The sequence below is a fragment of the Jaculus jaculus genome, chromosome 23 (assembly GCF_020740685.1).
Source record: "Jaculus jaculus isolate mJacJac1 chromosome 23, mJacJac1.mat.Y.cur, whole genome shotgun sequence".
Taxonomy (NCBI): Eukaryota; Metazoa; Chordata; class Mammalia; order Rodentia; family Dipodidae; genus Jaculus; species Jaculus jaculus.
Window position 1 is genome coordinate 4628054 of NC_059124.1, and position 71868 is coordinate 4699921.

At 42.3% G+C, this 71868-nt stretch overlaps 2 protein-coding genes and 1 pseudogene across 5 annotated transcripts; all 3 read left to right on the plus strand.

The window, feature by feature from the left end:
- The first annotated feature begins 1268 nt into the window (after positions 1–1268).
- LOC101613761 (killer cell lectin-like receptor 2) lies at positions 1269–34895 on the plus strand. Of its 4 annotated transcripts, XM_045139768.1 has the most exons (10): positions 1269–1392; positions 5499–5633; positions 7793–7875; positions 20962–21109; positions 22697–22864; positions 24304–24393; positions 25448–25672; positions 27193–27332; positions 30093–30196; positions 34656–34895. In XM_045139768.1, exons 5-10 carry the CDS (start codon positions 22750–22752, stop codon positions 34786–34788), a joined length of 807 nt encoding a protein of 268 aa, XP_044995703.1. In that variant the 5' UTR covers positions 1269–1392; positions 5499–5633; positions 7793–7875; positions 20962–21109; positions 22697–22749; the 3' UTR covers positions 34789–34895. The 4 variants fall into 4 exon arrangements, with proteins under 4 accessions (XP_044995703.1, XP_044995706.1, XP_044995704.1 ...); XM_045139771.1 differs by lacking the exon at positions 25448–25672; XM_045139769.1 differs by lacking the exon at positions 5499–5633.
- Positions 34896–35830: 935 nt separating this feature from the next.
- Positions 35831–39680, plus strand: LOC101613487 (annotated as a pseudogene).
- A 26031-nt stretch (positions 39681–65711) lies between these two features.
- Klrk1 (killer cell lectin like receptor K1) lies at positions 65712–71603 on the plus strand. The gene is made up of 6 exons (XM_004668632.2): positions 65712–65814; positions 67327–67419; positions 67693–67728; positions 68299–68450; positions 68717–68820; positions 71486–71603. Exons 1-6 carry the CDS (start codon positions 65712–65714, stop codon positions 71601–71603), a joined length of 606 nt encoding a protein of 201 aa, XP_004668689.1.
- Positions 71604–71868: the final 265 nt, after the last annotated feature.

Genomic DNA, 71868 nt, shown 5'->3' on the forward strand with positions numbered 1-71868 from the left:
CAAGGCTTTTAGCTGGTAGGCACCTACCTACCACCATCTAAAGCCTCCAGTGGAGTCAGTCAAGTGGGGCAAACAGGATATATTCCGTGTGTGCCACTAGACCATACCTTTACGTCACTAATTTCAGGAAAATAAGGCCATGTCCACCTTACAATATACAGTAAAATCTGATATACAGAGACTCAAAACTGTTTGAAAACCTTCATTCTAAATTTTATTTATTTATTTGAGAGTGACAGACACAGAAAGACAGAGGGAGAGAGAGAGAATGGGCGCGCCAGGGCTTCCAGCCTCTGCAAACGAACTCCAGACGCGTGCGCCCCCTTGTGCATCTGGCTAACGTGGGACCTGGGGAACCGAGCCTCGAACCGGGGTCCTTAGGCTTCACAGGCAAGCGCTTAACCGCTAAGCCATCTCTCCAGCCCTTGAAAACCTTCATTCTAAATTCATGACATGTCACACCAACCTCACAAGATACCACCAGAAAGTAAAAGTGAATTTTAAGCCCACTAAAAAAAAAAAGAATGCTATTTATACTTTGAAACTACTAAGGCAAAATTTGTAGGAAAACTGATGACTCTGAAAATGAAGTGAGACAACCAGACTCTCTGATACCGCATATTCCCTTTCACATTCGGCTCCTAGCTTCTAATTTCCATTTACTTTTTCTTAGTGTAGGAGCGAGGAAGACCCTACAAGAGGGTCAGTGATAGAACCTATAAAGAAAGGGGATGAGGAGAGGGCTGGAGAGATGGTTTGGTTGTTTGCCTACAAAGCCAAAGGACCCAGGTTCGATTCCCCAGGACCCACGCAAGCTAGATCATGCATCTGGAGTCCATTTGCAGTGACTGAAGGCCCTGGCGTGTTCATTCGCTCTCAAATGAAAATAAAGTTTTTAAAAAGCGGTGTATGCGGAGGGCAATCACGTGACGCGAGGGCTTTGGGGGAACAGAAGGGTGCACGGGTGGGAAGAAGATCTAAAAGTACGTATGACAGTGCCATCGTGGAACCTGTTACTTTGTGTGAACATTTTTAAAAATTAAAAAAGAAATCACTAAAAATAAAAGAGTGGGCTTACTGAAGCTGAGGCCTCACTGGAGCCCGTCCAAGGGCCCCGGGCTCCCTTCCTCCCACCGAGGCTCCAGGGGACGGGCGCGCCGGGATGACGCGTTTCCCCGCGCCGTGACGTCACGCCGCTGCGCCGTGGCCGTGACGTCACTGCCTGCGTCGTGTCCGTGACGTCACTGCCCTGCGCCGCGGCGAGCGCGCCCCCCCCAACCTCCGGGCGGGATTCCTGCTGGCCGAAAAATAAAAACAAAAATGTCTCTGGCCACTGATTTCTACCTGCGCTACCACGTGGGGCACAAGGGCAAGTTCGGACACGAGTTTCTGGTGAGCCCCGCGGGGCGGGCCGGGGCGGGAGCGGGCCTCGAGCTCGCGCCCCCTGCCCGGCGCTCGCGCGGCCCGGGCCCGGGTCTGGCCTGAGGGAGGCCCGCTGTGAAAGAGTCGGTGCTGTGAAGTAAATCGGAAAAGCAGATGCTGCCTCCTCCTCCCACCCCCCGCCACCCGCAGACCAGCTTTCCGGCAGAGACGTCAAAAGCCGCGTCGGTGGTCACCCGACGCTGCAGCACCTCCAGGACCCTCCTCCCTCTGCGCCCGCTGGCCCCAGGGCGTGCTCGGAGTCTGTGTGGTCTTCTGGCTCCCCCTCCCTTCCTCCCTCCTTCTGTCCCTCCCTCTCTCTCTCTCCCTCTCTCCCTCCCTCTCTCTTCCCCCCCCCCACCCCCGGTAAAGGCTGTTTTGTAGCACAGGGCCCCCATATCTGACATGACTCTCATGTGCCTGGATGCTGTAACACAGTCCCCCAACATAGGATGCGTCGTAAACAAACAAAAAAAAATGCTGATGGGGGCTGGAGAGATGGCTTAGCGGTTAAGCGCTTGCCTGTGAAGCCTAAGGACCCCGGTTCGAGGCTCGGTTCCCCAGGTCCCACGTTAGCCAGATGCACAAGGGGGCGCACGCATCTGGAGTTGGTTGGCAGTGGCTGGAGGCCCTGGCGCGCCCGTTTTCTTTCTCATTCTCTGTATCTGCCTCTTTCTTTCTCTCTCTCTCTCACTCAAATAAAATTAAAAAGATGTTGATGGGAAGTTGCCCCTCCGTCCCTCTCCTCTCTTCCTCTGTCCCCCCCTCTCTTTCTCTTCTCTCCCTCCCTCTCTCCCTTCCTCCCCCCCCTCTCTCTCTCTGTGTGTGTGTGTGTGTGTGTGTGTGTGTGTGTGTGTGTGTGTGTGTGTGTGTTAAAGGCTGTTTTGTAGCACAGGGCCCCATATCTGACATGACTCTCATGTGTCTGGATGCTGTAACACAGTCCCCAACATAGGATGCATCATAAGCAAACACAAAAAAATGCTGATGGGAAGTTTCCCCTCCCGGAGGGAGGCAGCGAAACTTGAGATACTTGACAGAAGCCTGGAAAAAGAACTTTTTTCCCCCCCCCCCCCTCAAACACTGGGGCAAAGAAACAGCAGATGAGAGCCATGACCAGAGGACCGTGTGAAGCCACCCTCTATGTAGTGTGCCAGGACGCTGTCTTCCGACAGCCCCGATCCTCTAGAGCACGTTACTGGATATCTGAGAGTCTCCTGCCTGCAACAAGGGCAGTTCAGCTGCTGGACGCTATTTAAGAACCGCAGTTGAAGGAAGTACAGTAATGAATGAGATTTAACCTCCTGCAAGCAGTTAGTCTTGATGGGAGACATAGACATGTACCACTAACTGTCAAGCAGTGTGGTGGTTAAGTGCTGTATTCATGGTTTGGACAAGGGTCTCTGAGAGAGTGAAAAGTGGCAGAGAATCGCGTGTTGAAAATGTATCAAGCATTTTAGGAAGAAGTCAGGTGACTAGTCCCACAAACATTTAGAAACCCTAACTAAACCCTCACTCTCGTTCTCTCTGGGTCTCCTCTAAACTCTGTTCATGGGCCCAACTTACTGAAGTTGCTTTTTTCTTTTACAGTTCCATTTTCAGTCCCCTTGCCTGCAAATACCATTCAACTTGCCCTATCTTAGTCACACAAATTAAGACTCCCAATTCTCTCATGCATATTCCATGCAAAGCCACTCTCATACACACACCTGACACCCCATCATTCCACTTACATGGGAAATAATCACAAAGCCTATAGTTTGCAAAGGGCACACCTCACCAGGGCCACGTCATTTTAGAGGATGAGAAGTATGTGACAGCTGTATGTGGACCCCTGACTACATAGCCCTGAGGGAAAGTGCGCTCCACGGAGTTCATAAGTCATGATAGATTGATGTCATTCAACTAGACTGGTGTGTATACTGCCTAGTAATAATTCTGAAAGAATACCATCGTCATAATACACATCTTCATGTGAAGGAAAGAAAGAAAAAATCATTTTGGTGTAGTGGTGGAGACACAGGAGTATTGGAGTAAGTCTAGACCTGAATCTTGTATGACCCAGGGCAAGTTACTTTCTCTGTTTTCTGACCTTTGGCAAAGTTGAGAAAGTAAAAACTGTTTTTTAAAATTATCTTAGAGATTTGATGAGACGTTCTGAATACAGCGTTTGACACCAACACGTATATTCAGGCTTGAAGAGAAATATGAGTTTCTTTTTCAGAATCCCTTTTAGTTCATGGCGCAGCTTAATAGCCTTCAAGCCCACCTCTTATATGGTGATATTTCAAACTTCTGGCTCAGCTTCAGCCAACATATTAGCAAATATTATCTGAGTGGGTAGCATTGCTCTTACACAAGGAAAAGGAAATGTTTTAGAAGTGTTGTATGAAATGGTCGTTACCTCATTACCTTCAAAATTGCTCACTGCAGGGCTGGAGAGATGGCTTAGCGGTTAAGCGCTTGCCTGTGAAGCCTAAGGACCCCGGTTCGAGGCTCGGTTCCCCAGGTCCCACGTTAGCCAGATGCACAAGGGGGCGCATGCGTCTGGAATTCGTTTGCAGTGGTTGGAAGCCCTGGCGCGCCCATTCTCTCTCTCTCCCTCCATCTGTCTTTCTCTCTATGTCTGTCACTCTCAAATAAATAAATAAAAAATGAACAAAAAAAATTTTAAAAAATTGCTCACTGCATTTTTTTGTTGTTTTTGTTTTCTAAAGACAGGTTGTTTGGTTATAGATTGTATTTGTTTTTCTCTTCCCCATAGGAAAGCTTAGGTATGCCAACAAAAGCAATTATAAAAATGACGTCATGGGCTGGAGAGATGACTTAGTGGTTAAGCGCTTGCCTGTGAAGCCTAAGGACCCCGGTTCAAGGCTCGATTCCCCAGGACCCACGTTAGCCAGATGCACAAGGGGGTGCACGCATCTGGAGTTTGTTTGCAGTGGCTGGAAGCCCTGGCGCGCCCATTCTCTGTCTCTCTCTACCTGCCTCTTTCTCTCTCTGTCACTCTCAAATAAATAAATAAAAATAAACAAAAAAAAATTTAATAACGTCATGATCAGAAAAGAGGTGAGTTCTTAGACCTCTGAGTCTTCAGAGTTTGTTCATTATCGTCAAGTCTGTATTGAACTTACTGAAATTCATCTGAGCCTGTTTAAGGAAGAAACCTGTTTGTAGATGGCAAAGCTTCTATTTCAGGTAGATATGATTGTAGCATCATTAAGAGAAGCAGTCTGGGGGCTGGAGAGATGGCTTTAGTGCTTAAAGTGCTTGCTTGCAAAGCCAGATGCACAAAGTGACACATGCTTCTGGAATTTGCATACAGCAGTAAGAGGCCCTGGCATGCCTATTTTCCCTCCTTCCTTCCCTCGCTTTCTCTCTCTCTCCTTGCAAATAAATAGAAATATTAAAAGATGTAATCTGAATGATTACAATCCGTATTTGCATGTATCATTTAATTCATTGTATAGTTAATTTTGTCTTTTTAATCTGTTCCTGTAAGACTAATTGATAAAAACTATAACAGTCATAGTCTGGTGTTAAAATGAAAGGCTCAAGGGTTAAGGGTGAGGAAGAGCTGAGAATCCTCACTGACGTGAACTCATCTGTCTCAGTTCACCTTCTGCGTCTGGTGTATTTCCACTAACTGTGTAGGGTCTTGAGCCCCCACATCTTAGAAGTGGAGTACATGGTTTAACAGGGTCAGTAACAGGAGGAGGGGAAAATATGTTAAAAGGCAAGAAAGGAAAGAAAAATAGCACCGGGCGTGGTGGCGCACACCTTTAATCTCAGCACTCGGGAGGCAGAGGTAGGAGGATCACCATGAGTTCGAGGCCACCCTGAGACTACATACTGAATTCCAGGTCAGCCTGAGCCAGAGTGAGACCCTACCTCGGGGGGCGGGGGGAAGCATTTGTAAGAAGGGGGAATATTCTCATTCTGAACTTTTAGAATCAGAATTGGAATTGGAATGTTCTGTGATAGTCTATGCAAATGCTCAGGACTTGTGTTTATCATTGCTTGCTGAGCTGTGCAGGCATAGACGGGCAGTCTAAAACGTTCCTGTAATTGATTTTCAGGCATATGTCCACAAGAGTGTAATGGAAGAACTGAAGAGAATTATCGATGACAGTGAAGTCACCAAAGAAGACGATGCTTTGTGGCCGCCCCTGACAGGCTGGGCCGGCATGTGTGGACTTACAGTCTTTAAATGTGTGATTATTGAAAAGAGTCTTTAGGATGCTTCCTTGCTGATGCCTGGATCACTTAATGTCACTCCCTGTTTTCTTTTTTGTTCTCTCTCCCTCTTTTTTAGTGGGTGCTGGAAATGGGACTCATGGCTCATAATGTTAGGCAGGCAAGTTGTCTCCCTGTGGACCGCCAGCCCTCACTTTAAGTTGCTGTGCCACCCTCAGCTGGCAGAGGAGTTACTGCATAACTCTAAATTTAGACACTTCTCTCTCTAGACACTCTTTTCCCTAGCCACCCCAGCCAAAGCTCGGACATTTTGATACTGTTACAAATTACCTTTATCCTCTGTTACCTATGTTGGTCAAATTTGAAAATTCACGTATGCAGTTGATGTCTCCAAATTGGTAACTTTCAAGATTCTTATTGGTGTTTTTTATGCCGCAGAAAGAGATCTGGGTAATTTCCTTGTTCAGACTGAGCATTGTGTTTGCCCCTTGTAGCCCCTTCAGGATAACAGGTGGTTTCTCAAAGACCTTCGGAACTCTGGAGGCCTACTTTCATTCTCTAGAAAGACAGTTTGGTTTCAGAGATACAGCCCCTGGAATGAAGAAACAACTCCCCATTTATATGTTCCCAAGGATAATACCTCGTATCATTTCCTTTGACCTGAAGAAAGTGTGGAGAACTCTGACAGATGTTGACACTACGTCTCAGCAACTTAACTCTTCTCTGTAGAGAGACACGGTTTAGGAAAGCTAGTGCACAGTGTTTCTCTTCTGCGTGGCATCACTCGTGAACAGTACCTGCAGTGTAACGAAAGACAGAAGCAGCAGCTGACGCTTTCTACCCGTAGACTGGGGAGAGTGTTCTCTGTGCTCCTGATGATGTGTCCCTGGGTTATGGCAATAGGAGGATCAGGAGGGATCCAGAAGCTGCTGTTGGATCATTAAGCCAAAACTGTTGAGATTCTCAGAGAATCTCATGTAATTCTCCCTTTGCTGTATATCATGAGCTGCATAATTAGGTCTTTGGATTCAGTTTATTGGTAGGACTCTTTAGTGACAACTGTTTGTTAATTTAACTTAAAAATCCATTCAAAACACACCTTTAATCCCAGCTCTTGGAAAGTTGAGGAAGGAAGATCACCAGGAGTTTGAGGCCAGTTTGAGGCTACAGAGTGAGTTCTAGGTCAGCCTGGATTAAGAGTAGACCCTAACTAAAAAAAAAAAAGTACCCAAAAAAGAAGACACAGGCTTTAATTGTTAACTTTAGATTTGTAAATCAGAGGAAAATTTATATGATTATATGGCACTAGGAAAAACTAAATTGTATGATTGTTTGTTTTACAATTTTAATTGGTGGGAAGAATATTAGTCCTTTTTATAAGTTTGTGAACTATGTTTATATTCACAAGGAAAGAGAGAAAGAGGGAGAATGAGAATAGGTGCTCCAGGGCCTCCTACCGCTGCAAACAACCTCCAGACACATGTACCGCTTTGTGCATTGGATTTTATTTACATGGATACTGGGGAGTGGAACCTGAGCTGTCAGGCTTTGCAAGTAAGCGCCTTTAACCACTGAGCCATCTCCCCAGCCTGAGTATTAGTGTTTAAGTCTTACAGCCTTGGAGTGAAATATAAGTAGTAATCTTTGCTAGTAGTTAAAAATACCATTGTATGCTTTCTTGAGGCTGTGAGCTTGGGATCACACACTTGTACAGAAGGCTGTCCCATAACCTTGTAGGTTGCTTAAGGATTACAGAGAACTGAAGTCCCAGCAGCAGGCTTGACACAGGAAGTACAGGGTGGTGACGGTTAGTATTATTATACACAGATTGACAGTATGCATTCTGTGAACTTTACATATAAGGTCATTTTTGTAGCATGAACTATAGAGTGATAGCTAGTGTTGACTGATACCATCAGAAGCATTTCATGTCGTTTCATCCTATACCATCTTTTTAATGACGGCTCTGGCAAGTAGCACTTGGTCGATCCTGAACCTGAAAATACTTCTGTGATCCATCAGTGAGATCTTTTTTACTGAGGAAGTGCTTTCTGTCTAAGAGATTCAGTTTCTATTAAATATTAGAAAAATTTAAGGTAAATTGGAACTTCTTTGCAACATGAATTCAAGTATCTGTTTGTTCTCTTATTGAGAGTGTTTCTCTCTTTTCTTTTAGGGACTTGAAATTGTACTTGGAGATGAGCACATTTCTTTTACTGTGTCAAAAATAGGCTCTCTTCTTGATGTGTACCAGTCGAGGTGAGTAACGCGTTTTAGCTAAGTTGACATGACTTCTGACAAAGGCTTATTTGGGGATGGCAGCTAGAGTAAATGAGACGGATCAGAGGGTGAAGTGCTTTTGGCACAAGCACGAGAACCTGAATTTGGATCCCCAGAACCCACGTGACACGTCAGGTGTGGTGGCACACACCTCTAATGCCAGCTCTGGGAAGGTGGGTATACAGAATCCCTTGGGCTTAACCAGTCTAGCTGCATTGCGCGTCGAGGTTCAGAGAGAGACCTCATCTTAAAAAATTGAGAGCACTTGAGGAACATATCCAATGTCTGCCTCTGGCCTACACGTCCATGTGACCACACACATCACAGCATTCACGCACACGTGACTGCACACATTGGAGCGTGCACGTGCGTGTGCGCGCGTGCACACACACACACACACACACACAAGAAGGAGAACCAAGCTTTAGTCATCTTGATAGTCTAAATGCTTTTAGCGCATCCTGTCAGTTATTATTCAGATGTCATTCTGATATTTAAGTCATTAAAGACTTGTTATCTAGGCCATCAAAGACACTACCATGACATTTCCCTAACTGTCAAAATCAAACTCTTAATTTAGTATTATGCACAATAATGCCAAAATTTTACTTGCTGTTTTATATAAAAATATAGTATCATAAAATTTAAAGAAAAGGAGTTGGCTTATATCATTCTCATTTGCTCCACATTATATCACTCCTTTCCTTGGGCTTATTACTTGCAAAAGACAGCCAAAAGTATGATACTAGCTACCATTTGTTCTCAAGTTCTGAGTCTCCCCTGGGCTTCTGTAGACATACCGTTGTCTTTGGCTGACCCAAGTCATTTCTTCGTGGCCCTCCTCCACAGCTCTTAATTTGTTCTGTGGTCCTCAGTTCTGACTTGTCTGCTTTATTGGTTTCAGTATAAGCTTCAAGAGAGCCTCGGAGTGTGAGCTCCAGGAAAGCCTCACTCTGTCATGAGTTAGCACAGCATCTTAACACATTATGGCCGGCTTATGTAAATATTCACTAGGGGTATAAGATAAGAAGCAGTGCATAATAATTATTGGACACAATATTGCTCATCCAGGTACCTTTAAAGTATTAATTTTCCTGCAGTCGGTGAAAGTATGGCTTTCACACCATATCGTGTTTCTAAATTGGTATATTGCTCACGTTGTTATTTAGGGAGCAATTTGATAATATGCATCAGAAAATGATAGCATTTAACATGAATCTTTGCCATAGAAATTTCATTTCTAAGCATCTGTTTTAGAGAAATGTCAAATATTGAGAGCTTATTATGTATAAAGACTACTTATAACTGTGTATAATACAAATGTCTAGCAGTGACTTATTTAACAAAATGTATTACTTAAGTGTCTATTTGAATTCTGGGAAAAGGCAATATAAAAAGTACACATACAGGGCTGGAGAGATGGCGTAGCGGTTAAGCGCTTGCCTGTGAAGCCTAAGGACCCCGGTTCGAGGCTCGGTTCCCCAGGTCCCACGTTAGCCAGATGCACAAGGGGGCGCACGCGTCTGGAGTTCGTTTGCAGAGGCTGGAAGCCCTGGCGCGCCCATTCTCTCTCTCTCCCTCTCTCTGTCTTTCTATCTGTGTCTGTCGCTCTCAAATTTAAAAAAAAAAAAAAAAAAAAAAAAGTACACATACAATAATTATAGCTGTGGGAGAAAGTAGAAGCTCCGAAACTGTTGTCACTGTGTGAGGGAGTGTTAGGATATTGAGGTTCTTTCCACACTAGACATTTTGTGATGCATTAACTATCACTGTACATGAGAAAATAAACACTTTTATGAAGAAAGGATGTCTTTCCTAACAGAAAAATACAAGTGTTAGCCATTTACTTTATTCATTTCATAAATGTTTTTTGAAATTTATTTGAGAGAAAGTGAGTGAGAGAGAGGAGGAGAGAGAAAGAATGGGCACGCCAGGGCCTCTAGCCACTGTAGATGAACTCCAGACACATGTGCCACCTTGTGCATCTGACTTTATGTGGGTACTGGGGAATTAAACCTGGGTCCATTGGGTTTGCAGGCAAATGCCTTAACTGCTAAGCCATCTCTCTAGCCCATATTCATTTTAAATGACAACAGAATTATCCCCTATTCCTAAATTCTGTAACAGGATTTTAAAATTTGTCATGTCTTAGAAACTTACAAATTACATTTCATTAGGAAACAAAAAGTAACTTTTACCTTTTAATTCTTAGGGATCCTGAAGGACTCCGAATATTTTATTATTTGGTACAGGACTTGAAATGTTTAGTTTTCAGTCTTATTGGAGTACACTTCAAGATTAAACCAATTTAAAACGTATGCTTTGGAAAATCCCTATACATTTAATGAGGGGATTAGTAAGGAAAGTTGTTGTCATTTAGGATTTTGTGATTTTTATGAATGTGAAACTTTTTTATATAAAAATAAGTAAACAGGGATAATGGGTCCAAGTGGGTAGACTGCCGCCATGTACATTGAATTCTGTAAATAAAAGCTACCTTTTGTTGAACTTTTACTCCAATAAACCTATTAAAGCATGGATATAGGATGGTGTTTATTTCTTGAGACCATATCTCTGACTCACCTTAAAGACTTTCCATAGCTGTAGCAGAAGTTCTTAAAGGTGTAACTACATAGCCAGATTGCCACCCAATGAAGGCAGCCATGCATCTCCCCTCTTACATGTCCCGTCTGATAGGGTAGAATTTTGTGCTGCTTATCGAAGGTTCTAGGCCTTTTGTATTCATCACAAGCCTCTCAGAGGTAATTTATACCTAAATACCACTGATGTCAGCATATACATAGTTGGCACCCTGAGTTAGGCTCTGCTTATGCCCTTACTGCGTGCATGTGTGAAATTTGTCTTAGTGGCCTATAGAGTCCACGTAACTCCTGAGGGAAACAGGTTTCCTGCCCGCTTCCCAGTTCCCTCAAGCCCCTTTCTGGCAGAGTTCATCTTGCATTACTTCTGTTTGGGACAGACCTGGGGTCATGGTGCTCCTCTCTCTCCCTCCCTCCCTCTCTCTCTCTCTCTCTCTCTCTCTCTCTCTCTCTCTCACCCCGCCCTGGGTCCTGGATGCTGTGATTCACTCATTGCAGGGCCAGTCAGTGCCACCTTCCTGGAGACAAGCTGAAGGGTGTCCATGTTCCTCAACAGCCGGGTGCAAGGCCACTGCCCAACAAGCTCTGGCCACAATGGAAAGGTGCATTCACATGGAGTGGCCACAGGTCATGTGTCCCTACTGATTGTTTGTTTCTACTGTAAGTGAATGAATATTGCTATTTCTTTTCCTTTTCCTTTCTTTTTTTTGGGGGTGGGGCAGGGGTGTTTTCCTTTGCATTTTCTGAAAACTTTCAAATACAAAACTTGAGTTGTAAAGTGAGCACAAGCTAACCTAGACGGTTATACATCTGTGAGAAGCCACCTTTTTTGTTTGTTTTTGTTTTTCACTTAGCTGGCCTCAGTAGAGCAGTTTCTGTTGTGTTACCACCCGACTCCATTGAGGTCACCACGTGGCTGTGGTCAGCTCGGCTCCGGGGTGCTGGTTTGTGCCGCGGAAACGCATGGCCGCTCCTCGGTTCTGCTATGGAAAGTCAGGTGGTCACCCTCCGTTGTCACAGCGCTCGTCACTGCCAGGTTTCCTGCGTGAAAATAAGAATTCTGCTGCCGCATGTCTTGGCGGGTGCACAGGACAAAGCATGCCATGGCTCTGTTGCTCAGTGTCACAGCGAGACGGAGAGGGACAGATGCCCCTTGAGACCGGGTGTTCCCCACAGTACCTTTTCTGAGGCTCCCGTTGACAAAATCTCTGGCATGTTAACGGTGCCCCGTTCTCCAGCTTCCCTCAGGCCGCCATCCACTGTGCTCTGAGCTCATCCGCTCGAGTTTTTTCACACTGGACACTAGGCCATTAGTGTGACTAATTCTTGTATATTTGTGTGTGGTTTTCTTACATTGTTTGAACTAGCTGTTTGCTTTCTTTCAGCTGCTTGACAATGCTCACTAGAAAAGCATTGCATGTAGTGCTGTTTTAATGTGAAATGAGGCTTCTTCCCCCTGTACTCAGGACAGCAGGCGTGTGTTTTCCTTTATCTCCTCTTACAAAACCGTCCCTCACAGTGCAGTGATAATCACTGTTTCTGTTTACCGAGGGCTTTCATCCTGCACCCCAGCCCTCCTGTCCCCGCCAGGAGACCCAGCGCCCAGCGTCTCCCCCATCCTGAGTGCATCCTTCGTGGGTGCTGAGTCTTTTGTCTGTCCCCCCTGCCTTCAGGATATTTGTTACTCAGTCCACGCTGGACGCCATTCATTTTTGTTGCTACGGAAACCTTTCAGGGCATCTGTACATACACCCTAGAGCTGTGAATTGAACACACAGATGTGTGTGTTTATTGGATACATGACTGCCTTTAGACTGTCATAAAGGCTTCAGCCTCGTAACCCTGCTTCGCCGTGGGACATCTACAGCGCCGCAGGAGCGGGCGTGAAGTTGTTGTGGTCTGCCAGGCTGCCCGTTCTCTTTTGTTCATGGACAGTTCTTCTTTTCTGACTGCCTGGTTCGGTACCTCTGCTTCTTACATGTAAGCCTGTGGGCAAGTGTTTCATCAGTACTAGGCCGCATAATATAATATATATATTATATTATGGGGCATTGTTTTTCTTGTTTTTTTTTTTTTTTTGAGGCAAGCCCAACAGACTGGCCTTTTTTTGTTTTGTTTTTAATGCAACTGTGTGTGTGTGTGTGTGTGTGTGTGTGTGTGTGTGTGTGTGTGTGTGTAAGAGAGACAGAATTGGTGTGCCATGGCCTCCAGCCACTGTAATCAAACTCCAGATCCATGCGCCACCTTTTGCATGTGTGACCTTGTGTTTGTGTTACCTTGTATGTCTGGCTTACGTGGGACCTGGTGAGTTGAACATGGGTTCTTAGGCTTCACAAGTAAATGCCTTAACCACTAAGCCATCTATCCAGCCCAATGGGACAGTTTTAAAATAAATAAAAAATGAGAGCTGAAATGATTTTAAATAGCCCATTACTAGATGACTTCAAATATATTAGATCGTGAGCATGGGTTGTGCTGTAAATCCAACCACTGGTCCTGTGATTCCTCTAAGGATTAGGTTTTAAGCATTAATGAATAGTGAACAAGAATAAAATCACCCCCTGTGGACTGGAGAGATGTCTTAGTGGTTAAGGTGCTTGCCAGAAAAGCAAAAGGACCCAGGTTCAATTCCCCAGTACCCATGTAAAGCCAAGTGCACAAGGTGCTACATGCATCCGGAGTTTGTTTGCATTGGATAAAGGCCCAGGTGCACTGGTTCTCTCTACCTGCTTGTCTCTCTCAAATAAGTAAATAAATAAAACATGTTTTAAAAATTCCCCCTCAAAATAATAAAATGGGAAAGGAAAAAAAAAAAAACCATGATTTGAGAGCTGGGCTTGGTGATGCTCACCTGTAATCCTTGCACTCGAAGTTGATGCAGGAGGATCAGAAATTCAACGTCTGCTTTAGTTGTGTGACCAGCTCAAAGCCAGCTCGGACTCCATCTCAAAAGAAAAAACCTGAGGGACTTGAGGGCGAACTGTGTGCACACCCCCCGATGATGAGCAGAGAAGTTAGAAAGCCACTTGACTTCTAGTGTACACTCTGTCGCTGTTCTCACCAGTGTGAATACACAGTGCTGGCTGGAGAATCAAAAGTCTTTTATGTTGTATCAGTCTAGTCCTGGATGACCCAGAACTCACTGTGTATCACCAGGTTGACTTTCAACTCACAGTGACCCTGCCACCTCAGCTGGGATTGAAGGCATGCGCCACCACACCAGGCTAAGAATCAAAAATCTTAATTATAAAGCCGGGTGTGGGGGCACACGCCATTAATCCCAGCACTTGGGAGGCAGAGGTAGGAGGATCATTGTGAGTTCAAGGCTGCCCTGAGCCTCCATAGTGAATTCCAGGTCAGCCTGGGCTAGAGTGAGACCCTACCTTGAAAAACCAAATACAAAAAACAAAAACAAAAAAAATCTTAATTATAGATCCATACTTAAGATTTTTCTCTTTCAACCTGTGAATTGTTTTTTACCCCTTAATGGCCCAGAGCCCACATATCCAAATATCCGTGTGTGTGTGTGTGTGTGTGTGTCCTTTTTTCATTCTTCTTTTGTTATTATTAGTAGTGTTAGTATTATTACTATTACTGGTTTCTCGAGGTAGGGTCTCACTGTAGCCCAGGCTGACCTGGAATTCTTTATGTAGTATCATGGTGGCCTCGAGCTCACAGTGACCCTCCTCCGTCTGCCTCCCGAGGGCTGGGACTAAAGGCATGCGCCACACACTGGACTCTTTCATTATTCTTATCTGGTTCTGAAGTGTGTCTCTTATTTAGTTGGGTCATAATTGCAAGGGTATTGGGTGGATGGAGGGATGGGAAATCTCAAAACAGAGTCCTCTCTGCTGTCCTCCTTCCCTCCCGTCTGGTATTGTAAGAGCTCTGAAGTGTAGTGTATTCCAGTGCTGTGAACATCAGGCATTAGGACAAATGAACCTGGAACTGGGGAGCTGGAGCAATTTGTGGTTCAGACCCCTTTCCTCACTTCTGCATGGGCAGGGGTGGGAGGAACTTCTTTTTACTGTAGAACACAGTCATTGAGGTCTGAACGTGTGACCGGAAGGTCTGAAGGTGTGACTGGAATTGAGTGAATAACCTTTGGTTAAATGTATCATCAAACGAATGTACAAAAATTGTGGTTTTCCAAATAAAAAGCTTGCAACAAAGCAGGCATAAAAGATGAAAAAAAAATATTTCCATGTGTGTGTATTTTCCACAAAAGTGTCTTTGGAAAGTCAAGAAAATTCAGAATATTTTCAGATTCATCTTTCTGTTTGATTACCTGCTTGCAGTGGTTCAGTCGGTCTAGTTTTATACTGCACTTTAAAGAGCGCAGCAGGAATTTCAATCCATCCTGTCTGAACTTACTCTTGTCTCCTAATGCCAATGATTTTCATTTGAAGCGGTTTGTGTTTTGTAGGAATTTATAGCTTAGGAATATAGCTTAGAATGGCCTGCTGTGCTATTTGACTTTCAGTTATTGACATCGTTCTGCTGTCTCAACTATGAAAAATTAAATTTTAGTTTGTCTGGCTAACTAGTCAACAACTTAAGGCAGAAAGCAGAAGGGCAGGCAAGGGGTGTGGAAGAGAGTAGGAAGGGCCGCTTGCCTCTGTGTGTGTGCCTGCGTGTGCACATGTGTGTGCACGTGCACGTGTGTGCATATAGGGGCCATAGGCTTTGTTCACGTTTTTTTAAAAACGACATTTATTGCTGGTGATAGTGGCGCACACCTTTCAACCCAGCACTCAGATGGCAATGTAGGAAGATCGCTGTGAGTTCAAGGCCACCCTGAGACCACATAGTGAATTCCAGGCCAACCTGGACTAGAGAGAGTCTCTACCTCGAAAAACCAAAAAAAAAAAAAAAAAAAAAAAAAAAACACACAAAAAAAACCCCTATATTTATTTATTTGCAGCGAGAGAGAGGGAGGGAGTGAATGAGCACACCAGGCCCTCCAGCTGCTGCAAATGGATCCAGATGCTTGAGCCACTCTGCTTCTGGCTTTATGTGGATTCAAACCTGGGCCGCCAAGTTTGGCAAGCAAGCGCTTTAACAACTGAGCCATCTCTCCAGCATCTTTTCCATCTTCTTTAATACAGGGTCTTATTGACCTGAAAGTCACCTGGCAGGCTATCTTGGCTACCCAGAAGTCCCAGGGATACCCCGCTCTGACTCCCCAGTGCAGGGACGACAAGCACACACCCCCACACCTCGCTTTTACCGGGTCCTGGGAATCTACCTCAGGTCCACATGTTTGCGTCACAAGCGATTTACCAACTGAACGAGCTCCTGGACTTTCCTTTTAACCACTGTTCTCAGTAACCATCCAGTCACGTGAGCATGCGAATTCACTCAGGAGAAAGGCTCTAATCCATCCCACAGGGCTGTGCCTCCATGACATGAGCTCCTCCCACGAGGACCTGCATCCCAACACTACCATCTTGCGATCCCAAGTCTCTACCTTAGAGGTGTTTCTGTTTTGAGGCAGGGTCTTGCTAATATCCCTGGTGGCTGGGAACTCCGTAGACTAAGAGAGCCTCGGATCATGGTAGACTTCTTGCCTCTGCTTCCAAGTGCTGACATTAAAGGCCCATCGCCACCTTACTTGGCAGTTTGGTGAACACAAACTGCGTTCAGGCATCTGTCTCCAGATTTCTGGACTGCTGTATTGATGGGTCCACATTAAAGAAAGTGGGGAAAACTGAACTTTTATTTTAAATACTAAGAAATTGATCTGCAATGCTAATTTCATTTGGATTCTTCCATGCCCCAGAAAGCGGGGAGTCGAACAAAGAAGCGAGGTGAAAATCAACCTGAATGAAAGTAGGCAAACAGACACAAGAAGGAGACCATGCTAGACATTTGTCACGGCCTCGAGAGTTTATTCTTACATGTAGGTTTATATAGGGTTGTAGGGGGAAGGGGACGTGGCCAGGGCAAGGAGTTGTCAGGAAACCTAGAGGGGATGTAATGAGGTGTTCATCTAATCTTGCCTCACTCATCTTGACTGTGCGAGGTTTCACATCCTGACCATAAACTGGCCTTTTGCAAAAGATAAGATTCTGTAAGCAGTCTGCTGATCTGTTCCAGAAGTACCTAACAGAAAGCTGGATGGACCAGCTTTCTGAGTAATGAGTCAGCTTATGAGCAGGCCCAGGCAAAATGGAGAGGCTTTTGCTCTATGGCTCCCAACACTTCCAAGCCTGTGAGGTAGGAGACAGTCTCATTGAATATGGAAAACAACAGCAACAAAAACCAATGCATACACACACACACACACACACACACACACACACACATACACACATGATGTCCCCTATCATAATCCCTTTCCACCACCCTACTTTGCTTCTACTCTCCTATTCCCCCGTCCACTGACCTTTCCAACTGACTTCTCTTCTAGTTTGATGTAACCGTGTCTTTTTGCCTTCATTGAGGTCTTGTGTACGTAACAACAGCCACTGTGAGGTCGTGACTGTAATGGCCACTTTGTGTCTGCACAGCGGTATTTCACAACATTCCTCCCCTTCCTTTGGCTCTTACATTATTTCTGCCACCTCTTCCCTAATGACCCCTGAGACTTGAGGTAGGACAGGGATGTCTCAGTGCTGAACACTCCACTGTCTCTCCTTGTCAGCACTGAATAATACCTAGTGATCACTGAAAGCCTACTGTGCCTTTCCCAGGTATGGTTAAGCCCTCTGTGTCTTATTTATTCCTCACAGTATCCTTGGACACAGAATTGAATTGCCATTGCAGTGTGGTGAATTCCAGGCTTGGGGGAGGTTGAGGCTTAGCTGGAGTTGTGTGGGCGCCCCTGCTGGCTTTCCCCAGCTCCATGGCCGTAGCTCCCTCGTTCCAGGATTCGTGCTTCGTGGCAGCACTTTGTTGAGAGCCCAGGCCCTTCGGCATCCGCAGCTCACCCGTGCTCGGGGTATGCAGTAGAACCTCGTTGCGTAAGTCAACAACTACGGTGTGTCCTCAAGCAAGCCAGTGAGCCCCGTTCCCCGAGTGTCTTCATTCGGAAATGGAGACTCGCTAACGCCCGCCGGGCTGAGAAGCTTGACCAGTCTTGCAGTGCGCAGTCAGCTCTCGGTGCTGCTGCCTTCTCCACACCCTAGTCTTGTGGCAGACCTTCATACGTGGCCTTTTCATTTGGTTTAAGGACAGAAGGCTGCAGACCTTCCAGTCAGGGTGAGAGGAGATTCCTAGCAGCAAATATTCTAGAAGTATCCACACTCTACCCAGGGAACTTTGCCCACACTGTCGAGATGAATTTGTCTTGGGGATGTAGATCAGCTGACTTCCAGTGCACGATCCGATCACAGGCAGCAGTGAGTTGAATACACAGGGCTCATAGCTATGTGAGACTCTGGAAGGCTTTCCTCTCTTATCAGCCTACCTGGGGCTTCCTGGTGCCATGAATACTAGGCAGCAGGCCAGAGGTGTCCCCACGGCACATCGACTTCTCTACATCCTGCATCCAAAGGAAGTGGAGACTTGTTATCTAGATCCCAGGAGCAACCAAGAGCATTAGTATTTCCAGGTCCTGTTCTGGGAGCCTCTGGAGGCTCCTTGGCTCAGAACGCGTAGGGAGGCATGTCACATCTGCCCTGGGGTCTTGCTTTAGAAACCCATGACTTCTGGGAGCAGTGTTACCATCCCATACAGAGTATCGGGGTTCAAGCCCCTCTTATAAGTCATGCATACCTTGTCAGTTATCTTGAGAAGTCGTAGGTTCTATGTGGTTGCTTCTCACCTCGGCGGCTCTGCGTGCAGGACTGTGGAGACAGCAACTGACATTGACGAGCAGCATCTCTGCCAGGGCAGAGTCCTCTGGGCACAGCATGCCCAGACGTGGCACAGCCGGGCCACGTGGCTGCTCTAATTTTAGCTTTTGAGGAATTCCACACTTCCATGATTGCCTCACCAGTTTACAGTCCCACTTACAGTGAATAAGGGTTCCTCTTGCCCCATAGGCTTCTCATATCGATTGCATAGAAACTAAGTCATAAGATTAGAAAGGCCAGACTCAAGTGCAAATGGACAGCAAGACGTTTGAACATGTTCAGAGAAATTCCCATTCATGGCAACAGACCATAGACATGAAGGCATTCTCAGCCACCGTCTCTTTGCTCTCCTCTGTCTTTTCTAAGTGCTTTAAGTCAAGTCCATGGTTTCCCACGTGCTAGGCAAAGTGCCTCTCACTAAGGCACAACCTTAATGAATGTCCCTTTTTTTTAAGTCTTAGGTATTGAAAATTTGAGGCTTCAGTAGAAATTGAACAGGCAGACTTTGAATGAAGATTCATGAACAAAACTCAAGGAAAAAAATTAACCTTGTTAAAAAAATCAAATTTATTTTCACACACAGCTAGTACAATATAAATGAAATTAGAGGGTGCATAGTAATATATATGTATGTGTAAGTTCTTTATATGTTTATATTCTTTGACTGAAAAATTTCAAATTTAAAGTTTTTTTGTGGGGGGTTGGGATTTGAGGTAGAGTCTTGCTCAGGCCCAAGCTGACCTGGAATTCATTATGTAGTCTCAGGCTAGTGTCGAAGTCACAGTGATCCTCCTACCTCTGCCTCCCAAGTGCTGGGATTAAAGATGAACATCACCATGCCCAGCTGTTTAAAGCATTTGTAAGAGGATATTCAAAACTGCAGGTCAAATATATATTTAGGGGCTGGAGAGATGGCTTAGTGGTTGGTTAAGGCAAAGCCAAAGGACCCAGGTTCAATTCTCCAGGATCCACGTAAGTGAGATGCACAAGGTGGCACCTGCATTTGGAGTTTGTTTGCAGTAGCTAGAGGCCCTGGCACAACCACTGTGTCTCTCTCTATTGGCTCTCTCTCTCTCTCTCTTCCCCCCCCTTACTTCCTCAAATAAATAAATTAAAATAAATAAATAATTAGAAAAGAAGTTGCTAAAAATATTTTTAAACTAACAAGAAAAAAGAAAAAGAAAAAAATTAGAGGAACTATAAATAAAATCAATGTTCAACAGAAGGGGATTACCTAATTGCGTAAATAAATCATGACATATAAAGTTGCAAATACACTTAGTTTAAAAAATCACATTGTAGATGGATTCTTTGAATTAGGAATATTCTGTTGTTTATTAGAAAATAACTGGTCAAACACACAGCATAAGCTAGTGTGGTGTTGCACACTTGTACTACCAGCACTTGAAGGGCTGAAGCAGGAAGACTGTAAATTTGAGGCCACTTTGAGCTACACTGTAAGGCCAAGGCCAGTCTCAGTGACATAACAAGACCCTGTCTGCAAAAACCAAAGGCTGGCCGGGTGTGGTGGCGCACGCCTTTAATCCCAGCACTCACTCAAGAGGCAGAGATAGGAGGATCTCCATGAGTTCAAGGCCACTCTGAGACTCCATAGTGAATTCCAGGTCAGCCTGAGCTAAAATGAGACCCTACCTTGAAAAGCAAAAAACAAAAACAAAAAAAAAATGCAAAGGCTGAAGAGACAGCGTAGTGGCATAGAATTTGCCTCGCATACCCAAGACCTTGGCTTTGATCCCCTAGAGCCACAAACTGCAGGAATAAAACCACTGCATCAATTTGCATAGTAAAGATAATATATAGATAAAAAACTAAAAATATGCACCAAGAATTCTGCTATGGAAATATTAGTGTTGCTTTTCGAGGAAGGGTCTCACTCTAGCTCAGGCTGACCTGGAATTCACTCTGTAGTTCCAGGCTAGCCTTGAACTCATGGTGATCCCCCTACCTCTGCCTCCTGAGTGCTGGCATTAAAGGCATGTGCCACCATGCCCAGCAGTTTTTTTTTTATATTTAATTTAATTTATTTATTTACTTGAGAGAAAGAGGCAGAGAGAGAGAGAGAGAGAGAGAGAATGGGGTGGTTGGGGCCTCTAGCCACTGCAAATGAACTCCAGATACGTGTGTTACCTTGTGCATCTGCCTTATGTGGCTCCTGGGGAATTGAACATGAGTCCTTTATCTTTGCAGGCAAGAGCCTTAACCATTAAGCTCTCTCTCTCCAGCCTGGAATGTCAGTGTTTTAAAAGCATTCCTAACAAATATTACCTACAGTGAACATAACTCGGAAAGAAGTGACCCTTTTTTTCAAAGAGTAACACAAAGGGTACTTTCTAACAGGTTAGTTTTTAAAATTAGGTACTAAAGAATTTAGCTATACCATTTATATGTACACATATGTATACTTTAGTCATCTCTTTTTATTAGTGATTTCCTTTAAGTACATATTTTTCTTTTTGCTAAAGATACTGGTTTTATTTTTTCCCAAGTTTGTTCTTTTATGTTTTCCATGCTCAAATACTGATTTTGAACATGATTTTTCTGCATGCCCAGTGTTGGTGAGTTCAAATGGAGGAATAACGAGCTCGTGGTCCTCTTCCTCATCAATGTCATCTCTCATCACAGTTTCCTCTTTTCACTTTGGTTAGGAGGAGGAGCAGAACACATCATTCGGAGGAAATTCCCTTCTGCCTTTCGTCTCCCAGCCTCTGAGGGACGCAGGACGGGAAAGGTCAACGGAGCCCTCGTTTGGAGACCAGTTTCCCCAACCTTCATCACTGCTGGGCTCAGATACAGGTAACACCTGCTTTGTTCCCTGAGGTTTCCTAATGCATGACTCCATTAATTCTACAGAAATTCCACAGGAGTCAATTACAAATGGTGTGGCATGAAAATGAGATTGCCAGAGGGACTCTTCATTGATAAGTCTACTTGCTTTAGTTTAGATCCTGCAAGCAGTTAAAACCCTGTCCTCTTGCTAGTTCCCAATCCTGCATTAGCTCTGAAAGAATATGAAAGTCATAGTTTGTCACTCACGAAAAGTTATTTTCTCTTTCTCTGTATACTATGATTTCTGCTTTTTGTTAACAAAATAAGGAAGAGGAATTTGTGTAGCTAATTACTTTGTGTTGTTGTTGCTTGTTTTTTCAAGGCAGGGTTTTACTCTAGCCAGGGCTGATTTGGAATTCACTATCTAGTCTCAGGGTGCCCTTGGGCTCACAGTGATCCTCCTACCTCTGCCCCTTGAGTGCTGGGATTAAAGGCGTGCGCCACCACGCCCAGCTGCTAATTACATTTTAATTCAGTTAAATGATTTACATCTTTTCTTTCCCACATTGAAGAATTCCATACTAACACTTCTTGTTCTTAAGAAGCTAGAAAAGGTATGAATAAGTTTAGAAAATTTCATAATTTAAAAAATTAGAGCCAGGCACGGTGGCACATGTCTTTAATCCCAGCACTCAGGAGGCTGAGGTAGGAGGATTGCTATATGTGAGACCAGCCTGGCATACAAAGTGAGTCTTAGGTCAGTCTGGACTAGATTAAGACCTTAGTTCAACCCTCCATGCTAAATTAGACGAGGGTGCAGTTAGTCTGTTTCATCTTCTCATACTGATTAATATAAGAAGCAAGATGAATTATAAATCGTTACTATTTAATAAGCTCTATATTGATATCTGTTATCAAATTGAATCCTTTATGGATGAACTAACGAGCCTACTGACAAGCTTTATTTTCACATAGGCTTCTCTGGTAAGTTCAGACAGAATATTCACTAAAATATTCTTTACAAAGCATTCATGCACATGGGCTTATTTGAGACTAACCACACAGGTGTTTGGACTCTAACTCAAGATACTGTTATCACATCTTAGAATCTAAAATGCTAATCATCTACAATATTAACCTTCAAATAATCCTTTTGGAGATGGTGTCTCAGATATACTTTGGGAAACACTGATAAAGGCCTGTATAATTGAAAAGATAGAAGGAACATTTTGTATTTATATATGTATCAGAACAGGTAGAAAATTTAAAAGTTGAGGTATTCATTCTTTTTCAGAAAGTTTTGAATTTTGTGTTTTGAATTGATAGTTTGAAAGTGTTTATATATATTCACACTTGGCTGTTAATAGTAAAATAGCTTTATTAGTATATTTTAGAATTCTGTCCCTTATTTCCTAATAACCATTAGGAAACATAAACACTAGGACTTAAGTGATTTAAGCACAAATGTTATACAGTTTTTCACTTGTATAAATTAGGCTCAGTCTGTATGTTTTAGATTGGATGGTTAAAGGAGTTAAACACTCCCACCCACCCACCCAGTATCCAATCCTGCTGTTTCATAAATGTGCTTCATTTAGTTTTTCCTTTGTCCAGACACCACCCCAGGGGAAGTTGTCCATAGGAAACATAGTTTGCTTACAGTCAAGATGAGTGATGTGGAGGTGACCTACTCAACCATGAGATTTCTGAAGTCTCCATCAGAGCCTCAGAATAGAGTGAGGCCCGAGGGTGCTCAGCCACCCCTAGACACACAGGACAAAGGTATGCCTTAACATCTGAATTTGCCCTTTTTATTGGGAAACAGTGTTCTTCCTTTTTCCTATTCTTCTGGTGGTTAGCATGTAACACAAGATCTCAGTGGGCAGAGGAGTAGAATAAAAATCTTTTAAAAAAATTAATGACCTTGTTGCTGGAGAGATGGCTTAGTGGTTAAGCACTTGCCTGTGAAGCCTAAGAAACCCAGGTTCAATTCTCCAAGTCCCACATAAGCCAGAAGCACATGGTGGCACATGTGTCTGGAGTTCGTTTGCAGTAGCTGGGGTCCCTGGCATGCCCATTCTCTCTCTATCTGCCTCTTTCTCTCTCTGTCTGTCACTTCCAAATAAATAAATAATAATAAACAAAGAAAAAATTATTTTAAAAAAAGGGTTGGAGGGATGGCTTAGCAGTTAAGGCACTTGCCTGCTAAGTCAAAGGACCCAGGCTTAATTTCCCAGGACCCATGTAAGCCAGATGTACAAGGGGGCGCATGCTTCTGGAGTTCATTTGCAGAGGCTGGAGGCCCTCTTTCTCTCTCTGTCAAATACAATAAATTTTTTAAAGTTTTAAAAAATTAATGACCTCAAGAATGGAGAAAATTAATAAGTTCTTTTAAATTTGAGAAACTGCTATATTTTTATTCGCCTGTGGTCAAGAAGATCAAGTGAGACCCTTCAAAGTAAAGGGCAAACTAGAGTCTGAAGAAACACTGAGCGGTAGAGAATAATGCCACAAAGAAACGAATGTGTTTAGAACACCGCTTCACTCTAGCAGAAGGTGCTCCAGGCATCTTCCGTGTCGGCAGAGAGGAGCGCACGCGTGCGGAGGGAAGGGGAAGTCTCAGCTTTCTACCTGCTCTTTCTGCGGCCCTTCAAATGTTGTCACAGATAAACTCTAACTTGAAAGCGTTTACTTCTTTGATGTAGTGATAATCATATGCAACCAGCAGATTTCAAGGGCCTCAGATGAACAGAATGCAGTATTATCTAGAGAAGAAAAATAGGCAATAAGAAAGAGTGGATTTCTAGGGACTTCCTTACAGAGGAGCCCTGATCACACTTCAGCCTCGCTGCTGCCGGCTACAGATTTCTCAAGGGCGCTGCTTACCTTTCCTTTTGCTGGGTTACAATCCCATGGAGGACTGAACATCCGGGTACCTCTCCAGTGCTCTTCTGAAAGCCTCGGAGCTGGTGAGGCAGCGCATCCTGTAATTCCAGCTCCTTCCGAGGCTGTGTCGGGGGTCCAAGGCCCTAGTTTGAAATCCTATAGAACCATTCCTCTGTGTAAGTTTTCTGCCTTGGGTGTATATCAGCCAGAAGTGTAAGTGTTTGAATTGCGATTAGCATGTGCAGTGTAGCGACAGTTGTCACTTTGTTTCCAGGTAGCTGCTCCAGTCAGGGCATCAGGCTGTAGTGATTGTTGATTGTTTTCATTCACTTAAGAGTGTTCAGTGCCCTGGCGTCTCATCGCAGTGGCTACCGGGATCCTTTGCTTACTTCTGTTGGTGGCAATCGCGCTGTTGGTGACACACAGTGAGTAACCAAAATATGTCCTTTTTATGTGACATAATAGCATTAGACACGGGTTATTCGGTTACTGACACACTCCGTTCATCACCTGTCTGTGATCAGGGCTGGCTCCGGTGGGCTGGGCGTGGTTGGCACTTGCTTTTTCTTAGACACATCCCAGTGTCCTTTCTCGTCCCTGCTCTGTGGACTCTGGGGCAGCAGCGGCCACATCCCCTCTGAAGACAGAGGACGCTGTGCTGTCCAGCCTTCTGACCACAGCAGCCCGTGAGTCCGACGTGGTCGTGCTCTGAGAATCACCTGTTCAGAAGACATCTTGTGGCCAGGGAAGTAGTTCAGCGGGAAGAGCACTGCCCAGCATGCACAGGCCGGGGTTTGATTGCCAGTACCACGTAACGGCACGGTGGGGCATGCTGGGTGCAAGAGGATCACAGGTTCCTTGCCTACATCAGGAGTTTGAGGCCAGCCTGTGTTACATGAGACTCTGTCTCAAAGTAAAAACAAAGAAATTATGGCTTTATTTTTTTTTTGTAGGTGTACTTGAATAAATATTTTAAAGGATTGAATGCATACATGCGTGTTAGATAATCTTTTATTTAAATTCTTTCATGTCTTTAGAGACAGTGTAATATACTTTGCTGGGTGTTGCTATCTTTCTCCTCATGGATTCCATAAGCTCTGAGAATAATTATGCCATTTCTTCATGTTTCTTAGTACAGATTTCATGTATTACATGTTAACTGAGTGAATGTTTTACTTTGGTATTTATTTGTAAGTAATGTATTACTAAACAATGAAATAACTGAGAGTTAAGGTATTTCCACCATAATTTTACTCAACTAGCTTATTTTATCTTATTTTGCACTTTTGTAGCAGATAGTGAGAAATTTGTTGTTTCCATTTCTATGGTCAAATCATTGAGGTGTTACTTTCAAAATGTCAAACTACTAATTAAAGTGGTGACATGTGTTGGTTGTCGTCAATCTGGGGCTTTTCCTTTTGTCTTAAATTTCAATATCTATTTTGATGAGAATTTGGATGTTTATGCTACTGATTGTAGTTTTTCAGTGCAGTCAAGAAAAACACCAACAGCAGGAAATTCTAAGAAACCTCCATCAAAAGTACAGCAAACAAAATGACAGTGACTCAAAGGAACAGGTGATGGCAAATAAGTCTTCAGAACACGCTGACCCAAAATGTGCAAAGGAACAGGGCTCACTGTCTAGTGACAGCAGCAGATGTTACAGGAAAAATGCCATCAGTCCATTTTTTTTGCGAAATAAAGGTATGGAGGAAATCCTGAACAGAAGATTACATTGTCTTGTGTTGTTTCTGCCCTAGAAGCTGTGAACGAGAGTGAGCAAGCTAAACATAGGAGTGATCTATGGGCGTGCTGTGAACCTGAAATTAGTCTCTCAAAGCAAGTTTAACATACTGGTGATCTGTGGGCATGCTGTGAACCTGTATTTAGTCTCTCTTCACTAGAAGCTCGCATGTGGGTTTGCTTATGTCACATATGGAATTCTACCCCAAGAAGCCATGCTTGGATTGATAGAAGCTGATAGTTCCTAGAACTCAACCGCCATTCTCACATTCCTGCTACTCCCAGGAGATGAATAAATAGCCTGTCAGCTGCCCCGAAAATTTAGATCATTTTGTCCTGTGGGCAAATCTGACACTCCCATTTCATTGCCGGCAGAATATGGATGTGGTCAGTAAAAGGATATTTACTAAATATGGACTCAAAGGCTTTTGTTTCTATGCTGTTGTAAAACCAGTTGTGTGTGAGTGTGCATGTATGCATGTGCTTTCGTTCCGCCTTGGCCTCAGATATTCAGCCTGTCTGTGATACAGATACTCTGTGCAGTCCCTGTGCAGGCTTTACCACCGTGGCTATTCTCATACCAGTCTGTGTAGGGAGAATATTACAAATCCCCAAAAGGAAAAAATATTAGGTGCTATACGGTAACATGATCTTGCATAGTGACCTGTTATCTTAAGTTGGCTTGCTTTATCAATACTTATTAAATATTTGCTCAGGATTTAGAGTTTGCCAAGAGTGTTTGCATATGTAGTTTCACTGTGCCATGACAGTGGGAATTTACTATCTTCATTATTAATCAATAATATCTTAAAATGGGTACATTATGCAACATATGAACGGAAAAGAAAAAGTTCTTAAAATTATGTTTCAGGCATTCCTGAATCTTTAAAAATTTTTCATTGTTTTAAAAATAAATTATGATCTGGATATTATGGCACAGGGCTGTAATCCCAGAACTTTGGAGGCTAAGGCAGGAGGGTTACGTGCTTGAGGCCAGTGTGGGCTGTTACAGCAAGTCTGAGGCCAGCCGAGTTACACAAGTTCCATAAGCAAGCTTCACCCATGCTGCCACATATGCCAGGACTGGCTCTGTGGAGGGATAACGGATTTGGGGACACAGTCTCATTCTGTAGACTTGGCTAGACTCAAAGGCATGGCGGTCCTCCTGCGTCAGCCTACAGAGTGTCGGGATTATAGACACAAGCGCAGCAGGCTTTGTTTAATTTTAAAGGTTAAACAATACTCCACTGTGCATATCTGCTACGTTTTCTGTGTCCATTCAGTGGACACTATAGTAGCGGCCATGTCCTAGCTATGATAAATCATTCTCACAGAAGACCTAAGTGCAGGTGTCTCTTGACATTCTAGACCCTCTCAATGAACCTTCTATTACCATTACTGAGATCAATGACATTTTACTTCATTATGGAGCCTGATTAACAGACTACCAGATAACAACGAGCTTATATTCTATGTTGCAGGCAAACTCTTTGCAAAATGGTTCTGTTGTGGAGCAAAATGTTATTATTTTACCGTGAAAGAACATCACTGGAAGGCATGTAACCAGATGTGCCAGGATTCCGGTTTATCCCTCCTGAGGATAGATGACATGGACGAACTGGTAAAATGGGCTCTTAAGTTCTCTTTCTTTCTCTTGGGCCTTCCTGCCCTGGATAGTAAGGTTCCGAGGCCAGACAGAGCGCAGGCAGACCTGCCCGCATCACTGTGTCACGTCTGTCATATGAACAAAACTCCCAGGAGCCTCCTGCTTGCCGCTTCATGGTCCTGCGGGACAGCTCTGCAGTGATGCATCTCCTTGCGCAGGATCTATTTTGCCTCTTTGCAGTCACCTCCCTTTTTTTTTTTTTTTTTTTTTTTTTTTGAGGCAATCCCAACAGACTGGTCTTTTTTTGTTCTTGTTGTTAATGTGAGAGCAAGACGAGACAAAGAGAGAGAGAGAGAGAATTGGCACACCAGGGCCTCCAGCCACTGTAATAAAACTCCAGATGCACGTGCCATCTTGTACACATGTGAGACCTTGTGTGCGCTTGTGACGCCTGGTACATCTGGCTTACGTGGGATCTGAAGAGTTGAACATGTGTCCTTAGGCTTTTCAGGCAAACACCTTAACTGCTAAGCCATCTCTGCAGTGCACAATCACCTCACTTTCTGAGGAGTGTTCATTAGCGTCCGTCACTGAGAAGCCTGCCTTTCCCTGAATGAGCTCGAATCTTTTGGTCAAGTGCAGTCTGGAACCAGAAGTTATTTATCTTTATAGAGTAGCAACTACAACCCCAGAGACAGCATAACCTTGAGGTTACTGTTAGGAACCAGGATCCAGACTGCCTGAGATCAAGTCAGTCTCTGTCATGTACTAGCTGGAGAACTTAGGTAAAGGAGTTAAGTTGCCTGTCTACAAAGTGGAAATGATAAAGGCGACCATGAAAGAAACAGCAGTTTTGCAAGTCACCTTTGTGGTGAGTTTCATTGCATTTATTCATAACATTTACTTGGTCATTATTCTTATATATCGCACAAAGCTATTGTTTTTGAAAAAGAGTTATTAAAAGAAAAAATAAAGCTGGGCATGGTGGCGCATGCCTTTAATCCCAGCACTTGGGAGGCAGAGGTAGGAGGATTGCTGTGAGTTCAAGGCCACCCTGAGACTATGTAGTGAGTTCCAGGTCAGCCTGGACTAAAGTGAGACCCTACCTCGAAAAACCAAAAAAAAAAAAAAAAAAGAAAAAGAAAAAGAAAAAATATAGTGGAGACAATATTGAATGCTCTATTAAAACTTATTAGCAAGGAAAATTGTTTAATCAAAATATTTTTCCATTTTATGCATGTGGATATGTGTATGGTGCACATGTGTGTACATGTGCTCATGTGATGGACACACATATGTGTGCATGCACTTTTTAAAACTAGAGGTCAACATATAGCAACTTCCCATATTGCTCTCTGCCATGCTTTTTTAATTTAAATTTTTTGTTATTTTTATTTATTTATTTGAGAGTGACAGACAGAGTGAGAAAGAGGCAGATAGAGAGAGGGAGAGAGAGAATGGGCGCGCCAGGGCCTCCAGCCACTGCAAACGAGTTCCAGATGCTTGCACCCCCTTGTGCATCTGGCTAACATGGGTCCTGGGGAGTCGAGCCTCGAACCGGGGTCGGTAGACTTCAAAGGCAAGCGCTTAACCTTAACTGCTAAGCCATCTCTCCAGCCCCTGCCTTGCTTTTTAAGACAGGGGCTCTCACTGAATCCACTGCTCTCCAGTCAGCTAGAACAGCCAGCAAACCCCAGGGTGCTCTTGTTTCTGTCTCTCTAGCACAGCATTACAGACACCCACACACATGCCCACCTTATACATGAGGCTGTGGAACTGAACTCAGGTCCTCATGCTGAGACACAGAGAGAGTTTGCAGAAGTAGGGGGCCCATGGCATGGCCATTCTCTCTCTCAAAGCATAAAGTCCTCAGTACTTTACCTGCTAAGCCCCTCAAAATGTGCTTTTAGTTGATAAATATTTGTAACAATTCACCTGAAGCTTCTGTTTATCCTTTGAAAACAATACACGATTTATATGTAAATGTAATAAATGTTTAAATGTTGGAAAATAATTCCTAATATCAAGTAGTGAAATAATTTTCCATTTGGTATATACTATGTTAAATTTAAACATATTTTACAATATATTCAGTAATTTAGCCAGGCTTCATGTCACAGTGGTATCACATTTTAAACACATTAAATACCTCCAGATGTCTCGTCTTTTCTTCATGCCTTCCAAGTTCTGAGCTCCAAGAAGGCTTTGGAGAATGAAACTGTAATGAACCCCCTTTTCATTTTTTTATTTTAACAAAACTACTTTGAAGATTTATTCTTACTTAAGACCATGTAATGACTGCTTTCCCACATCCTTCTATCTCCTTCTGAAACATGAATGTGAATGGCTTCATTAAGTATCAAAGATTATTTGCTGGGCTGGTGTGGTGGTGCACGCCTGAGCTTTCAGTGTCTGGGAGACTGAAGAAAGAGGATTGTGAGTCTGGGCTACATAGTGCGACCTTCTCTCTCTCTCCCTCCCTCCTTCTCCCTCTCTCTCTCTACATATATATATAAAACAAAAATTATCTAATGAATCCCCTGTTATTAGATAGTCACACTTTACTTTGTTCCGTGTTTCTAACAACTTATAGAACCAATATCAAATTTTGGCATAATTTGCTAGGGGAGAATTACTTTGGCAATGAAGATATGGGGAACGAGGGGAGAGAGGGAGTAGAGATTAGCGGAGAACAGGACACAGAGTTAGCCGGCCCTCTCCCCAGGGATCTTCCTGGTCATCTACCAAGTGAGGTGTGCTTTGCTGCCTTTGCAGACCCTGATCAAATCCCAGGCTCATCCGCACAGTTACTGGACTGGATTCTCCTATGATCCGAGGCAAAACAAATGGAAATGGACAGACAATGGCACATCTGATCTGTGAGTTCCTGGAGCCGTTCAAACTCTCACACTGGTGGTGGGGGTCGGGAGTTCTCTGTCTACAAAGAGCCCCGTCTTTCTCACAGCTTTCCATATTTCCACATGGAGGTCCTTGGTAGGAACCAAAGGAGCCAGTCTAAGAAAGTGTTTGAGGGCTGGAGAAATGGCCCAGTGGTTAAGGTCATTTGCTTATAAAGCCTGATGACCTGGATTCACTTCCGCAGTAGCAGTGGAAAGCCAGATGCACAAAGTGGTGCATTCATCTGCGGTTTGCAGCAGTAAGGGGCCCATGGCATACCCATTCTCTCTCTCTCTCTCTCAAATAAATAAAAATATTTTTTAAAAGAACGTGGGGCTGAAGAGGTTGCTCAGCAGTTAAAGCATTTCCTGAAAAGCTATGTTCAAATCCCCAGGACCCACATAAGCCCTATGCACAAGGTAGTGCGTGCATGTGGAGTTTATTTGCAGCAGCTAGAGGCCCTGCCCACTCTCTGTGTCTTGCTCTCCCTCTATCCCCCTGCCAACTTCCTTGTAAAATAAATGAATAATTTTAAAAGAGAAAGTATTTGAGGAAGCATCTTTAGAAAAAGAGCCTAGAGATTCGCCACTGCCAACATGAATATAATGCTAAGACATGCTCACAAGGATATGTTAGAAGATGCACAAAATGGGAAAAAAGTTGTGAACTCTAAGGTGATTGAATTATCCTGAAGATCAGTGAGGATACCAAACATTCATTTGAAGTGTCTTCATATGGTTACACATATATTTACAAATATATAAGAATAAATGCATTTATACACACATATACATATACCTTCCGTTTTAAAGTGCAGTATAATGTAAATTCTGAGGTTACATTTAGTTATCTGTTTATATACTGGCTTTTTAAATGATTCATTTGTGTGTGTGTGTGTGTGTGTGTGTGTGTGTGTGTGTGTGTATGGGTACATGAGTGTCTCTTGCCACTGTAAACAAATGACAGATGCATGAAGCACTTTTTGCACGTGGCTCTACATGGGTGCTATAGAATTGAATCTGGCCTGGCAGGCTTTGCAAGCAAATACCTGTAACTGCTGAGCTGTCTTCCTAGAACTATATTTATTTATTTTTAACACTTTTAATTTTGCAATATAATTATAAAAATTATATTTTTATTTCTAGGAATTCTATTCTGTTTTCAATTTTTAAAAAATTTTTATTTATTTATTTGAGAGCCACACACAGACAGAGAAAGAGAGAGTCAGAGAGAGAGAATGGGCATGCCAGGGCCTCCAGCCACTGCAAACAAACTCCAGATGCATGTGCCACTTTGTGCATCTGGCTTATGTGGGTCCTGGGGATTCGATCCTCAAACCGGGGTCCTTAGGCTTCACAGGCAAGCACTTAACCACTAAGCCATCTCTCCAGCCCTTATTCTGTGTCTTCAAATAATGCTTCTAGCTACTTATATTTTCAAGCTGTCTTTTATGTATTTTAAAAATAATTTTACTTTATTTTCATTTTTGTTATCTTGTGTTGTTTTGAGACTTTGAAACAATATTCCATGTAGCTCAACCTAGCTTTGGACTTGCTATAAAACTGAGGTTGACCTTGACCTCCTGATCTTCCTGCCTCTCCCAAGGCTTGGGTTATAGGCATAGGCCACCACAGCAGGCTTGTCTTTTATATCTTGTAATCCTAGTAACTAAAGTTATATAGATCTTAATCGTTTATGCAGGCTTTAGTTCACAATACCATCTTTTTTGTAGTAGTAGTCAGTGAGTTATTTGTTCTATTTTTGTTTGTTTGTTTGTTTGTTTTTTCTTGAAGTCCTATGGAATCTATTTGAGACCTGGCATAAAGGGGGTAACTTGCTTAAGAAAGAATTTTCTTTGTTCAAGGCTAAGGGCACGATGAGCCTAGAGTAAATTTAAATTCTAAATTTGGGCCCTGTGAGTGTAGAAAATCTTGGTTGCAAATGTGTAAAGTGCTCTGTAGGAACAAAGCTTTCTGTCATTTCATCCCCCAAGGATAGTGTCGTAGACTCTCATGGGGAAGAAAAGGCTTTCAGTAAAAATTAAGATGCTCAAATCACACAGTTTTAAACAATAATGTTTATATAATATTTATATTATCATTTCTACCATTACTTTTTTTTTTTAATGTAGCCTGTCCTGGCCTCGAACACACTATGTTATAGAGGCCAGTCTTGCATTCCTAATTCTTCTGCCTCTATTTTCCAACTTCTGAGATTAAGTGTATCCGCCACTCCTGGACACACATTAGATCCATGGAGAAACCATAGCACCATGCAGAGGGACAGAGATGGGACAGGCTGTCACATCTGAGCAAGTGTCAGACCATGCACAGAGCATCTGATCCCTGCGCTAGGCCGCCTGTGTGTCCCTGACCTATCCGAAACAGATCCCGGGTGACGCTGTGGATCTCAGGACTGACGTGAGGTGCAAATAAGAAAGGACAGGAAACTTTTGTGGCCAGCGCGCACACACACACCTCTCATTGTTCTGGGGACAGGCATATGCCTGTGTGCCTGCCCTGTCTGACTCTCAGCTTTCCCATTAACTCAACAAGCAGCTGTGGGTTCCCTTGTGTCTCTCGGGCAGAAGCTAAAGTGGGCACCCCACGCGAACTCAGCTGAGGCCTCACGAGTGCTGCGCGTGTCTTTTTCATGTCTCGGGAATAGTGAATGTCTGTTTTGTCCCTTCCTTCTTTTCTGCCATGTTCAACATGTCCACATGCCTTACTTACTTACACATGCATTCCCGACATATCCTGTCTCCCTGTCTGGGCCTCACAAGCTGCTTCATTTCACTGATCTTCCATATTTGCTTCCTCGCTTTTTAAACCCAAGGTTCAAGAAAAGGTGATTTCTGGCAGAGAATATACTAATTTGGATGGTTCTCTCTCACTCTCTTGCCTTCTCCCTCTCATAGTTCAGGTCAGTCCCAAACTTACTCTGGAGCCCAGGCTGGCCTTGAACTCCTGATCTCCATGTACCCACCTCCCTAATGCTATGATTACAAGTGTGCTCCACCACACCTGGCAGAATTCTTACTTAGACTCCCCATTTGCAACGGTCCATTATTCAGCCTACTGCACCCTTTAGGCAAAACCTACTTGCAGTGCTTGCTGACCTTTGGGGTACACCTCTGTTGAGGAGGAACCACCTTCCTGCCTGGTGTATGAACTTATTCAGGAAGATTGTAGTTATTAAAAAATTAAAAATTGATTCAGACCGTACTGTTTCACCTGGGCTGGCTGAGAACCCACAGCTGCGATTCTAGGCATGCACCACCATGCCTGCTGTTTCTACATTTATGTACAGAACTTCAAGTCACTTGTTATAGGACGATAGCTCTGGCATGTGTGGCATCTCTGCTTTACGTTAGGAACTCAGTGGTTGTCACACTCGTTCTTGCATAGCTATGAAGCAAGGAAGTCAAAGACAAATCAAACCAAAATATCAATCTTTTTTTAAAAAAATTTTGTTTATCTTTATTTACTTATTTATTTGAAAGCTACAGACAGAGAGAGAAAGAGGCAGATATAGAGAGAGAATGGGCATGCCAGGGCCTCCAGCCACTGCAAATGAACTCCAGGTGCGTGTGCCCCCTTGTGCATCTGGCTAACGTGGGTCCTGGGAAATTGAGCCTGGAACTGGGGTCCTTGGACTTCAGAGGCAAGTGCTTAACCACTAAGCCATCTCCCAGCCCAAAATATCAATCTTGAACCCTCATCTTTGGTGATATTCCATTTATTTTTCTCCTTAGCACACAAACATCTGAGACCTTGTTATATATGTCACATAAATTTATCCCTTCTTTTTGCTCCATGATATTTGTTGAAAACATTAGCATAAGAAAGCAGGTTTAGAAAAAAATAACCCCATGGAAATATTGACAACTGTCAGTGTGGGGAAAAAACAGGGATTGTGGGATTTTTGCATGCAATGAAGAGACCATGATGTTTGTATGTATGTTTGCGTGTTGGTGGGGGAGGGGTAAACGTGTGGGGTGTGCACGTGTGGACCTCTGCAGATCAGAGGACAGCTATGGGCGTTGTTTCTCCGGAAGGTTGTCCACCTTCTAGACGGTCTCTCAATGGCCTGGCGCTTGCCAAGTAGGCTAGAACGGCTGCCTGGTGAGCCCCAGGGCTCTGCTGGCTGCTCCCCCGGGCTGGGGTTAGAAGCCCACACCACCACACCCAGCATTCTCACGTGGGTTCTGTGGATAGAACTCAGGCCCTTGTATTTGTAAGGCAGCACTTTACTGAACAAGCTATTTTTCCAGCCCCCACTATTCCTTTTAAAGAGCAGAGAAAAAAATTGTCTTTTGGCGATGAACTTATAATTTATATTTACACATTTCATATATTTTGAATAGAATTTTGTGAAAATAACAATTACATCAATGTAAGCTTCATACTTAAACATTGCCCATTGTATGTTTTTCTACAGTAATTTGACAGCAATAAGCTTGCAGTCTTTAAGAGGAAAATGCTTATTTTTATCTTCAACAAGAATAGACATTATTGATTGCTATGGAAACTTCCACTGTATCTGTGAGAAGAGAATGGGTGATGGGCTGTGATATGCACCAAGAAGAAAATGCAAAGAAGAGTGTTGTCATTTTTGTTTGTTTCCTGTAATTGTCTGTTACTGCTTACAAATAAATGTTTTGGATTACTGTGCTTAGTTCATCATGGAGACGTAGATGAGCTGGGAAAGGTGTAATGTCTTCTTGGAATATGACTTTACAGAGCACATGCCATCTTCCTTTCTGGCACAATGTGCTCCAGAAAGGGTGCCCTTTGTTTAAGACCCCAAGGAGTTGCTGTCTTCCTTTGTCCTGAACCACAGAACCAAAGAAAAAGCCCAGATGACTAATCCCAGTATCTCCTTATGAACAGAATCAGTCATTTCAATACCTCCTGGCTTTGATAGCTCAAATAGGAACAGAATGTTGTAGGGATTTGGGTTTTTTGTTTGTTTGTTTGTTTGTTTTTTGGCATTTTTTTTTCTTCTGTGATAGAGTGTTGCTTCATCTTTAAAAATTTATTTCATCATAAATATAATTTCAAACTTGGTCAGTCGTTTCCAGAATAGTTCAAGGAACTCACAGAATTTACTATAATCATCATGATCAGGTGCTTATATTTTGTTTCTTCCCTACTTTTTTGTTTTGTTTTGTTTTTCGAGGTAGGGTCTCACTCTAGTTCAGGCTGACCTGGAATTTACTGTGTAGTCTCAGGGTGGCCTGGAACTCACAGCAATCCTCCTGCCTCTGCCTCCCGAGTGCTGGGATTAAAGGTCTATGCCACAACACCTGGCTCCAAGTGTTTAAAAGTAACTTTTGTGTTATTCTTTAAATTTGGGGGAGGCAGTTTTTCAAGGTCGGGTCTCACTCTAGTTCAGGCTGACTATGTAGTCTCAGGGTGGCCTTGAACTCTTGGCGAGCCTCTGAATACTGGCACTAAAGGCGTGCACCAGCACAGCGTCCTCTTCTTACTTTTGATGACCGCTTGAATGATCAACCCTTATAATGATTTTATAATGATTTTAGCCATTGAGGCCATGTGAGTGTGGGCGATTCACACCTGGGAGTCTAGCATCCAGGTATCTCGTGTGGGACCATGGCTGACAACGTAAGCATGTCAGGACTATAGAGTGAGACTACGCACCTAAACATTCCCCAGGGCTAAGCACTTTCTCTTGCCCGGCCATGTGCTCTCGTCTGTAGTCCATGCTCATGTTGCTGACTACCTGGGTACTGTGCCATGTTCAAGATCATGCAGGGCATTCTTTGCACGGTGGCCTTCAGTGTTGGACAGTTCCTTTTTATTTGTTAATCTTGACTTTGTCACTTTAAAGTGCAACTTTGGTGTTAGGCTGCTTGTAATAAAATGCACCCACTTTATAGAGCTGACATATATATATATATATTTCTTCCACACCGTCAGCTGAAAACAATGCATCGCCATCGGGCGCCAGCTTCCTTTCTGAGCAGCCTGACCACCCACCTGCCCCCGGCAAGTAGAGATCCGCCTTCTTGTATCATAAATTACTGTCTGCTTCAGAATTTCCTGTTGCTCAACATGTTTTTTTTCTTTTCAGTTACCTCCATGCCTTTTCATACATTGGTAGTTCATTCTTTTATTGAACAAGTATGCCACAATTTTACTCCATCCACATGTAAACATACCTTGTGTCTTTAAGGTCTGACTATTAAGAATAAAGCTGTATAAATTGTTGCAGGTCACTGTGTGTACACACATTTTTTATTTCTTTTTAGTAAGTATCTAGAGCTGATAATTGCAGGCTGTCATAAATGCAGTTTCGTTTTACAAGGAACGTGTAGGCTGCTTTCCAATGGACTTAATCAGCTCCCTTGCCCAGTAAGGTTCCCACTGTCCTTCATTTGCCGACTGTTGGCCACACCGATGAGTGTGTGGTGGAATCTCCTGATTTTAATTTGTGTTTCCCTGAAGACTAAGCATTTATTGACAAGTTTCATGCCTGTATTTTGATGAAGACACCTCCCATTACCTTCTGCTTCTCATTGCTCCCCCGGCCCACCACATCATACCTCCACTGAACTCCTTTCTAACTAGTCCATCTTCTACTTGAATGTCTTATTATTATTATTATTTGCCTTGCCCTTTGGTGGTGGTTGTTGTTCAGATGTGTAGTCTGATAAATGGTGTCTTTACCCATTGGCACATCTTTATTCAAAGACCTTAAGAAGTGCCTGAAACTGAAGAGATGGCTTAGCAGTTAAGGCGTTTCCCTGCAAAGCCAAAGGACCCAGGTTCAATTCCCCAGGACCCACATAAGCTGGTGGCGTATATGTCTGGAGCTCATTTACATGGCTAGAGGCCCTGGTATAGCTGCTCTTTCTCTCCTTCTCTCTCTTAAATAACTAACATAAGTTTAGAAACTGTCTTTTAACATAAATTTAAAAACTGCCTGATAGTCTTCTGCCCTCAAGCCTAGCCCAAACATAGAGGATTTAGAGAAATGGCCTCCAGAGGGAAGTATTAATTGTAAAATGATTTTACGATTAGACATGTTCTGTACAAATATGGGTAAATGATCTAAAGTGCTTCATGGACAGACATTCTTTGCTCTAAGAAAAAAATCCAGACTTGCACAGGAAGTGCAATAAAGACTGAAAGCTCCTGGCTGCCCTCCATCAAGGCCGGCTGCTGAAAGCCTCTCACGGGTACAGGCACATCCAGAACAGAAAGAGGCAGCTCTGCCTTCTCGTTCCCCTTCCCTCAAGACCCGAAGCCTGCCAGATAGATCCTTCTCTCCTACCATTACAGGAGCCAGGTCTTCAAACTGGAATGTAGCTGGGCAGGAGGCTTAGAATGCACAGGCTCAGAGAAAATGTTGGGTCCTAAAGTCTGCCATGTAAGGGCAGGAAGCCACCCACCTAGGACAGCTAAACGCTTATAGATATTTGCTAGTGATTGCTTCTGTCTGATGCTTTCGGATTTGCCTTTCGTTTAGATACAAGATGTTCTACCTGAGACACTTTTATATTCTGTACATCACATGTAGTAAATTGCATGGTGGTTTTCCTAATCCAGACAGCTTCACGGGTTTCTATAAGGAATTCACCCTGAGTGTTGTGTTTGCATAGTATCTAGGTTATTATATACTCTATGCTCACCAAACTGCCCAGTAAGCACTTCTCTTAACATTCATACCCATATATTAATACTACTCTCACTTTTCGCTAGAGAACCTTCTCTTTTCAGAGGGCAATGACCTTGGCATGACTCAGAAGGCATCATGGTGCTGAGGAGAAATGACAGAGGAGTGCTCAGCACTGCAATATCTCTCTCATACCTTCTACGGCTCAGGGTCCATTGCAGAAGAGGTGGTGGAAAGAATGTAAGAGCCAAAGGAAGGGTAGGACTCCTTACAACATGCTTTCCCCAGACACAAAATGGCCTGGATATCCATGGCCTCACAGTGCCTGACACTACCTACACAAGACCATCATAATAGGAAGAAAAGATCATGACATCAAAACAAAAGAGAGACTGGGTGATGGAGAGATGGCTTAGCGGTTAAGGCATTTGCCTTTGACTCCTAAGGACCCAGGTTCGATTCCCCAGGACCCATGTAAGCCAGATTCACAAGGGGGCACATGCATCTGGAGTTCATCTTCAGTGGCTGGAGGCCCTGGTGCACCCATTCTTTCTCTCTCAAATAAATGAAATATCTAAAAAAGAGAGACTAATTGAGAGGGGGATGGGATATGATAGAGAGTTTCAAAAGGGAAAGTGGGGGGAGGGAGGGCATTACTATGGGATATTGTTTACAATTATGGAAGTTGTTAATTAAAAAAATGTTTAAGTCAGAAAAAATGCTCTTCTTTGGGGCTGGAAAGATGGCTTAAGGGTTAAGTCATTTGTCCACAAAGCCAAAGGACCTTGGTTCGATTCCTCAGGACCCATGGAAGCCAGATGCACAAGGTGGCACATGCGTCTATAGTTCGTTTGCAGTAGTTGGAGGCCCTGGGACGCTCAGTCTCTCTCTTTCTCTGTCTCTCCTTCTGTGTGTGTCTGCTTCTTTCCCTCTCTCACTCTCTCAAATAAATAAATAAGATTTAAAAACAAGACTTTTTTAAAAAAAGTTCTTCCTCCTGTCACTCCGTCTTATGCAGTCAACTGTAACGATAGCAGAGCCATAGTGAACACCCTAGCTGCCTTCGGGACAGGACTCGACTGTGACGGAAACACGGCTGGTGCAGAGTCTTGTGGGATCTCCAGAGAGGGTTGTCTATGCAAATCCCTGTGAACGAGTGTCTCCAGGTAAGTGTGCTGCCAAGAGTGGGGCCCAGAGGATGGCTTGATAGTGGAGTTCATGAGCTGCCAGAATGCACCCAAAGGCAAAGTTGGTTTTGAGAATTGCCACTGGTTACAAAGCAGTCTGTTGTCTCAGTGTGAAATTTGCTGCCACACATAAAACCAGCAGACTTCTCTTGGAACACGCAAAAGAGCTAAATACGGATGTCACTGGTGTCAGCTTCCATGTAGGGAATGGCTGTATGGTCTTCTTCGTGCAAGCAGCGTCTGATGCCCGCTGTGTCTTTGACACGGGAGCGGAGTTTGGTTTCCACATGTGTCTGCCTGACATTGGTGGTGGCTTTCCTGGATCTGAGGATGTGAAGCTTAAATTCGAAGAGATCACCAGTGCAATCAACCCAGCACTACACATGTACGTTCCATCAGATTGTGGCGTGAGAATCACAGGGTTAGCTGAGCCAGGCAGATACTACATTGCATCAGCTTTCACAGTTGCAGTCAATATCATTGACAAAAAATTGTGCTGAAGGAGCAGACTGGCTCCAGTGATGAGGACGAATTGAATGACCCAACCTCTGTGTATTACGTGAATGGTGGATTACGTGGATGGTTGCATGTCAGCAACTCCTGGACCCTCTCATTGGTCAACAGGTCTCTAGAATGAATGGTCTGTGTTGGCCTGCAAAATAAATAAATAAATAAATAAATAAATAAATAAATAAATAAATGATATTATGGTATATGTGTGCAATGGAATATTATCCATTGTCATGTATCTTTTTCAGAAACATTTCAAAAAAAAAAAAAAGGCCTATTTACCCCAGAAAGAGAGGAGATCCACACATCTGTGGAAGGCTAGCATCCGCCTTGAGCTTAGCTCATGGATGCGTTGATGGGGGTGACCTGCGGGAGCAGTGTGAATCTGGCGCCTTTAAGTCCCCTGGGCAAATTAAGGTCAGTGCACCACCAGAGAAGTTCTATTGTAATCATTTGCTCACCACATGCAGTAGCAATTGGCATCTCTTGGAGGGGAGAGGGCTTGTGAGGATCTCTGGGGGTCTAGTGAGTCTGCCACCCTCCCCGCCTTCCACAGGATGTTAAAACCGTGACCTCAGGAGGGGCTGGCACTGGTCACCACAGCGCTCTGCTCTGAGATGGTGATGATGATATTCAACTCAGGAAAACTGTTGCACGACATTACTAGTCCTTAGGTAAAAAGAAAATCCTGTCATTTGCAAGTTGGAGGACATTATGTTAATTAGAATGTGCCAGACACAAAACATCTCACTTATAAGTAGACCCCAAGGAGATCATGACTAAAAAGGGAAACATCCACAAAAGCAAATAATTCATTAAAGATGAATGATGTGAACACACACACAGAGTGCTTATAAAGTTGGAAAATATGGACAGTATTGTCATTTACATTTTACATGTTGTGGTGGGAAACTTGGGTGGTCTCTGTGGTCTTGGTCACTCCTGAACCTTACATACCCTGACTGCTAAGGAAGTGACGAGAAGAGAAAGGAGGTTGATGCTAAGTGGCCATACTGGGAAGAGGAATAGAAAAAGAGATGCTCTCCTCCCCGCAAGTCCATCTTTAGGATTGCTGACAAGAGGCTTAAGTTTAAAGCAGGGACATAGATAGGCGTGGTGGTCAAAATGAGAGACTCCCCCCTCATAAAATCACTGTTTTGAATACTTGGTCATCAGCAGTTTGGGAGATGGAGCCTTACTGGTGGTGTAGGTGTATTACTGGGGAGCAGACTTAGGAGTGTTATAGCCAGCTCTTCCTGGCTAAAGCTTGCCTCACATTCTTTTGTTGTTTTTTTTTTAAATTTTTTTTGTTTTATCTTTATTGATTTATTTGAGAGTGAGAGCGAGAGAGAGAATGGGCGCGCCAGGGCTTCCAGCCTCTGCAAGCGAACTCCAGACGCGTGCGCCCCCTTGTGCATCTGGCTAACGTGGGACCTGGGGAACCGAGCCTCGAACTGGGGTCCTTAGGTTTCACAGGCAAGCGCTTAACCGCTAAGCCATCTCTCCAGCCCAGAGGTGGGATTTTTTTTTAACTCATTTGCATTTACTCAGAGGCAATCATTTGGATGTTCTTTCTTAAAATTTAATTGTCATTGTTATGAGAAATTAGCTTAGGATAGGAATACCACAGAAGTAATACATTGTAAGTTATTTTATTATGTTTTGTGAAATATAATGTTCATATCCTTCTGTTTCCTAAAAGTAACAAGAAGACCTTCATGAATACTTGACTTTCCCATATGTTTTAGAGTATGAATAGGAATCTCTCCTCCCTCAAAATCTGTTGGTGTGTGGTTCAGTCGTATCTAAGTCTTAGCCTAAGTGGGTCGAGGCTTGGAGGTCCATCCAGTTCCCTGTCCCATAGGACCTTTCTCCTGCCATCCACCATGTCACCAGATAGTTCTCTGCCCGGCTCCCTGGGCAGCTCTCAGGGTCATGTGACAGCCTCTCCCCAGCGAACCCTAGGACAAGTGTTGGCTAGATGCTCTGGATGCCTTTCATTGATCCAGTGTATCTCTCAGTGATCTTGACCTGGGATCAAGGGAAGAGCACCATAGTTCTAAGGTCAGCAGAACGAAAGGTGGGAGATTGAGAGATTTAGAAAGCCAGTAGTCTTCATGATGTCCTTGAGAAGCTGGGAGAGCTGGATATCTTATATGCACAAGTCCATGTCTGAGGCCCACCTGCCTTAAGTTCATCATTGATTTCAAAGGGCCCCTTGCCACTCAGGAGACGCAAAGTCTATTAAAAATACACGTAGTTTTCTAACAAGTACGAAGAGATAGGAAAATCACAGGGAGAAGACACACAATAATCCTGGATTCACTATCCCGAAGCCTGTAAATTTTGTTCTTAACAATCTGGTATTACAGTATATAGAGAATATGCTGTGCTGGGAAACAAGACGTTTTAAGACTAAGCAGAGCACATAAGACAAAGCAAAACAGGAAACCTTTGTGATTTGTGGTCAAAGAATCTGCAGGGTCAGAAGTGTCCCAGGACATCAAAGTCCTGGAGTCTCGGGCTGGCTTCTTCCAGGGAGCCCGGCTTTATGTGAGTTGAGCTGTTTCCATCATTTTTCTTCTGATCAGAGGAGATGGAGGCTTCTTTGAAGGGATAACACCTTAGAGTTTTGCTCTTTTGAAAGTAGAGTATTTTCCAACATTACTGACCCAACAGTATTGCTCAGGCCTACGTACCCAGATGATGGGAAACTCCACAGGGACCTTCCTTAGGAAGGCCCTTCAGAGTACCACGCAAATGAAGACAATTTGTGGAAAGATGACCTTTCACTGGCAACTACATGTGTGTGATATGTTGTGTGTGATATGGTATATAGTACATATATACTTGTTGTGTGTGATATGGTATGATATGTTGTATGTGATATGGTCTATGGTATATGTTGTATGTGATATGTTGTATTGGATATATCGTATGTGATGTGGTATGGTGTATGGGGTATGTGAACTACATTCTTAAACTGTTATGGAAGAGGTTCCCTTTCCCTTTATAAAAATTATTTTATTTATTTATTTATTTGAGAGAGAGAAAGGGAGGAAGGGAGACAAGGAGGGAGGGAGAGAGAGAGAATGGGCACACCAGGGCCATCAGCTGCTGCAAACAAACTCCAGACTCGTGTGCCACCTGGCCAATGTGGAACCTGGAGAATTGAACCTCGGTTCTTTGGAATTGCAGGCAAATGCCTTAGCCACTAAGCCATCTCTCCATCCCTCCCTTTCCCTTTATCTGATCTCATTACATTTCTCTCCTCTCCAGGAATGACTGAGGAGGGTGCTCTCATAGTGGTGAAACTTCTTGACAAAAGGAAGGAGGTAATGCCACTCAGAACTTCTGACAGCAAATGTGAATGAAAAACATCGTCCTCACAGAATCATCTCTTTGAATAGGCCCAGATATGCCCGATGATCTGATGGATTTGTGAAGTTCTCTTTCTAACTTACCTGCCAAACACTTATCTGTCACGTTGGAATAACTCCAGGCAAATGCACCTCACCCCTCTCCCAAAGCAGTGCATCACGGAATTCAACTGCTCACAGAGTAGCTTCCTCTATTTTAAATCAAGTATTTCTTCCTCTTCTGATATTCACAAATTCTATTTACAGCCTTCAAACAGCATGGAACCAATACTGCCAGCGTCCACACTGACTTCTGAGGTTGAGGCCAGACATCTCAGAGCCGCAGGACATTGCCTATGCCAACATCTGCCAACTGCTATGGCGCAGAAAAAGTCAGAAAAGGCGCAGAAAAAGTCAGAAGAAACCTTGTTTTATTTGACACAGAATTAATACTATAATAAAGTTGGCAACGTTAGCATGTATTACGCAGTAATAACTGAGCCACCTCCAAAGCTTGTAAAGTTTATTTCAAATGGATTCTGAGAATTGTTTTAAATTCAAATAGGAAGTGTGTCTTTAAAACTTGTAAGATCAATGAATGCTATTGCAACATTCCTGTTTTCAAGATCTCTTGGGATTTTGTAATTTTGTGCGATGACCACCAGAGGGCATCATCACGGACCCCAGCTCTAAAATCAAGGCTCATATATGTGAAAATATCTTACTGTGAGAAAAAATAAATGGTACATAAATTAATAGAGTACTCTTATAAAAATCTATCCTAGGGCTGGAGAAGGTGGCTTAGTGGTTATGGCATTTGCCTGCAAAGCCAAAGGACCCCAGTTCAATTCCCCAAGTCCCACCTAAGCCACGTGCACAAGGGGGCACACACGTCTGGAGTTCGTTTGTAGTGGCTGGAGGCTCTGGCATGCCCATTCTCTCTCTCTCTCTCTCTCTCTCTCTCAATAAATAAATAAAGTATATTAAAATATTTTTAAAAAATCTATTATAGGGCTGGAGAGATGGCTTAGCGGTTAAGCGCTTGCCTGTGAAGCCTAAGGACCCCGGTTCGAGGCTCGGTTCCCCAGGTCCCACGTTAGCCAGATGCACAAGGGGGCGCACGCATCTGGAGTTTGTTTGCTGTGGCTGGAGGCCCTGGCGCGCCCATTCTCTCTCTCTCCCTCTATCTGTCTTTTTCTCTGTGTCTGTCACTCTCAAATAAATAAATAAATAAAAATAAAAAAAAATCTATTATAAATACTAGTAGATCATTACTGTATGTAAATTTAGCAAAACACCTGTAGTTTAAAAAATGATTTGTATTTTTTAATGATTCTATTTCCAGAAATATTATGATAGTGAGCTCATGCCAGCTGTTGAGCTGAGTTTTGCTCTTCTCTCTCATAATTAAAACTTCAGCGTAATATCTCTTGGATGTAAAAAATAAAAACAAAATGATTTTGTAAGTAGTATATTGGAGACATTTGAAGAAAATATTGTCTAATATTAGAGAAAAGTAGAGTGAGAATGAACACAAAATTCATATTCTTATCCCTTCCCCTACGAAAGAACCCAGAACTAGTCAGACGTGGTGGCACACGCCTTTAATCCCAGCACTCGAGAAGCAGAGGTAGGAGGATCGCCATGAGTTCAAGGCCACCCTGAGACTGCATAGTGAATTCCAGGTCAGCCCACTCTGCCTCGAAAAACCAAAGGAAAAAAAAAAGAGAGAGAACTAAGAATCAACTGTGCTACGCAAGTGCTAAGGTGATTTTCCACACTGGGTACCCCCCGTGAGTCTCTTAATAAATATTCCTCAGAAGTTCTCATTGAAGAAAAACAACAACCCCACTTTTGAGTGTATTGACGATTGTGTCAAACAGCAATGATAGCAAACCAAAACAACCCGCCCCAACCTGCGCCCTAAACAAGATAGTACTTAGCACACAAATTCACTACAGATCAGTTTGACTCAGCTGAAAAACTTGGAACTATGCTGGCAGTGCCCAGTGAGTCCTAGGGAATTTTGAAAGGTCAATAGTGACCCTCGGAATCAGTTATTTTTCTTTTGGTGAAGTGGAAGTCAAATAAATACCCATCAAACTATAGAATCTAAAGTAATATTTCTTTGACTTTGTTTTCAAGGCAGGATCTCACTCTAGCCCAGGCTGACCTGGAACTGTGTACTTCCAAACTGGCCTTGAACTCACAGAAGTCTTTTACCTCTGCCTTCAGAATGCTGGGATTAAAGCCATGCACCACCATGCCTGGCTAAAAAGTAAAATTTCTAGAAATTATAAAAAAAAAAAAAGTACTAAAGAACTCGTGAAATAAAAGGGAAAAAAAATAACAAATTCTGAGCCTAGTCTAAGTTTTTTTTTTAATATTTTTTAATTTTATTTATTTATTTGAGAGCGACAGACACAGAAAGACAGGTAGAGGGAGAGAGAGAGAGAATGGGCGTGCCAGGGCTTCCAGCCTCTGCAAACGAACTCCAGACGCGTGCGCCCCCTTGTGCATCTGGCTAACGTGGGACCTGGGGAACCGAGCCTCGAACCGGGGTCCTTAGGCTTCACAGGCAAGCGCTTAACCGCTACGCCATCTCTCCAGCCCATAGTCTAAGTTTTAATTATCAAACAGTTTAGTACAATGTCATATTCTCATGTCAATAGCGGTTGCAGTAACTAGCTGTGAGAATTTACACCCACGAGGCCAAATTTAAATTAACCTAAGCACTTAAATATAAATTTTAAATCAATATTATTGATATTTTATATCACTTAAAATTTTGTTTTGTTCGTAGTGCATGGATGAAAGAAAGAAGAAATATTTCCATGAGGGTTACTCGGCCTCCAACTGTGAAACGTTCTCTGCATTTGGACCGTGGCGCAGGGGTGTGTGAATTCGTGATGCTTCCTGTGTGGTTTTCGCTCAGATGACCCAAGCTGATCCAGCCGTATCTTGTCCTCTGGTGGGCTGCGTATGTTGCTAACCACTCAGGAAACATCTGGTCTATTTTTATGTGTTATTTTTATGAACTACCATGTTATTATGATCTTTCAGGTCTGATAGTGGTGGGGAGGGGTGATTGGTCTAGATCTCAAATTCATGCCGTTTCGTTCTATCTTAGATTCTATGGTTGGTGGTTATGGAAAAGAAGTTACCAAATTGATACTGGGATGTGTCTCTGACCTCCCCTTGGCTCCTTGCTCCTTGTAATCTTCACTGAATAAATCCAGACGAAACACAGACTGGAAGATACAGTTTAGTGCAGGATGGCGTGAGGCACTCAGGAAGAGCGTGGGCAATGACTGAACGGGGCGTTGAAGATGGAAACACGTTTATGGTGCAAGAGGGGACAGTGGCCGAGAGAGCCCCGCACTGACATACGTATTTATGTTGACTTTATGCGAGTTCCTGTAGCTTCTCTGCCCTCCTGAGGGGCATTTTTTTCCTATTCAGGTGTCTTACAGACCCATTTGGATTAACAATTTAGGGAGGGGAAAATATATCTTTGTCCTTTATCAGAAAGCTGCCTTCCCCTCCTTCTCCTCCCCCCCCCCTCCGATAACCATCTAGCTATCTTCCTGGCCAGTTCAGAAAGTTGTGCCTCCACCCAGTGCCACAGATAAAACTTGGGTTCCACTTTTTTTTGACCAAAAGTAATGTAACATATCAGATTAAAAAGAATTAAGGGAAGGAAGGAAGGAAGGAAGGAAGGAAGAAAGAAAGAAAGAAAGAAAGAAAGAAAGAAAGAAAGAAAGAAGGAAGGAAATCTATAAAAATAGCCATGCCTTGGGGTTGCTGCAGGGTTACATATCTGCTCAAATACTGAGAATAAGTGAGCCCTAAATGAGACATCTGTATTACCCTCTTCATGAACCAAGAAACATATAAGTAGAGGTAGAAAGAATGTAAAATGACTGCATTCAGAAAACCATCAGATACCCTCTAACGAAATACCTGCGATGATCAGATTTGAAAGGTAGACTAAATAGCTGAGGGAGAATGTTGCTCTCAGGCTCACATTCCTGGCAGAAAACACCTGAATAAGAGCAGCTTATGGGAAAAAAAAAAAAAAAAAAAAAGGTTCATTTTGGCTTGTAGACTCAAGGGGAGGCTCCACAATGGCGGGGGGGGGGGGAAATGGCATGAGCAGAGGGTGGACATCACCTCCTGACTAACACCAGGTGGACAATAGCAACAGGAGAGTGTGCCAAACACTGGCAAGGGGACACTGGCTATAACACCCATAAGCCAGTCCCCAACAATACACCGCCTCCAGGAAGCGTTAATTCCCAAATCGCCATCAGCTGGGAACCTGGCACTCAAAAACACCTAAGTTTATGGGGGTCACCTGAATCAAACCCCCACAGCTGCACAGCCTCCTCTGTTGCTCATCTGCGTGCTTCCTTGGGAAAGAGTCTCTTCTGAACCCAAAGCTGCCATTTTTGGTGAGACGGAGTCAACAATGACTGCCAAAACATAATATATATTGTTTTTATTCTAGTTCATTTAAACATATATTTTTATTCATTTAATTCGAGATGAGAGAGAAAGAAACAGAGAGAGAATGGGCGTGGCAGGGCCTCCGGCCACTGCAAACAAACTCCAGACTCATCCGCCACCATGTGTGTCTGGCTTACATGGGACCTGGAGACTGGAATCTGGGTCCTTTGGCTTCGCAGGCAAGCACTTTAACTGCTGAGCCGTCTCTCCAGCCCCTTTTCCAGTTCTTATTGATGTGCATACTCTATACTGCAGAAATGCCAATTGTGGGTGAATTAGATGCAGTGTTAAACCTAGGATGCCATCTCTGTGTTTAGTTCAGATGACCTCTGTGTGAGCCCGAGGGAACTCGCCCTTGCCCCTGGGCCGAGACTCTCAGCGGTTTCTACACAGTGATAGCTAGTCAACAAGCAAGCACCCCAAATGCGCTGCAGGACAGAAACTCCACTACCTGTCACGAGTTCCTTTTTACCTTCCGTGGTAAGATGCGTGGAGTCTATTTCCCTGCAGGACTTCTTGCTGTCTTCAAAGTTATTCAACTCTTGTGAAGAAAAACACTAATACTCCCCCCCCCCAACAGACACCCAACATTGCCGGTGAGGTTCACATGTGATGCTTTTACTTCCTTGAGAGGAAAAACAGAAAAATAAAATGAGAAATAAAACAAAGATGTGCCCCAGATGACAGTGTGAATCCTGAGAAACTGAGGCATCTTTTCTGTTTTTTTTTTTTTGTCCTGTTGAAAACGTTGCATGTTGTAGGTTTCATTTCTGTTACGTAGGAAGGATCCCCTGGTCTAGGAAGGAAGGGCTGCATTATTCGTATCCCTCCTGGTTTATGCATAGTATTGTTAAATGTTCTAGAATACATTTCTAGCAGGGGTGTGGTTTTGTTTCTCACCACTTCTATTGGGAGGGTTTTCCATGAAGAAGCTCTTGCCTGTTCACACTAAAGAAAAGGTACAGGGACAGAGCAGATCCCAACTTAGTTTCTGATCAAACTATGCACATTAAAGGATGCAAGGCTTAGAGAATATGATAAAGGAGTTTTAGATATTTTGGTGGGAAAAATTGCCATTTTAGGAAATGGTGCTTGTAACCTAAGAATATAACATCATCCACATAGAACATTCTAGATTCTGGGGATCCTTAGCACCATCTCCACTAAAACAAGAATGAGGGCTGGAGGGATGGCTTAGTGGTTAAGGAGGCTGCCTGCAAAACCAAAGAACCCAGGTTTGTTTCCACAGGACCCACGTAAGCCAGATGCACGAGGTGGCGCATGCGTCTGGAGTTCGTTTACACCGGCTGGAGGCCCTGGTATTCCCATTTTCTCTGTCTCTCCCTCTCAAATAAATAAATAAATAAGAATTTTTAAAAAATGAAAATTGGACGATATGATCAGTTTGGCCCATAAGAAGATGCAGCTTGAGGACGCTGTGAGGAAGGCAAGGGCAGCGGGAAGAGCACCGTGGGCGTTGAAAAGCTTCAGTGTGGGCATCACGCCTTGATGCCAAGCCTGGCCTCTTACAGTATATTTGCCAAAGGAGGATTTTGTGTTTGGACTTTCCAGCAATCCTGGAAAACATTATTCTACATGGCTAGCCCAAAGAAAACTTAACATGGGCCTGAGTTCAAGGCGTAGTTTAAATTTTCTTATCACTTAATCTTTTGGATTGAGGACCGTTTTTGAATAAACATGAATCAGGATTTTCATTAACATGGAATGGTGTCAGGGAAAGAAATGTCATTATGTTATATTTTTAGTGAGAGACTGAAACATATTCACCTCTTGTATTTAAATATTTAATATACATATTAACATCTGCATCTCTTTAGTCTACTTCTATTTATGTCTTCCATTCCTGTTCCCCCCCCCTTTTTTTTCACTCAGCCACACTGTTTTTATTCTTTATTTATTACTTTTCTTTTCTTTTAACTTGAGTAGATAATAGACTTTGTTACTCAAAGTGCAAAAGCAGCATTCAACTTAGCCTGAGAAAAGCAGGGAAATGGTTGAATGTAAACTTGGTTATTAGATACACTAAAGGAGAGCTTGAGTCTATAAGCCAGTTTGCAAAGTCTAGCCACAGAGGAAACAAGCTAGAACTCCAACCATGCAGCATGCTTTTGTCTGCTCTGTTTCATTTTTTTTTAATTTTTTATTTATTTATTTGAGAGCGACAGACACAGAGAGAAAGACAGATAGAGGGAGAGAGAGAGAATAGGCGCGCCAGGGCTTCCAGCCTCTGCAAACGAACTCCAGACGCGTGCGCCCCCTTGTGCATCTGGCTAACGTGGGACCTGGGGAACCGAGCCTCGAACCGGGGTCCTTAGGCTTCACAGGCAAGCGCTTAACCGCTAAGCCATCTCTCCAGCCCTGTTTCATTTTTTAAAACATACTATTTTTATTTATTTGAGAGAGATATAAAGAGAGGAAAAGAGAGAGAGAGAGAGAGAGAGAGAGAGAGAGAATGGGTGCATCAGGACCTCTAGCCACTGCAAACAAACTCCAGACATATATGCCACCTTGTGTATCTGGCTAACGTGGGTCCTGGGGAACCGAACCTGGGTCCTTTGGCTTTAAATGCCCTAACCGCTAACCCATCCCTCCAGCCTTTTTTTTTTTTTTTTTTTTTGGTTAAATTTTTTATTACACAGAGAGAGACAGAATGGATATGCCAGGGCCTGCAGCCACTGCAAATGAACTCCAGACGCTTGCGCCCCCTTGTGCATCTGACTAACATGGGTCCTGGGGAATTGAACCTGGCTCCTTTGGCTTTGCAGGCAAGTTCCTTAATCACTAAGCTATTTCTCCAGCCCTGCTCTGTTTCTTTTGTTCAGGGTGGGTTTATTCATTTTTCACGAAGAGTGGTTTTTCCATGTAATGAGAAAAACGAGAGCTGAGGAAATGGCTCTCCGGATAAAGCCCTGGAGCCTGGTCTTCAGTACCTCAGCTCAATAATTGACTCCATGTAAAGCCTGAGTCAGTGGTGGGCTTCTGTAATTAATCCCAGCATGTAACCAGCAATGTGATAGGTGGACACAGGAGAACATCTCAGGAAGCACTTAGCAAGGGAAGCAGAAACAGCAATGTCCAGAGAAATCCCACCTCAAATGAAGTGGAATAGTGAGGAGGGTCTCAAAGTTGTCCTCTGACACACACACACACACACACACACACACACACAATATTTTTAAATTATTTTTAATTGTTTTTAAAGAGAGTGAGCAAGAAAGGAACAGAGACAGGGAGACAGAGAGACGGAGAATGGCAGGTCAGGGCCTCAGCCACTGCAATTGAACTCCGGACGGTTGCGCCACCTACTGGGCATGAGTAACCTTGCGCTTGCCTCACCTTTGTGCATCTGGCTTACAGGGGATCTGGAGAGTTGAACACGGGTCCTAAGGCTTCACAGGCAAGTGCTTTAACTGCTAAGCCGTCTCTCCATCCCTAAAATCTTTTTCAAACAGGAAATACAGACAATAACCACTGTTAGGCTTCTTATCTCATAACTTCTATTATGCCTATTATGTTTATTATTCTCATTTAATTTTACTACAATAATAAATAATGTAAAAGGTAGACAGTGCCCCAAAATACATATCTACTACAACTACAAACATAAAGTACGCAGATGTTGTCAGGAGGAAGGACATATGTGAAATGACAGTAGCTTAGATGTCAACTACAACTACATCCAACATTATTACAGCAATGTAATTTCCTTTGCTTTCAAAACTTATCACAAATCCAACACATTATTAAAGTCAGTGATTTGTTTGTTTTTTGGGGCACATGCATGTAGAGTTCATTTGCGGTGACTGGAGGCCCTGTTGTACCCATTCGCTATCTGTCTCTCTATCTCTCTGCCTCTTTATCTCTCTCTCAAATAAATAAATAAAGTATATTTTAAAAAGAGTACAAACTTCAAAAAAATACACAAGAAGCCCTAGAAAATAGTGAATCAAATGTTTAATGATTCCACATTAATATTTAACCGTGGAAAACTACACATGCTTTGTATTTTCCAGTAGAATTGAGGTGTAAAGAATTTGTTCTTTGCATATCAGACTAGAAACTGCTCAGGTACAGTTGTAGTATTTATATTTATACTTATATTTATATCTATATTTACACTTATATTTACATTTACTTAGTATTAAGACAGGGACTCATTCTATATCCCTGGCTGTCTTCAAACTTGTAGCAACCTTCCTCTCTTAGATGCTTCATTGATAAAAATCACAAGTGTGAGACGCCACACCTGGCTGACCTCTATTACTAAAGCCATATCTATGAGGCCTTAGTTTATGGTTACATGGATCATTAGGGAGGAAAGAGAAGGACATTAGAGGTAAGGAAGGAGGGAGGGAGACAGAACAAAATATCAGTAGCTTATGACAACTATGGTAAAGCGTTTTTGTTTTTGTTTTTTTTGTCTGTTTTTGGTTTTTTTAGGTAGGATCTCACTCTAGCTCAGGCTGATCTCAAATTCACTATGTAGTCTCAAAGTGGTCTCCATCTCATGGTGATCCTCCTCCCAAGTGCTGGCATTAAAGATGTGCACTGCCACACCTGCCTTGGTAAAGGTTTTATGAGTTCCTGGAACTATCTTAGCAACTCTTCACCAAGTTCTAAATGATATTTATGATGCAATCAATGTTTTTAAACATGAAGTAAGCTTCTGACATGCAGAAAACATAGCACCATGAAAGCCTGCAGAAACAGATAAGGCCCACAGAACTTCATGTACCAGCATTACCAGTTAGCGTCAGCTGAGGGCTCTGGGCATCTTACAAGTGATCAAGGATAAGCTGGCTGTGGTGGCCTGTGCCCATAACCCTGTCCTTGGCAGATGGAGGCAGAAAGATCAGGAATTTAAGGTCATCTTCAGGTAGATACCAAGTTCAAAGCTCCTTTGGGCCACATGAAATCCTGTCTCAAAATCTCAAAACAACATCAAAAGGATAACAAAATTAGGGCTGGAGGGATGGCTTAGAGGTTAAGGCATTTGCCTGTGAAGTCAAAGGACCCTGGTTGATCCCCCAGGACCCACATTAGCCAGATGCACAAGGGGGGGGGGTGCCCAAGCATCTGGAGTTTGTTTGCAGTGGCTAGAGGCCCTGGCATGCTCATTCATGCTCTCTCTCTCTCTCTCTCTCTCTCTCTTCCTCTTTCTCTGTCAAATAAATAAAGTTAAAGTTTAAAAAATAACAAAATTAAAGTAAAATAAAAGTGTTTTTAAAATATAATATAATATAAAAGGCAGCTTGAAAATATAACTAGTTAGCAGAGTTAGTTGAAAATACAACATAAAATTCCTACAAATAAAAATATAGTTTTTAGCCAGGCATGGTGGCTCATGCCTTTAATCCCAGCACTAGAGAAGCAGAGGTAGGAGGATCGCTGTGAGTTCAAGGCCACCCTGAGACTACATAGTGAATTCCAGGTCAGATTCCTGGGCTAGAGTGAAACCCTACCTTGAAAAACCAAATATATATATATTATATATATATAATTTTAAAAAAATATTTGCAAAAATTATACTGTAGAAATACAATTTTTAGAAATCAATAAAGTTTCACAGCAGGTAAGAACTAACTACATTTATGCATATACAGGTATTTATATTTTCTTTTATTTATTTATTTACACAGAGAGGGACAGAGAAAGGAAGCGAAAGGGCACACCAGGGCCTCAGCCTGTTGCAAGCAAACTCCAGAAGCACGCACCACTTTGTGCATCTGGCTTTACGTGGGCACTGGGGAATCAAACCCAGGTCCTTAGGCTTTGCAGGCAAGCGCCTTAACTGCTAAGCCATCTTTCTAGCACATAAAGGTATTTTTTTTAATTATTTATTTATTTATTTGAGAGTGACAGACACAGAGACAGATAGAGGGAGAGAGAGAGAATGGGCGCGCCAGGGCTTCCAGCCTCTGCAAACGAACTCCAGATGCATGCGCCCCCTTGTGCATCTGGCTAACGTGGGACCTGGGGAACCGAGCCTCTAACCGGGGTCCTTAGGCTTCACAGGCAAGCGCTTAACCGCTAAGCCATCTCTCCAGCCCCCATAAAGGTATTTTAAATGAGTATTTGGGTTTGTCAGAATACTCACTGATCTATCAAGATCATCCAATTGCCTTAAACATCCGTGCTTTTATTCCCTTTGTGTGTCTGAATACACACGTGTGCGCATGTGCGAGTCCTGGGCTCGAGGTGGTGGGTGATGAGACCCTGGGTCACTTCTCTTCCTTTTCTAGAACTTCCGCAAACCCTTTCTTCTTGGTTACCCTGGTTCTTACCAAGGACCTCCATGTGGAAATGAGGAAAGCCATGTGACAGAGAACTTCAGAACGCCGCCACCAGTGTGAGAGTGTGGACGGCTCCAGGACCTCACAGATCAGATGTGCCACTGTCTGTCCATTTCCACTTATTTCCCTTGGCTCATAGGAGAATCCAGTCCAGTATGTGTGCGGATGAGCCTGGGATTGAAGCAAGGTCTGTGCAGGAAGCAAAGCATTTTCTTTCTTTCTTTTTTTTTTTTAAATTATTTATTTATTTATTTGAGAGCGACAGACACAGAGAGAAAGACAGACAAAGGGAGAGAGAGAGAGAATGGGCGCGCCAGGGCTTCCAGCCTCTGCAAACGAACTCCAGACACGTGCGCCCCCTTGTGCATCTGGCTAACGTGGGACCTGGGGAACCGAGCCTCGAACCGGGGTCCTTAGGCTTCACGGGCAAGCGCTTAACCGCTAAGCCATCTCTCCAGCCCCATTTTCTATGACACAATTCCCATGGGACACATGACCAGACAGGGCAATGGGACAGGCCCCCGCTAGCTCTGCGTCCAGTTCTCCGGTAACCCACACTCTCTCCCCTCCTTCCCTACTTCATTTTCCAAAGTGATTTTCCTCTTAGTAAATTATTTATGTCAAAATTTAGTATCATTTTGTTAGATAAATTTAGAAACAAGTAGAAATCATCTACAATATTAACCTTCAACTAATCTTTTTTTTAAAAAAACTTAACGATTCATTTATTCATTCATTTATTTGAAAGACAGAAGTAGAGGGCTACAAAATGGCTTAGCAGTTAAGCGCTTGCCTGTGAAGCCTAAGGACCCCAGTTCAAGGCTCAATTCCCAAGGACCCCCACTAGCCAGATGCACAAGGGGGCACACGCATCTGGAGTTTGTTTGCAGTGGCTGGAGGGCCTGGCGCGCCCATTCTCTCTCTCTCTCTCTCTCTCTCTCCCTCTTTCTCTCTCTGTCTGTTGCTCTCAAATAAATAAATTTAAAAAAAAAGAAAGAAGAGGCAGAAGGAGAGAGAGAAACAGAGAGAGCTTGAGAGAATGGGTGCTCCCAAGTACTGCAAAAGAACTCCAGACACAGGGGCAGCTGATCTGCACTGGGACAACCAGACAAAGGCAAACTGTTTTGAAGGGGCGGGAAGGAGCCTGAGACATGGCCTCCCTGGGATAAGCTGTCTTTGAACCGATGTCCTACATCTGCCTCAGGCATAGCACTCTGCGACTGTGTTGTACTTTCATGATAGCCAAGACAAGAAAAAGAAAAGAAAAATCAATACATGTTTTTAGAAATGGGTAAAAGGCAGAGAATTCTACCAAAGCTAGGTGTCCCTGTAAGCACAGCTGATAACCAGAGGCAGGAAGGGTAGCCAAAATCAGGGGCTTAAGAGATGGCTTAATGGCTAAGGTACTTGGCCTGTAAAGGACCCAGGTTCAATTCCTCAGAACCCACATAAGCCAGATGCATAAGGTGGCACATGTTGTCTGGAGTTTCTTTGGAGCAGCTAGATGCCCTGGCATGCCTCCCTCCCTCTCTCTTTCTCTTTCTCTTCCTTTCTTTCTCTCTCTCTCAAATAATTAAAAGAAAACAAGAATTGCCAAAATCTAAGCCTCCTAAAGAAACCCTTAAGGTCTACACAGATCATGTGAAAAAAAATAATAAATCACACAGGGTTTTGCATTGAGCACAACTAGAAATTTTTTTCTATGAAATAGAAAATAGTAAAACTTCAGATCATTCAGAAAGATAGGATAACAAATTTTAAGTTATTTTGGGATTCCACCCCTAGCCTTTTATTGAACTGCTGGATGTTCACATAATCTGGGAATTCCTCCAGAAAGAGTAGAACCCTGCTGATATCCAGGGAGTCAGGACAGATCAAATTGCTGGGTAGAAGGAATGAATGTTAAAATGTGTTCTGAAAAGCCAGGCGTGGTGACACACGTCTTTAATCCCAGCACTCGGGAGGCAGAGGTAGGAGGATCGCTGTGAGTTCAAGGCCACCCTGAGACTAGAGTGAATTCCAGGCCAGTCTGGGCTAGAGTGAGACCCTACCTCGAAAACAAACAAACAAAAACAGTGTTCGGAATTCTAAGTCAGTTTCCAAGGCTAACACTTCCAGGGAAAGGGGATTGAACGGGAAGGTGGCAGCCCGTTTGCAGCTTGTTCCGTCAGCGAGGGACAAGGAAGTGCGTGTGGGTGGAGTGAAAAGAGAGGCAGGATAGTACCGGAGACAACTCACGTGTGCACACACGCACGCACACGCACACGCACACACACGCACACACACACCACACACCACACACACACACACACCACACACACACACACCACACACACACGCACACCACACACCACACACACCACACACACACACACAACATACAACACACACACAACACACACACACACCACACCACACACACACACACACACACATGCACACCACACCACCTCTGGCCCCCAAAATCTATTCATTTAAGAAGCTGTAGTTTTTCATTTTGACAGAAGAGGATGCTCTTGGCATAGGAATTCAACAGAGTAACCCAGTTCATAAAACCTATTTTTCATCTAGATGAATGTTCTATGAAATGAACACAGAACCAAAATATTTAAACTGATGAAAATTTCATCATAAAAACAAAACCAGGAAGCACACAAAAAAATACCATGACACTATAAACTGATTAATGATCCTAAAACAAATTTTAAAAACCAGACTTGATGATACATGACTGTCAATCAATGGCAATAAAACAGCCTCAGAAAAATTTGGCTGTAGATCTGTAACATTCCAGCTCTCCACAACCATGGAAGCTCGAGTCAGCCAGTCAGAATGCAGAATTTTCGACTCAGGTGTGGCTTTTGAGGGGAGATTCAGTTCACAGACCAGCACACCTGAGCTAACATTATTTTGACCAGTGTCACAGACAGGTCCGCATTGCTGGTAGAAATCACCCAACCAAGAGCAGCTTGTGGGAAAAAAAAAGAGGTTTATTTTGGCTTACAGACTCTAAGTGGATGCTCCACAATGGCAGGGGAAAACAATGGCATGAGCAGAGAGTGGACATCACCACCTGGCCAACATAAGGTGGACCATAACAACAGGAAAATGTGCCAAACACTGGCAAGGGGAAACTGGCTATAACACCCATAAGCCCACCCCCCGACAATACACTGCCTCCAGGAGGTGTTAATTTCCAAATCTCCATCAACTGGGAAGTTAGCATTCAGAACACCTCAGTTTATGGAGGACACTGGAATCAAACCACCACAACCAGCAAGTAACATTTTTGGGAACTAGTCAGTCTTAGAAGATTAGTAACTTCAATCAACCTCAATGCTAAGCATGTCATCAGAGCCAGTGTGGTACACCTCAAGTCCATCCTCCTAGAACTTGGAAGGCTGAGGTTTGAAGACCGCTTCAAGTTCAAGGGCAGCCTGGGCTACAATATGAGATCTTGCTTTTTTTTGGTTTTTCAAGGTAGAGTCTCACTCTAGCTCAGGCTGATCTGGAATTAACTATGTAGTCTCAGGGTGGCCTCGAACTCACGGCAATCCTCCTACCTCTGCCTCCTGAGTGCTGGGATTAAAGGCGTGCGCCATGTTTTATTTTTTTTTAAGTCATCAGATATCAACTGAGACTTATAGCATGGTAGATTTACTTTGGTATAACATGCTACCTGAGGTCCTCACTGATGTTTTTAATAATGTTTTGATTTAAGTCTTCCAAGACTTAAAGCTCAGGTAATAACCACGTCCGTAGTGGAACATGCTATTTGAGACAACCTGAATCCCCTATTTCTGGGACATGGTCACTCATATTTTGGCTCAGAATAAACTCTGATATTTTCTTTAAAAAAATTAGTAGTGGGGGCTGGAGAGATTCCCCTGTGTGGTTAAGGCTCTTGCCTGCAAAGCCTATTGCAGGTTCAGTTTGCCAGTACCTACGTAAAGACAGATGCACAAAGTCTGGATTTCGTTTGCAGCAGCTAAAGTCCTTGTTATGCCTATTCTCTCTCTCTCTCTCTCTCTCTCTCTCTCTCTCTCTCTCTCTCTCTCTCTCCTCTCTCTTCTCACTGTCTCTCTGCTTGCAGATAAATAAATAACTAATAAATAATTACTAATGGATCAAATTCACAAGGAACAACGTATATAAACTAAAAGGAAACACAACAATTCTTTCTTTTCCCTTCTCACTCGTCATTATCCTGTTATCCATACATTGTATGGCTTCAAGTTCCTCCTGAGAAAAGTCCAGCATATTAGTCCTTTTTACTATTCTTCATAATCAGGCCAACTTTTCTGACTGCAAACAATGTTAAATAATTCCCTACCCATATATTTTCACTTACTGGATTTTAAATGGCCATCCCATCAAATGACATATCTGAGTCCTTCTCAGCATTAGCTCTTCCTGGCTTGATTTTTTTTTAATTTTTTAATTTATTTGTTTGAGAGCGACAGACACAGAGAGAAAGACAGATAGAGGGAGAGAGAGAGAATGGGCGCGCCAGGGCCTCCAGCCACAGCAAACAAACTCCAGATGCGTGCGCCCCCTTGTGCATCTGGCTAACGTGGGACCTGGGGAACCGAGCCTCGAACCGGGGTCCTTAGGCTTCATAGGCAAGCGCTTAACCGCTAAGCCATCTCTCCAGCCCTTGATTTTTTTTTTCACTCATATTCATGGAATCCCTGCCATCTGATGTCCATGCCACATAATTGTGATGGATTAACTTTTCCTAGGAGACTCCATAGTGAATTCCAAGTCAGCCTGGGCTATGCCACCAGGGTTTATGGCTTGGGCCTTTGTACAAAAGAGCTATTTGTGCCACAACTGGAGCCACTGAACCTACACCAGAATGGGGGAGCACAGTTATAAGGCACCAACTTATGAATAACACCCTAGATCAGTGTCTGCAAAACCCTACCTCCTCCTGGCTTCTGCACCTGTGATGACAGAAGTGGCTTAAAGTTGTCAAAAATCAAACCAGGCCGGGCGTGGTGGCGCACGCCTTTAGTCCCAGCACTCGGAGGGCAGAGGTAGGAGGATTGCCCTGAGTTCAAGGCCACCCTGAGACTCCATAGTGAATTCCAGGTCAACCTGGGCTAGAGTGAGACCCTACCTAGAAAAACCAAAAAAAAAAAAAAAGTTGTCAAAAATCATTTGAGCCTTTTCTTCTTATGTAACACGGCCGCCTAGCACTCATTCTAGTTTATTTAGTCAATGAGCCATAGTCACACATGCTTTTCTTTTTATTTTTTTTTTTAATTTACAAGGCCAGGCTGCAAATTGTCTAAATTTGTATACAAGGTTTTACGTTTAATTATAAATTCTGCTTTCATTTAACTTCTTTTCTCTCATGTTCTGCCATATTCAGTGAAAGTTAACCACGCATATTTTGCTTATAAATCTCTTCTCCCAGAAACCCTCGTTTCTTATCCTCCACAAAGCTCTTTAAACATAGCCCAGTTCTTTGCATTTTTCTATCAAGGAGTATATTGACTGTAGTTCTCAGTAAGGGATTTTACGTTTCTGTCTGAGATCATCTCAGGACAAAATCTAATGTCTACTTTTCTATTAGTATTCTGGTCAAAAGCAATTAATGTTCTCCTCATCCTTTTTCTTCTGAGATTCCACCAGAGCACCCTCATCGTCCACCTATGGCATTCTACAAACGATGATTCCGGCTTGGCTCTCACTCCAAAATCTCCAACATTTTGCTATTTAGCGGCCACAAAGTTGTTTCTACATCTTCAGGCATTGTCAGTACTGAATTCCATCTCAATCCACGTTCTCCTGCTTGGCTGCTCTAACAGAACGACTGATGCTGGTATTTTGGCCACAGTCCTGGAGGCTGGGACGTTCAAGACTGTGGACTGTGGCTCCAGTACCGACTTCACTTCTGGCTATGTAATGATGCTACTTAGATTCATGAAGGAAAGCAGAGGGCAAGGAGGCACAGGAAAGAGAAAAAAGAGCAGGGTATGCCTGCCGTATTTTATAATAACGTGCTCTGGCAGTGATTCATGCAATCCTATGAGAATGGGAACGACTCTTCTGAGAAAGGCATTACTCATCACTTTTTAACAACTGAGAGCCTCTTAAATGCCACAAAATTTAACGCTGAAAATTCGAGAAGCAAATTTAAACATCAGTCTTAAATGGAAGAAATCATATTCAACCCAGAACAGCTAGAGTGGCTCATTCCCATATATGCATTTCTTATAAATAATTTTTTTAAAAGCAATGCATAAGGAGTTTAATTTATCAAAACTTAGCTTACAGCATATCAGTTCTATGAGAAAATTTTATACCTATGAGTGTTTGCATGAAAAACTCAGAAATATCTCAAGTCAATATCTTTTTGTTTATATTTTTTTTTTTTTTTTGAGAGCGACAGACACAGAGAGAAAGACAGATAGAGGGAGAGAGAGAATGGGCGCGCCAGGGCTTCCAGCCTCTGCAAACGAACTCCAGACGCATGCGCCCCCTTGTGCATCTGGCTAACGTGGGACCTGGGGAACTGAGCCTCGAACCGGGGTCCTTAGGCTTCACAGGCAAGCGCTTAACCACTAAGCCATCTCTCCAGCCCTCAAGTCAATATCTTAATGACGCACTGCAAGGTCTTGGAAACTGAACAAGCCCCGCTCAAAATCCGTGGATGGAGAGAAGGGGTGGTTGTGGCAGAAATTAATGAAACAAACACAAAAAGAACACTGCAAAAAATCAATGAAATAAAGACTCGGTCCCTGGAAATGTAACCAGGATCAACAAAGCCTTAGGCAAACAAATCAAAGGAAAGAGGGAAGATGCAACTGAATACAATGACAGTGAAAGGGGAGAGTTATGCCAGTTGTCACTGAAGTCAAAAGGATCATCAGAGGATACTTTGTAAACTCATATTCCTAAGAACTGGGAATCTAGAAAAAAATGATGAATTTGAAGATATGTATGGCCTATTTTATTTATTTATTCATTTGAGAGCAACAGACAGAGAAAGAGACAGAGAAAGAAAGAGAAAGAGGCAGAGAGAGAGAATGGGCACGCCAGGGCTTCATCCACTGCAAATGAACTACAGACGCGTGCGCCCCCTTGTGCATCTGGCTAACGTGGGTCCTGGGGAATCCAGCCTCGAAGTGGGGTTCTTAGGCTTCACAGGCAAGCACTCAACCCCTAAGCCATCTCTCCAGCCCCACACGACCTATTAAGTAAGTCAATGCGATATAAGAAAAATAAATAGGTACTCAAATACTTTTATTTTATTTTATTTTATTTTATTTTATTTTATTTTATTTTATTTATTTACTTTTGAGGTAGGGTTTCACTCTAGCTCAGGCTGACCTGGAATTCACTATGTAATCTCAGGGTGGCCTCAGACTCATGGTGATCCTCTTACCTCTACCTCCCGAGTGCTGGGATTAAAGGTGTGTGCCACCACGCCCGGCTTTTTGTATTTTTATATGCCATCTTACATCTGTCTCAATATGCCATGCATTCTCCCTTTCCCTTTATTTCATTTTATTCATGTACATTTGATAACTGGTCCTTTTAAAACTTATCTTTTATTAAACCAAGCACATTTATGGAAAGGTTGAGATTAGAAAATGTTTATTTCACCATAACTGCAGAACTTTTAGTTTCAAGTCTGGGCAGCTGCCTAGGAAACACCTCTGAGTGTATCTGTGTTTAGGGTCACAGTGTGAAGTGAACATCCTGCCCACTTCACTGCTTCTCACCACAGAGAGACATGGCATCTTCTGCGCCTCCTCCCCTCAGGGCACACAGGAAGGCACAGTATGCATCAGCCCAGTAAGCCAGCATGAGGCTTGGTGGTCAAGAAGGTTCTAGATTATAGTCAGTGTGTTTCCATCTCCACATGGTGACTTGTTTTCTCATTCTTAGGTATGGTTTACATACATGTCCTAAATTCATATGTACGTATGTACATATAGCCATGTGTGTGCATGTGACTGTGCATGTGTACCCACATAATGCGTCACACTTGATTCCATTCAAACCGACAGCAGCTTGTGCCCAGGATGACCAAGACATCTACCTAACTTTCTTTGTTTAATTGCAATCATTCTTAAAAACCATATTCTATACAACTTTTTAAACTTTTGAATCAGAGATTACATAATTGCATTATTTACCAACTCTGTACTACATATTACCAATATCATTATTTGATTATTTATTTATTTATTTGAAAGAGAGAAAGATGAGAAATGAGAGAGGGGGAGAGAATGGATGTGCCAGGGTCTCTAGCCACTGCGAAAGAACTCCAGATGCTTGAGCCCCTTGTGCATCTGGCTTATGTAGGTCCTGGGGAATTGAACCTGGGTCCCTCAGCTTTGCAGGCAAGCACCTTAAGTGCTAAGCCATCTCCCCAGCCCTAAAATCATTATTTTTAAAGTCCTACAAGGTTTTCAGGACCTAATATTTATGCAGCAACGCTGACCACTCTTCATTTACCAAATTAGCCAAACCTTCTACTGAGTGAAGAGACAGACATCCTGTGGTTTCGTTATGTTTCCCACACAGGAAGGTGGGACTGAAATAACCTTTATTATAGCCTTCTCAGAAATCAACATTAATAAGACATCTCTACTTTCAGTTCAACTCAGGAGCTGAGGACAGGTCCACATTTTCTGATTGTATTGACGGCTTTTATTCACAGGAAACAGGATCTCCCTTCACCGACTCAGGTGTGTGAATTTCTAACAACTATTTCTCATGAAATGAGGAACTGTATTTCAACCTTAAGAAGGTTTCTAAAACACTCTGCAATATAAAGTAATTCTAATGATCTTTTAAGTTTGAGTAGAATTTCTGAAGGAAAGAAATTCTTGTAGTGTCTGAGCTGTATCCTTTGCCAATCTACCAATCAAGACATACTTACTGAGGAACCAGAAGTGATGATGTCTCATAGCATCACAAGAAACAAAAACTTAAGAATGAGTATTTCCTGTTTTGAATTAGAAGTATGGAGTTTTAATGAGAATTCTGACACAAATTTTCTAATCTTGTGGAAGGTGCCTCATTCTCTGGGATACAAAACTTTACATGCAGGAAGAGATAAGCCATCCATGTTTCATCCAGTTGTAATAATCAAGTACAAATAGCTTTCTTATTTAAGATCTAAGCATTGTGAACATTGCTTAAATAACTGTTTTTCTGGGAGTTCTATTAGATACTATAAAATGTTGTAATATAAACATATATGACATTATTGACAGTAATAATATTTTTGCTCTTGAGGGTAATTAGAACATGAAAAGAGGATTTATTAAAATAAAATGGACAAAGTATCCAACAATATTTCATATGTCATATATTATTTTCTCTTACAAAAGAAATCAGTGGTCACCAAATAAACAACTATAAGCAGAAAACAGTATGTGTCATTCTTTACCAATAGTGACGTCAATAATTTCTAGTAAATATTTCAATGTAAGTGAATCAAAAATGACTATTTTAGTAGTATTTTGAAATAATCAGTCATTATTTTACAACTAAAATAAAATGATAAAATTAGTTTTATTAGACATTGAGTGGCTTGTGATTTCCACTCTCATGTTTTTAGCTGTGCATCAGGGGAAATTTTTCTATATCTTACTTGTCCAATCAAATTATTTCCTAACACCATGAAGAAAGCTAAAGAAGCAAAACCCCCTCAATTACTCAGTTGTGCATATTCAGGAATCCTCTGCAAACTGGGGGCTTACGGGTCAACTCTGGAGTAATATGCTCTCATTGTCACATGGTGCCATTGACCCATGATCGCAAATCTCATCACAGCTTGGTGTGTATTTTCCATGCGAATCTGTATTTCTTTTTGCAGTAATTTCATGTTATATTTATATTATACTTGAAATCAAATTTTGTAGACTTAAAAAATGTTTTCCTTTTATTTTACTCTCTACCAATTGTAAAGTTGTTCCCAAGGTAAGGTAGCTCAAAATAGTGGCATAGCTGGAGGATTTGGAGTCAGGAGAACTGAACTTTAATCAAACTTTTACAACTTTCTGGCTTTGAATTGGGGACAGTCCACACCTTTATGCATTTTCATTTCTTCTTCTACTAATAGAAAGATAAAATGTGCCCGTTTACCTTCTGCAATATGCAAATCAGTTTATGTATAATTTGAAAGTCCTTCTTATTCTAAAAGGGCTCTAACGCACTCATGGTTGGTAACAATATGTTAAATGGACATTATTTTCCATCTTTATTATTCCATGCCTTTCTTTGCCTTTTTCTATTTTGTTTTATTTATTAATGTTTTTAGAGATTGTTTTATTATTTGTTTGAGAGAGGGGGCAGATAGATAGATAAATGATAGACAGAGAGAGAGAGAGAGAGAGAGAGAGAGAGAGAGAGAGAGAGAGAGAGAATAGGTATGTCAGGCCTCCAGCTATTGCAAATGGACTCCAGATACATGAGCCACCTTGTGTGCCTGGCTCACATGGGGACTCAAAACCTGGAACCTTAGGCTTCATAGGCAAGTGCCTTAACCAGTAAGCCATCTCTCCAGCCCCTCTAATTTTTTTATTTCTATTTTTGACCCTTTCCACCAACATGAATATATCTTCCTCTTATTTCACCCATATCCCTCTTTTATCTCTCCTTCTCACTTGAATGCCTCTTCTTCACAGTTATTACCAACCTAAATTCCTTCAGCTATACAATGATAACCTATACTCTTTTCTTCAGATTTAATAATTGAGCCATTTACATATATATGTGTGTATATATATATATATATATATATATATATATATATATATATACATTATATATTATGTATATATGCTTTACATTATTGTATTTATTCTGAAACCATATATTGTAGTATGTTAGTCTTTGTTCTTCACTGTAATGGAAATTTGATGCACTGATATTTTCCAAGTGTTTGTATGTGATTGGAATTATTAATACTTAATGTGACATTTCACTGTTATACCAACCCCTATTATAGGGTGTTCTTACATTTTTTTTCCACTTTAGCAAGTTAGGAAACTTGACGTAAATTTTAAATAATCCTTTGTGTTTTTTTGTTTTGTTTTTGTTTTGTTTTTTTGGTTTTTCGAGGTAGGGTCTCACTCTAGCCCAGGCTGACCTGGAATTCACTATGGTGTCTCAGGGTGGCCTCGAACTCACGGTGATCCTCCTACCTCTGCCTCCCAAATGCTGGGATTAAAGGCGTGCGCCACCACGCCCGGCTTAAATGATCCTTGTTTGTGAAGTTAGTGAATCTCTAATGATATAAATATGTATCTAGATCCCTCCATCATTGTTTCTTCTTTTACATTAATCCTTTTATTTTAATGTTACATTTTATTATAAATTAGACATTAGACAGGTATTGTGACACACAGCTTTAATCCTGACACTCAAGAGATAGAGGTATAAGCCAGGAGTGGTGGCGCACGCCTTTAATCCCAGCACTCGGGAGGCAGAGGTAGGAGGATTGCTGAGAGTTCAAGGCCACCCTGAGACTCCATAGTTATTTCCATGTCAGTCTGGACCAGAGTGAGACCCTACCTTGAAAAAACAAAAGAGAGAGAGAGAGAGAGAGAGAGAGAGAGAGAGCGAGGTAGGGTTGCTGTGCACTTGAGGTCATCCTGGGAATACACAGTGAGCGCCAGTTCAGATTGAGCTAAAGTGAGACCCTAGCTCAAAAAAGCATTAGTTCATTATGTATATAATATTTTGTTAATATATAATATATACTATTTCTCTAACAAAATATTTTTCTGATAATAATTTTCCATGGACTAAACATAATTTCATCCACTTAATAAAGTATGATGACAAAAATGAGGTAATGTAAAATGAAGTAAACATATGTCGTATTTTAGAAGGGATATTCATGGGGAGTATATTCATAGAAATGGCAAGATGAACTTTAAGAATTTATTCCTCAAATAGCAGAAAGGCCAAGACTCATATTGGCTTTAATTACTTTCCCCAGAGATGTGTGACTACCATAATGCTAAAATTAAGTCAAGGCGAGGTGCTTCTAGAAGGTGGCAAAACCAGAGATCTGCGCTGATGCCAAGCCAACAGGGAGCAAAGTGTAAGTCCACTGTCTGGCTGTCTTCTCTCATTGTACTGAGGTGATTTTGGAGACCTTGTGATTTCAGTTCATCCTATATTCATGAGGGAAGCAAATATGATATTTTCCCTAACAGAATATTAGAATGTACAACTTATTTAGGAGACATTATTTAAGACCTTTGATTGACCTGAACGTGATGGAATTATCATAATAAAAACAAATAACAAGCACAATTCTGAGGGATTCCTGAGAAATTAGCTTTTGGGAGGAATAAATGGAAATTGAACCAAAACAAAAAAGAAACTTTTAAATCTATTCCGTTATGTTGGTAAATACTATAGAAGCAATAAATTGATTTTAATTTACAGAGTTACTTCCTAGTGTAGTTTTTATAAAATTTTTATAAAATTTTTTTGAGACTATCTTTTTCCTGAGGTTTTTTTTTTTTTCAAGCAGTGATATTAGAACTTGAGAGAGCTTGGAAAACTAGACTTGAGAAAGCCACTTTAAACGTCAGGATATGTCCTATTCACCAAGATATTGTCTTAGTGGCAAAAATTCACAGAAAACCTTAATACAATTACATACATGTATGGTTTAAAAGGATTGTTGAGGGCTGTAGGTATGACTTAGTGGATAAGGTGCTTGTCTGTGAAGCCTAAGGACCCAGGCTCGATTTCTCCAAACCCACATAAACCAGATGTACATGCTGATGCATAAATCTGGAGTTCGTTGGCAGTGGCTGAAGGCCCTGGCACACCCATTCTCTCTCTCTGTCTCTCTCTCTCTTATAAATAAAGTAAAAAATGTTTTAAAAGCATGAGAAAATAAAATTAGTAAGCGTGATTTAAGAGACTATAGAACTGGAAGTGGTGGCTGACATCTGTAATTTTAATAGTCAAGATGCTGAGGCAGGAGGATTATAAATTTGTGCCTTGTGCTACATAGTGAGACCCTGACTCTTTATAAAAAAAAAAGGAAGAAATAAAGAAAAAGAAAGAAAGAAAGAGAAAGAAAGAAAGAAAGAAAGAAAGAAAGAAAGAAAGAAAGAAAGAAAGAAAAGAAGAAATGATGCTTAGAGAACTTTATGGAAATTGGAGAGAAATATTGCATTTTTTAATATTTTATTTTTATTTATTTATTTGAGAGAGAGATAGAGATAGAAATAGGCAGGTAGAGAGAGAGAGAGAATGGGCATGCCAGGGCCTCCAGCCACTGCAAACAAACTCCAGATGCGTGCGCCCCCTTGTGCATCTGACTAACGTGGGTCCTGGGGAATCGAGCCTTGAACTGGGGTCCTTCGGCTTCACAGACAAGCACTTAACCACTAACCCATCTCTCCAGCAGTGAAATATTGCATTTTTGAACTCTTATTTTAAACCATTTGTAAAGTTTCTTGTCCCAAGGAAAAATAGCATAGCAAAAATAGAACTCCCAATACCTCCTCATAAAAAGAGGTAACATTTATATACAATATATCTAGCTCTTTTATCCTTCTTTCTCTTGTTCCTTCACATTTTTCTTTGACAGTGCCTCCGCCTTCGCTGGCCCATGTCATTGCTGTGGCTATGATGGTACGATTCATTGTTATGGCGGCCATATGGACAGCCATATTCTTAACTTGTAAGTGATAACGGAGCAACGGGTTGCAATATGTCAAACAAGTGTCATGCGTTACTGATTGGAATTCAGACACACAGAAGCATAAATTAAGTGTTCTTATTATATTATATTACATTACATTACATATTAAAGTATATTATATTAACATCACATTAATATAACATATTACAATATTAAATGTTCTTATTATAGTTTTGTTACTAGTCTCAAAGTTTGCCCCTTACTTTATGATAGATTTTAAGTTACTAACAATAATTATAATTATGTTAACAGCGCTACTCAACCATGAAGTTTCAATGTCTTCAACAGGTAAATGAATGTTTTTTTTTTTTCATATTAAGCACACATTACATGTAGCTATATATACTGGAGTATAATGTGTAACCAAGGAAATTAAGAGGGAGGAATAAAATAGTGGGGTTTCGTGTATATTTCACTGTAGCTTTGTTGCTTTAAAGTTTGAAGGATTATATGTAAAGAGCAGAAGAGCCAGGCATGGTGGTGTACACCTTTATTTCCAGAACTTGGGGTGCGAAGGCAAGAGGATCAGGGTTCAAGGCCAGCCTCTGCCAAATAAAGAGGTCAAGGCCAGACTATGCTACATGACAGCTTGTATCAAAAATAAATTTTAAAAAAAGATCAGAGTAGAATTTCTTTAGTTTGAAGATCCCCTTTCCTTAGAATGAGCAGACATATCTTTGCAAGTGATTCTAATGGCTTAATTATCTAGCATTTTGGAGTTGGAATAGGAAAATCATTTAATTTGTTCTTGCATAACCATCCTTTCTCTATTTGCCTTTCTATCTCTCTCATAAATAAATTTTTAAAAGCTGCTACATTAGTCAGATGTGTACAGATTTAGTGTTTTTCTTTTTCTAGACAGTTACTGTGGCCCATGTCCTAAAAGCTGGCTATGTTATAGAAACAATTGCTACCAATTTTTCAATGAGAGAAAAAACTGGTACCAGAGCCGGGCTTCATGCATGTCTCAAAACTCCAGCCTTCTGAAGATTTATAGCACAGAAGATCAGGTTTGGTGCTGAATCCCCTGTCCTGTATTTAATTCTAACCATCAGCTAACTCACTGGAATATACCAGAGACTTCAAGATATTTTCACATCTACCCCTGATCATTTTTCATTAAAATTAAGAAAGCAAAGGAACCAGACTAGATGGGACTTATTCTAGCTAAGAAACCAAAGCACTTCCTCCAATGAGAAAAGTTGTTGACTGTGGCCTTACATTCATTAACCTTCTGAGCAACGGCTTTATCTATGTTTTGTCTGTGGTCAAACAGGACTTCCTTAAACTCGTGAAGCCCTATCATTGGATGGGATTGGTCCAGATTCCAGCAAATGGCTCCTGGCAGTGGGAAGATGGCTCCATCCTTTTACCCAACCAGTGAGTCTAAAGACTTGTTCCTGAATTCTATGATCATTCATTTGTCCTTTTGTTTTTCACAATCCTTGGTATCCCCATGTTCTGACAGGGTTAGAAAAAAAGGCAGAATTTCCCTGAGCCATGTTGGGTTCATTTTTGGTCTGCTTCAGTGCTGAGGTGTTGGGAGCCGGAAATTTTGCGGAAGAGGGGGCGGAAAGAATGTCAGTCTTGTGTTGGGTCATGATATGCAGAGACATTTATCGTACCAATAACTGTGGGCTAACTCCACAATGCACGACCCATTTACATCAACAAGGAGGGTCCATTGGGAGGGGGTAGATCATGGATGAGCCTAAACAATGGTACCAAACTGCCTGTATTTGCTGAAAAGAAAACTAATAAATTAAATTTAAAAAAAAAGAATTATGCTACATTTGAGGTTTTAGAATATTTCAGAATTTAAAAAAAAGGCAGTACTTAAATCTAGAAGACAGTGTTGCAGAGTCACCCACATGAATAAAATAAAATGAAATAAACTGATTTCTATGTACTAAGTACTGAGAATGGTATATCTAATATTATGTTGGTTTTATAGATAGGAGACTAAAATAAAACGGTTAAGTATCACATATGTTCTCTTTTTGTGCTTATAACAAATTATCAATTTCTTGATATAGTAAATTGTATATAAAGTTATAGCCTAATAGCTTAAACAAATGTGCACACTCAGGAAGCCATTAATAATGTGAACAATCAACACATCCATTACATTTTTTGTGCACATGTGGTAGGATGTGAGGCGTGGTGTGTGTGTGTGTGTGTGTGTGTGTGTGTGTGTGTGTGTGTTGTGCTCAAGTTTGTTGTGTGGAGGCCAAAAGAGAATAGTACATGACCCCCCCCCCACCACTGTTCATTCACACCGGTTCCTTGAGGCAGTCTCTCAAGGATTCTGGGGTCTGCTGTTTTGCAAGCTCCATTGGTTCTCTGGTCTCTTCACCCCACAGGACTGGGGTTACAAACACATATAACCATGCACAAGTGTTCATGCATGTGCTGGGATCAAACCCTGGTGGCTCAGGCCCTCTCAGGCCCTCATGCGTGGAGATCACTCTTACCAAATGAGCCATCTGTTCAGCCTCCCTATCCATTACTTTTAAAACTTTCTTTTAGAACCTTTGTAATCCCTTCTTTGTTCCTGTGTCCCTCTGTCTATTCCTAGACATCTAAAGTCCCTTATTATACTATGCATTAGTTGCAACCAATGGTATTTAATACCAATAGAGTCCTACAAACTGTAATAGTTTTATGTTTGGATTTTAACACATCTTTATTTTTTAGATTTAGCCTTCTGATAACAAGAATAGAGTTCATTTATTTTTATTTCTAAGAGGAAATCCTTTATTAATGCAGCAAAATTGTTTTGTCCCTTTATCTGTTGGTGTATAATTGAGTTCTCAGCTGTTGACTACTAAAACACAAGCCTGGGCTGGAAGGATTGCTTAGTGGTTAAGGTGTTTGCCTGAAAAGCCAAAGGACCCAGGTTTGATTCCCCAGGACCCACGTTAGCCAGCTGCACAAGGGGACACACGCATCTGGAGTTCATTTGCAGTGGCTGGAGGCCCTGGCATGCCCCCCCCTCCCTCTTTCCCTCTTTCTCTGTCAAATAAATAAAAATAACATATTTTTTAAAATAAATATAAAACAAGCCTGCTAATGTGAAGATGTATATCATGAGTATGTATAAAACATCTTCTTTCTGATGAAAATGCTAAAGAATAGAATGATCAGATCCTATGATGGGCACATGCTGTGCATTTTTTCTTGTTATTTTGAGATTGGTTCACCTTCTAAAACTGAGGCTGGCCAGAAAGAATTCTCAGGCTCTTTCTGTGCAATGGTGGAGTAGGCTTGCTTATAAATGACGCACAATCTCTGTGGCACTTCAGTCACCTGCAGATCTCATATGCCTACTCAAATCCAAACATAGACAGTTATTACATCACATTGTTCAGGAAATCTTGACAAGGTAGAAGGCATGAGTTCAGTACAGATAACAGCTTTTGTTTTAAATACTTATCTGTGGTCAGTCACACAGGCAGATATAGATGACCATGTTTATCTCTCAAAGATCGCTCATTTTGAACAGGACGCTGCAATACTTGAATTCTAAGTTCAGTTCTGAATTCATTTTTAATCTATCTCCTTTTAAGTAAACATTTTAAAACATTTTTCACCCAGGTACCCATAAAAAATTTTACACTTCTGAATTATTTCCAATAATACAACATAATGTACACCAATTTTAATATGTACTTTTATGGTCTGAGTTTGGCTCTTGTTTGCAAGTCTGTGAGCTGGGATTACCAAACATAGTCCTAAAAAGACCTAAATAGGGCTGGAGAGATGATGTTAAGGCATTTGCCTGCAAAGCCAAAGGACCCAGGTTCAATTCTCCAGGACCCATGTAAGCCAGATGCACACGCATCTGGAGTTCATTTTCAGTGGCTGGAGGCCCTGGTGCACCCATTTCTCTCTGTGTGTCAAATAAATAAATTAAACAGAAATATTTTTTAAAGGCTTAATTAGCTAGTAAATTCCTACATTTAAATCTTATAAATGTGGTTTCACTTTTATATTCCTGCACTAATAATGTCGTGAACGTAACATATCATTCTCTCTACCCCAGAGTAACAATAGTGCAAATGGAGAACTCCACCTGCGCTGTCTATGGCTCAAACTTTAAGGGCTATACAGAAAACTGCTTCACCCCAAACACATACATCTGCATGAAGAGCGTCGTGTAAGGACCTCATCCATCACCACTACACAAGCCAGGTCTAGAGGAAGGATTTGCACTAGAAGAAACTATGCCATCTGGGACTAAATGACAAAGTAATGATAGGAACGCAAAGTCAGGCCTCAAACTCTCCAGACCCAAACCGAGAACTGTGAGTGGATCACCCACGATAGCGCACGACCAGGAAGAGCAATCCAGCGATCTTCAAGGTGGCCACTCCCACCGTACAGCAGACTGCATAGGATATGGGGACGGAGGCCAATTTTAAGGGG

Bases quoted from the DNA above. Each gene is read 5' to 3' on its own strand.
- LOC101613761 (XM_045139768.1), top strand. From the start codon at position 22,750: ATGAGTGATGTGGAGGTGACCTACTCAACCATGAGATTTCTGAAGTCT. The intron at 25,673-27,192 runs GTATGGAGGAAA...TCTATGTTGCAG, and splicing joins ATTTTTTTTGCGAAATAAAG to GCAAACTCTTTGCAAAATGG. The intron at 27,333-30,092 runs GTAAAATGGGCT...CTGCCTTTGCAG, and splicing joins TAGATGACATGGACGAACTG to ACCCTGATCAAATCCCAGGC.
- Klrk1 (XM_004668632.2), top strand. From the start codon at position 65,712: ATGTGTGACTACCATAATGCTAAAATTAAGTCAAGGCGAGGTGCTTCT. The intron at 68,451-68,716 runs GTTTGGTGCTGA...GTGGTCAAACAG, and splicing joins TTTATAGCACAGAAGATCAG to GACTTCCTTAAACTCGTGAA. The intron at 68,821-71,485 runs GTGAGTCTAAAG...TCTCTACCCCAG, and splicing joins TCCATCCTTTTACCCAACCA to AGTAACAATAGTGCAAATGG.